Source organism: Dreissena polymorpha, chromosome 14 (genome assembly GCF_020536995.1).
Source record: "Dreissena polymorpha isolate Duluth1 chromosome 14, UMN_Dpol_1.0, whole genome shotgun sequence".
Lineage (NCBI taxonomy): Eukaryota > Metazoa > Mollusca > Bivalvia > Myida > Dreissenidae > Dreissena > Dreissena polymorpha.
In genome coordinates, this window is record NC_068368.1 from 6,159,644 (window position 1) to 6,231,732 (window position 72,089).

Genomic DNA, 72,089 nt, shown 5'->3' on the forward strand with positions numbered 1-72,089 from the left:
TTTTGCAAATATATGATTGTGGGCAACATTGAATACAAAAACACAAGTTTAGAGTCGGTCATAAAAAATTAGGTTCGACTTAGAGTAAACACACCATTTTTAATTGTACGCCTTGTACACGAATTGACAATAGACATAATCCTACTATCCCTCTTTCAGTTCAGTTTTCTTGATAATACTGTGATGCTAGCAAACGTATTACACCCAGATGTTCACTAGTTAAATGCACATTTAGGTATAGAGAATACATGGTTGGTGCCGAGATGGAGAAATCCTGTGAGGCATAGAAAATGGGGCGAGCTTTAGTCTGCTTCATTTTAAATTATGTATTTAACACATTTTATTAAGACACGCGATGAAATTGCATAACAAAATTATTAATTAAGTTGGTCCTCCAACTTGACACAACATTCTTCACGACCGAATAACTACAGATCGTGTCACGTAAAAAATAGTTCCACATTAAACTGTTCCATGTTATACTTTCCACTAGAAAATATTAGAAGAAATAAAAAAGAATCAAGAATATGATATGTTTATTGTTAGAAATGAAAAAAAAAATGCAACATCAAAATAAAAACTCATTTTTTGTTCATGATCAAGGTCGTTGACTAGAAAGAGTTTCTGTAAAAACGGATGAACAGTAAAATATCACACTTAACCGTGTATTGGTTCATAAAAACGGAGAAAGTATGAGTATTTAAAGTTGCGCCTGAAAATAAGGATAAGGATTTTCATTCAAATATAGTGTTAGTTTGTTCGATTTAATGATATTACATTGAAAATTAAAAACAATTGCAGACGACCGAAAATAAGTGTGTATTAGTGGAGTGTAACCTTTCTATTTATATAAAGAAACGCCGTATGTTAATGGTTATGAGTAAATAAATTTAAAGGCAAAATTGATTATTTCATAGCCATATGTTTGCTTGAATTTAATACACATTTATTACCTTTACTATCATTTTGTTTTGACAAAATATTTCTCAGAACTTTGCATGTACATTTTGCAAACAGTAAAATATTAGAACTTGTTAATCGGCGCGTAGGAATACGTACTTACGGTTGCCGGATATCGACTAATTTATTCGACACTGCTTTATTAGGTCAATGTTTGCAATAGAGGCAGGACAAACTTAAATAACCGCAGGGCGTAGCCGTATACGGTGATTTCAGTTCCTCAGCATTGGCGAAATTAGCAAACATCAGGGTATTTCGTCCTGCACGAGACTCCGCGATAATTCGTATCAATAAATCAACGCCGTATACGCTCGGTCACGCTGATGGTTCCTCCTACCGCTCAGAAAGTTTTGAGCTGCACAAAATATTGCGAGCTAAGAGGAGCGGGCAATTTTCCGCTCTGACAAAGTTCACCACCGTTCTACCAACGCACAGTCAAAGTTTGGCATCGCTATACGCAAGTTCGTGGACGTTTGGGTCCGCAAGGCCAACGCAGAAATCTTGAATGCTGGACAACCGCTGCTTCGCAAGCTTTGTCCGGGCGGTGATTAAACGTTGCACAAACTTTGGTGGAGCGGTTGTAAGCGTTTTTCAAACGGACACGGAATTGCTGGAACGGTGTCGGGCGTTGAAGTAGCGATCCATTGCAGTGATGAACTTTGGTTTGGCGTTGGTATTGAGGTGTTGGAGCGGGACCAGAATTTGGCTATAAATACGGGGAGAAATGAGTCCATTTAAAATCGAGCTACCGTTGAGTGCAGACCTCATTTTAATTTGCTCAGTTACAGTAAAAGTGTTCTACCATGGATGATGTTAGACTTGTTGTGATTGGTGCACTAGTCCAGCAGCAGAATCAGAACCTCCTCAGATTGCAACAAGCTGTTGACAGAAGGAGAAGAGAGAGAAGAAGGAGAGACAGAGTTGTGTGGGTCAGAAAGTGGATACTGAGAAGGCCTGAACATGGACTGTATAACAAGCTGATGGTGGAGCTGAAGAATGAGGATCCACGAGCCTTCCATCACTTTAGGAGGATGCCACCAGCCATGTTTGATGAAGTTGTACAGAGGCTTACCCCCCCGATTGACCAAACAAGACACCAATTACCGACCAAGCCCGGAACCTGGTCTCAAAGTGGCAATCACCCTACGGCACCTGGCCTCTGGTAACACCTACAGAAACATGCAATACGCCTGGAGGGTTCCTCACAACACCATCAGGGTGGTAGTTAGAGAAGTGGTAAAGGTCATCATTGAGGAGTACACAGATGAATTGTTGTTTTGCCCAACAACTGAACAAGGATGGAGAGACCTGGCTGACAAATGGTACCAGAGATGGAAGTTTCCCCACACAGTTGGTGCCATTGATGGCAAGCACGTGGCCTGTAAAGCTCCTCCTAACTCTGGCTCAGAGTTTTACAGAATGCTGCCTCTCCATCTCCAGCTTTCCACTTCTTTTGTCTACGTGGCATGATGAACTTCAACTATTGACTTCTATCAAAAATTATCAGAACGTCTATCAAAGCGATCCGTTTAGTTCCGTAGTCAGAAGCGGTTTGCCGCTATACCAACTTTAAACTCCCGCCGAGCCGACGCGCGCATGCGAAGAACGCCGCTCTATCAACGCTCGCGTCACCGCTAAACCAAAGCTCGCTACCGCTCGATACCGTTAAACCAACGCTAAACCAACGCTAAACCAACGCTGGCTTCAGCGGTGCGCCGCTTTGGCAACGCCCATGTTGTCGATTTTTTCCCCATTTTGTGCGCGGTGACGAGCGTTACCGAAATTCGGCCCCTCTTCATACCGTTCAAGGAACGCTCCAGCAAAGTTCTGGCGGTGTGACCGGGCCTTTACAGTGCTTGTGTTGGTAAGGTTTGTAAACTAATTCCAGTCACTTTTCTACCATGATTAGTAATTGCGTGCGTATTTCGCATACAGGATGCTAATAAAATAATGGAAGTGTTCACGAAATAAAACGTATTGAGATATATTTAGGACATTGCCTTCTTCTAAATGCAAATTGATCGAACCGAGAAGATAGTGTCATTTCAAAAAGCGTTGTACAATTTACGCCAGATAACAATTGTCATTTTATTCTAAATAGTTTCACTGATGTTTTATAATGCCCTTTACTGCAATAAACGCAATGGTAGATACTTCCGAATTAATGGAATTGTTGTGAAAGAAAATCTAATAGACTATTAATCAAGTACTACTTTAAAAAGCTAAACATTTTCACCGACTAACGGAACACAACGGCATACTATTAAACTCGATCGTCTGATTGCCAGACACATACAAACTTTAAAATGAATAGTCGAATGGGTAAACATATAATTAAACGTAAGCCCAGGGAGATACAAAATCAAACGAAGAACGACCCGAAGATATGGTACATGCAGAAATCCGCAAACATATAGAAAAAACACGGTCCATTAAATCGACCAATAAAAACGTGACCATAACATTTGCGCTTATCATCTTATGTCTGTGTTTTGCTTATTTCTGTTAAATCAGAGTATTTGGGCATATATTTGCTGAACCGCAGCACTATTTTTGATCAAGAGTCATTGTGTCTCTTTTCATTGCTTTTCACATTGAAGTATCTATCACCGACCTGTTATTGCGCTCGAGTGTAATAGGCAGCAATAAATATTGAATTGTTTAGTAAAAAGACTGATTTTAATCAGTTTAATTATTTTCCCATTTATTCGGCCATTAAAATAAATGGCAAATACAATAAAGGTATATGGCTGAAGGTGTCAGGTGTGAAAATGAATTTGATTTTAAAGAGGTGTGACAATTCAATACTTAATGCCACATAAAATTGAGCCTACATCGAACGAGAAAATAATTCTTATGACCTTTTGCCTTTCGAATACCTCTTTTCGATTGACAATAGGAGCCACGTCGTGCGAAAATAGGTCATGTGCAATGTGCGGTCAGCGTAGATGCAGACCAGACTGAGCGGATGCTTACCTGTCCGCCATAAATTTACGCAAGGTTTCCTTTTCTCATAAGCAGACAGAATATATCCTGACCAGACTGCGCATATAGATATGACATTAGACCCATTTCCGCATGACGCGGCTCATATTTCAATATGTTCGCGTTTTGCGCAACCAATCGATGTGTGATATTATTTGTTTTCAAAAAAAAATCTGGAATAGTGAGCTAATAATCGAAAAGCAAATTTAAAACTGATCCCTTTTTATCTATTACTGAACACTAATTATAACAACCCTGCGATGCTAATGAATTATCAATACCACTCTCCGAAACGATAAGTTAAATTTTAATAGAACCATCGGAAAATATAAATCGAAACTTGGATTAATATAGATTAGTATGGGAATGTTTTCACTCGCTTCGCTCGTAACCTTGCCTATAATATACATAAATTACGTAAATATCGTTCCTTGGTCTAGGAGCAAGAGGGGCGCATCGGGCGTCTGCTGAAAACATGGATAACATGGTGGCGTCTTCCTGGTGTTCAGACTCGTGTGAAGTGTAAAACTCCGCTTATTGTATGGCTGTCAGATCAAAATAAAGCAAACCTACAAAAAGAAGCATGGCGTCATTTTTAAGTGTGTTTAGCACAATTGACATCAACATGGCTGCCTGAACAATCAAGAGCCAAACACGCTCAAGTCCATAAGACGTTGCGCTGTATCATCAGCGGCCCCATCACACAGGACCACGTACGTTCTTGGTTCTCAACGTTTAAACCTGAAGTCTCGAAAGGACTTGGTGAGAATGTTGCAAGCATGCAGAGTTTTCATATCGATACCCTAGTGAACAAGGTCATCTCGACGCGCGTTCGTACATCTGAGCTCTCTTTATTACATCCGTATCACACATATGACGACGCTCGTACTATGCCTTAGTTGTCCGTTGAAGAGCGATATGCCTTTATTTGATTATAAATACGTTGCCATGGTTCGCGGTGTCTTTGGCCATGATTATCAATGGCAAGTATTTAATGATATATATTTTAAGATGAATATCAAAAGAATTAGGTAAGTATTGTGATATACATTTTTGTATTTTTTTGAACGATAATACATATTTTGTTGTTAAACCCTACCTTCAAACGGAAAATCGTGGATGCGCCCGTGTACATTTTTCGATGAATGAAGAGCAGCAAAAATACCTAACACATTTTAACGCCTCCGTGTATTTATTGTCCAAATATATATTGTTCACACAACAACAACACGAACAAAACCTAAATATGCAAAAAACATTAGTAAAAGCTAGAAAATGCTTACCAATGCCCCAGACAGTTCAATATAATCACTGACATCAACTATAAACTATTTCAGATTGTCTTACAAAATTGCCTTTTTATCTAGGCAATATCTTCACTTACCAGATCAAACAATTATAATTTAAACGATTGATACCATAATAGCATGTACAACAATACACTATAATAAAGGGCTATGACTTTTCAGGGCCCATGTTGGTTATACGTGTATTCGCCATTTTAAAAGATTAAACGTGATTTGAATAATAACACAAATATAAAGCCAAAACAAACATAACTGATGCTATAAAATAAATGTGACTTTTAATTACACATCTAGTGTTCATATTGTGTATTTGACTAACGTCATGCAAAAATGGGTCTTATGCCATATGGAGCCAGCATCTGCGCAGTCTGACCAGGAACGTCTCTGCACCATTGCGAAGACTGTTATTAATGGGAAACTTATAGTCTGAATAGCAAAATCCACGTGATGCTTCGCCATTAAATGCGGAATTAACCCATTTATACCTAGTGAACTCTCCCATCTTTCTAAAGTGGATCAATTTATTTACAAAACTAGGGATGTCTAGTATATTTATTTCTATATTTAGAATATTCTTACAGAAATTCCTTTAAGCAAACAGCGCAGACCCTGGGTCTACGCTGTTTGCCAAGGCCTTTTTTCAAGACGCTAGGCATAAATGGGTTAAAGTACTGTAGATGAAATATTACATGGATTTGAAAGAGTGTTTCGTGTCAAAAGATTGAATTTGAGTGGAAAATGCTTTTTGTTCAGGCTGTTTTTACAGCTTAAAAATATTATTAGTGTCATTATAATGTGACATTTGTTTTCAGGCTTAATATTTTCAATGGCATAGTATGCACTGTAATTTCAATAGTTTCTATTTTATTAATATCGCTGCACCCCAAGCACATAGACATTATTAAACGGCTATAACTGGTGTCAAAGATATGGATACTATCCGGGTTTAAATATTGTTAAACTCATACATTTTGTCCCTGCTTGAGAAACATAGGCATAATTCCTAAAATGAGAAAAACGCTTAAAGCATCGACATGGATTTCTTGTGTAAGAAAACCGAAGAAAGAGAACTCTCTTACAAGCACTAAAATTTCCCAAATTACCTCCCTTTTATCTTTTTGCTCAATATATAGTTATTTCTCAGTATTTTACAGTGCTTTTCTGATCTCTGTCCTGTTTTCTTTAAATGACATAAAAAACAACCACTCTTCATATGATACATAGCACGCGATATTTACCATAAGCACGATAAGCAAACACATTTTAAAATAATAAAGTATACACTATGTCGAAATTATCATGTTCCATCCTTAGCTGCTGAATTGGAGTCAGCAGCATGCATTACATCGCTTTTATCGATAAACAGTATACATTCATAGACATCAGAGACGAACATGTCCGGTAGAGTCTTATCTCATAGTAAGATTAGACAAGTGGTTAGCCGATCTCGTCGTTTTATCATCAAATAATTCGACAGTGCATTTAAGCTTGTATTTCTCAAGTCAAGAGATGAATGAATGAATGAATAATTGAAATGGATTGAATTAATGATCAATAGCACTCGCTCGCTCACTAAACTCTCGCTCACTCACTCACTCACTCACTCACTCACTCACTCACTCACTCACTCACTCACTCACTCACTAACTCACTCACTCACTCACTCACTCACTCACTCACTCACTCACTCACTCACTCACTCACTCACTCACTCACTCACTCACTCACTCACTCACTCACTCACTCACTCACTCACTCACTCACTCACTCACTCACTCATTGATTAAGACATCAATGGTTTATTAATTAAGTAAATCAATTGATAAGTAAATATTTATATAAATAATTACAACTACTTGTTCATAAATGAATATATTAAAAACTAGACTGCTCCTGCGTCTAATGTATTCACACATTTTCAGGATCCTCGGCGTCTTCCATCGGCTGTATGAATACTTCTGTGTCTGTTTTCTCGAAGACTGGTTCTTGTGGTTCTGGCGAGGCTGACGTGTTGTTAATGATGGTGTCACCAGTCTCCCCGGAAGTGAACTCATTGCTGTCGTCTGACGCGTTGAATGTCCCTGATCGCAAAGACTGTAGAACGCGCTATAAAAAAAATCATGAAATTATTTGACACAATCTTCATGCGAAATCAAAATTATCTCTCACTTCTTCTAGCATCTTCACAATCATGGAACTTACAACTGCAATCGCATCAATAGCAGCACATAAGTATGTCAATAGGTTTATGATTATTTGTTTCTTTGTCGGTTGGTTGGTTTGTTGTATGTTTCCCCTTTGTTTGAACAGTGAAACATTATTATTGTCTATTCTCGTAAATACTTAATCAAATATTTGGCTTACGAAACTTGTTATTTATGTAATGTATGTGCTAATCCTTTTCTCATAGAGCTAATATATGCATATTGTTGAAATACACTTTTCAAATATGTACCTGTTTGAGCGGTCCCTTCTGTGCGCACAGGGCATGCACGGCCCCTCCGAGCAGTCCTAGAGCGATGGGTGCGGTCGCGATGAACCAGCCGAGACGCTCCGCCCAGCGCTGTCCGTGCGCAACAACCGGATGTGGATACACGTAGAGCGCGAAGTAGTAGATCATCAACACCTGCATTTGAGAAGAGAAGGCGAGCGCGCGTGCTGTGAGTTGTTTATGATTTACATTTCATTCGCTCATCAATTCACATTGTAATATGAAGGGAATGTGTGCAGTTGCATGAAGTTGTTTGGGATACACATATCATACAGTTAGCAATCCACAATATATACTGGAACTTGCACATACTTTAAAGTGTTACTTTCTGAAATCAAAACAACATAAGCAACACAAAATAAATGACTGTCAATACGTTTTAAACGACTACATACATATATTGTCAATACTGTAACATTAGTAATACAAATAGTTAACCCATTTATGCCTAGTGGACTCTCTCAACCTTCTAAATTGGATCAATTTATTTCCATAATTAGGGATGTCTAGTATATTTATTTCTATATTTAGAATATTTCTCACAAAAATTCCTTTAAGCAAACAGCGTAGACCCTAAAGAGACGCCGCATAAAACGTCTCATAGGGTCTACGCTGTTTGCCAATGCCTTTTTCTAGACGCTTGGCATAAATGGTTTAAAGCACATTATCGAAGTCATTGCCAGAAACAAACGTAACAGCCAGCAAACTTACGTCCTAGATTTCGGATTTGAAATATTAAGGGCACGAACACCAGAACAAAACTGGGAAAACACGATGACAAGTTATCGAAACGTATGTTATGTCGTTCATAACATGGCTTCATATGAAGTTATTATGATTGATGAACGCCGCTGCGTCTGCGTAATTAATCATTTTAAAGTTAAAGACGTTTAACTGCAGCTAAATATGAAAGTCATTTATTTCCGAGCAATGACGAATTGCGGATAACTTGCATCAAAAACGCGTTTAATGGGTTTCCGATTCGGTACATGCCAGACTGTCTACGAAATCGTTGATAATTGCATGGCTTTATCCGCAATATAATACAAACTGAAGGTGTATTACGATATGATAGATGTATTAACTTAAGGCATGAACTATGTAAATCGTGTTCTATATGTTTATCAAAAATATATTTCAAGTCCAGATGTGCTTGCCGTTTTAAGTTTACATGAAAACAAAATCAAACAGTATTACGGAGTTTAAATAACAGCCAGTACCGACCTAAAGCGTTTCAGCGTTGCTTAGTAACACAACCTCAGCTTCTGGCATAAAACATGGAGGAATAAGAACTACGCGGAGATTGATCTTAAACATGGTTTAATAACATATTTCCATATAATTTAGTTGGCTGAACTGGGATTCAAACTGACGTACCTCATTTAATTTGTTTGATTAGTATCAATTATTCAGACGTCAGCTTTAAAATAGACTTTTATTGACGTGTATAATGTTTTAAAGTCAGTTTTGCAAGGGTGACACATTCTGGGTGATGAAACTATATTGATTGCTATGGAAATACAAGAGAATTTTAAACCGTGACCAAGTAAACTGCATCTTAGTTGTGATAACTGTATCGTAAAAAGTACTGGCAATGAAAAAAATAAGTCTTTTCCACGAAGGTTTAATTTACAATAGCAAGCACGATGAAAAAGCATTAAATAATGATATCTGCTCCGTGGAGGCTTTTTAATTATTTATAACCCATTAACTGCGCTGTGATGCGCCTATTATAAGATACGACCAGATGGACAAAGTCTCAGAACACTATACTAGCATAATAATATGAGCCATTTTTCTGGGAAAACTGGGCTTAGTATAATTATGTGTTTGAAGTTCCATCCAAGATTAGCCTGTGCAGTCCCAACAGGCTAATCAAATTTGACACGTTCCGCTTAAAGTTGTCGTACGCGAGAGACTTCATATAAACGAAAAATTCCATAAAATTGGAAAGTGTCATCGCTGATGAGCTTGTGTAGACTGCACAGGTTTATATTGGATGACCCTTTACGCACATGCATTAAGACCAGATTTCCCAGAACGAGGCTCAAAAAAGTTCACAGCTTCACTTACTGATGAAATAAGAGCGGCCAGTCCATACCACAGGCTCATGAACGTGCGCTCGATCGGAATATACAACACTTCCTGTTTAACTGCAAGAATAAAATACGAATATAGACAGACATGCAAATATCCTAGACATAAAAAGTGAAAATATCAACATGGCGATGGCTGGTAAAAACAAGACATTGAGGGTCGACCAAAGAGACGAAACACCAATTTCATTTTTGAATAGAACAAGGCCATTGAAGTTTTGTAAGCCAAAAAATAAGTTTTTTTACAGAATTTGACTTCGATAGGAATTGTACAGGTTCTTCATCAATCCCACTATAAAGGGAATGGTACATGTATATCAAATTCTCTTCATAGTCAAATAAAGCAAAGCAGTTATATTTGCATAACAAAACTTAAAAAATAATTAAATATAAATGACAACGAAGTGGAAGCTATCGATACTTAATGTATCCGACAATGAAGGGGAAGCTATAGATACATGCTATATCCGACAATGAAGGGGAATATATAGATACTTGCTATATCCGACTATGAATGGGGAAGCTATAGATACTTTCTGTATCCGACTATAAATGGGAAGCGATATATACTTGTTATAATCGTCTATGAATGGGAAGCTCTAGAGACTTGCTGTATCCGATTATGAAGGAGAAGCTATAAATACTTGCTATATCCAACTATGAATGGGAAGCTATAGAGACTTGCTGTATCCGATTATGAAGAAGAAGCTATAAATACTTGCTATATCCAACTATGAATGGGAAGCTATAGAGACTTGCTGTATCCGATTATGAAGGAGAAGCTATAAATACTTGCTATATCCGACTATGAATGGGAAGCGATAGATAATTGCCGTATCCGACTATGAATGGGAAGCGATAGATAATTGCTGTATCCGACTATGAATGGGAAGCTATTTATATTTGCTGTATCCGACTATGACTGGGAAGCGATAGATACTTGTTATAATCGTCTATGAATGGGAAGCTCTAGAGACTTGCTGTATCCGACTATGAAGGAGAAGCTTTAAATACTTGCTATATCCGACTATGAATGGGAAGCTATAGAGACTTGCTGTATCCGATTATGAAGGAGAAGCTATAAATACTAGCTATATCCGACTATGAATGGGAAGCGATAGATAATTGCTGTATCCGACTATGAATGGGAAGCTATTTATATTTTCTGTATCCGACTATGACTGGGAAGCGATAGATACTTGTTATAATCGTCTATAAATGGGAAACTATAGAGACTTGCTGTATCCGACTATGAAGGAGAAGCTATAAATACTTGCTATATCCGACTATGAATGGAAAGCTATAGAGACTTGCTGTATCCAACTATAAAGGGGAAGCTATAGATACTTGCTATATCCGACTATGAATGTGAAGCGATAGATACTTGCTATATCCGATTATGAATGGGAAGCTATAGATACTTGCTATAACCGTCTATGAAGGGGAAGCTATAGATACTTGCTGTATCCGACTATGAATGAGAAGCTATAAATACTTGCTGTATCCGACTATGAATGGGAAGCTATAGAGACTTACTATAACCGTCTATGAAGGGGAAGCTAGCTATACTTGCTGTATCCGACTATGAATGAGAAGCTATAAATACTTGCTGTATCCGATAATGATTGGGAAGCTATAGAGACTTGCTGCATCTACCATGAAGGGGAAGCTATAGATACTTGCTATATCCGACTATGAATGGGAAGCGATAGATACTTGCTGTATCCGACTATGAATGGGAAGCTATAGATACTTGCTGTATCCGACTATGAATGAGAAGCTATAAATACTTGCTGTATCCGACTACGAATGAGAAGCTATAAATACTTGCTATATCCGACTATGAATGGCAAGCTATAGATACTTGATATATCCGACTATGAAGGGGAAGCTACAGTTACTTACTTTATTTGACTATGAAGGGGAAGCTACATATACTTACTGTATCCGATTATGAAATGGAAACTATAGATACTAACTGTAGCCGACTATGAAGAGAATTCTATATATACTGACTGACGCGACTATGAAGGGGAAGATGCATATCCTTACTGTATCCGATTATGAAGTGGAAGCTATAGATACTTACGGTATCCGACTATGAAGAGGAATCTATATATATTGACTGACCCGACTATAAAGGGGAAGCTGCATATACTTACTGTATCCGACTATGAAGTGGAAGCTATAGATACTTACTGTATCCGACTGTAACGTGGAAGCTATATATACCCACTGTATCCGACTTTGAAGGGGAAGCTACAGATAGTTACTTTATCCGACTATGAAGAGGAAGCTGTAGATACTTACTTTATTTGACTATGAAGGGGAAGCTACATATACTTACTTTATCCGACTATGAAGAGGAAGCTACATATACCTACTTTATTTGACTATGAAGGGGAAGCTTTATATACTTACTTTATTTGACTATGAAGAGGAAGGTACAGATACTTACTTTATTTGACTATGAAGAGGAAGCTATAGATACTTACTTCATTTGACTATGAAGAGGAAGCTACAGATACTTACTTTATCCGACTATGAAGAGGAAGCTACAGATACTTACTTTATTTGACTATGAAGGGGAAGCTACAGATACTTACTTTATTTGACTATGAATAGGAAGCTACATATACTAACTTATCCGACCCTAAAGAGGAAGTTATAGATACTTACTTTATTTGACTATGAAGGGGAAGCTATAGATGCTTACTTTATTTGACTATGAAGAGGAAGCTATATATACTTACTTTATCCGACACTGAATGGGAAGCTACTGATACTGTATCCGACAATGAAGAGGAAGCTATAGATACTCACTGTATCCGACTATGAAGGGGAAGCTACAGATACTTAATTTATCTAGCTATGAAGAGGAAGCTATATATACTTACTGTATCTGACTATGAAGGGGATGGTAGAGATACTCACTGTATCCGGCTATGGAGGGGAAGCTAAATATACTTACTGTATCTTACTATGAAGGGGAAGTTACAGATATTTACTGTATCCGACTATGAAGGGGAAGCTATATATACTTACTGTATCCGACTTTGAAGGGGGGGCTTTATATACTTACTTTATCCGAATTCGAAGGGGGTGCTATAGGTACTGCATCAGAATATGAAGGGGAAGCTATAATTACTTACTGTATCCGACTATGAAGGGGATGCTATATATACTTACTGTATCCGACTATTAAAGGGGAAGCTATAGATACTTACTGTATCCGACTACGAAGGGGAAGCTATAGATACTTATTGTTGACTGATCCGACTATGAAGGGTAAGCTTTATATACTTAATGTATCCGACTATGAAGGGGAAACTATATAAACTGACTGATAGACACTGTATCCGACTCTGAAAGGGAAGCTTTAGGTACTTACTGTATCCGACTATGAAGGAAAAGCTATAGGTACTTACTGTATCGGATTATGAAGGGGAAGCTATAGATACTTACTGTATCCGACTATGAAGGGGAAGCTATAGATACTTACTGTATCCGACTATGAAGGGGATGGTAGAGATAATGATCAGAGTGAAGACGAGTCTGTCCATGTAACTGTTCACTATGGCGTACAGATGGATACCGCCCTGCGAACATATTCAATACATTGATTCAGTTTATACTTACCTCGGTATACATAGAAATACTGAAACTGTAGAGACATTATCAGGAAAAAAATTCTTAACAACATTCGATAGTCTTGTATTAGTTCCAAGTGGCCTATTGCACTTACAAAACAGAACAATTAATACACACCGACATTAAACGTACAGCATGATTAATCTGGGGTCAGCGCATTTAAACAGTGCAGACAAAGTGTTGGGATTTAAAACCGGTTGAATTACACGTGGAACCGCATGCTAAGCCCAGAATACCGGTACGTCACTAACACGCACACGTAAATGGGGCTTGCTCTGTCAAAAAGGGGGTTTAATGCATGTGCGTAAAGTGTCGTCCCAGATAAGCCTGTTCAGTCCGCATAGGCTAATCAGGGACGACACTTTCTGCTTGTATAGTATTTTTCGTTAACAGAAAGTCTCTTTTTAGCAAAAATCCAGTTTAGGCGGAAAGTGTCGTCCCTAATTAGCCGGTGCGGAATGCACATGCTAATCTGGGTCGACATATTACGCACATGCTTTAAACCCCCTGTTAACAGATCACATGTAAATAAGCAGTTAACCCGTTAATTGTTGTTCAAATTAAAATGTTTATTATTATTCTCTCGAAAAATAAGTAGTTGTGTTAGGCTTTCAAGTACACGGTTTCACATGATACTTTTAGAGACATGTAAACCTTATATTAAGAATTAATTACAATTATGCACATACAGTGTTTACCGGTTTTGACCATTGACGTATTCACAAGCAGCTTAATTCAACACGCATAGCGCATTATGTTTTTATATAATTTATACTTTTTCGTACATAACTTAAAGGGGCCTTTTCACAGATTTTGGCATGTTTTGAAGTTTGTCATTAAATGCTTTATATTGATAAATGTTAACATTGGATACAAAAAGCGCCAGTAAAAAAACAAGAATAAAATTTAAAAAAAGAAAAAAAGGTAACCCTCAGCATAGCTCGAGCCACTGAACCCTGAAGTCCTGGAGTAACAAGTCTACCATTTAGACCACTCGGCCATTCTTCCGAATGAAATGCCAGATGTATTTTATACTTTATATAAGCAATCCTCGTAGTTTCACAAAATATAACGACAACAACAGAACTCGCCAAATTATTAATTCGTTTCGCGTTGCAACGCTTTAAAAATTTCGGGTTTTTTAAATCGTCAAAAGATGCATATAATGGCTATATTTGAGCATGGTGAATGTTCAGTATGACTGTTTCCTCACAAATATCATAACTAAAACGAAAATTTGCGAATCTGAAACCACTTTTTTTCAATTTTGTCAATTTACCCAAACGTGAAAAGGCCCCTTTAAATTGGCGTTTGATCATTCTATACATAGACGGTGACGTCAATACGTTATGGTCAGTAAGACCGGTGTGTACATAATGGCGTTTGATATCTTGTATGAAGAAATCAGCATAAGATGTTCTTCAACGACAGCCAATGCTCTTTTCAACGACAATGCATGCACTCGACGCAATAAGTTTACGCCTGAATGTAGCAACCAGTTGAGGAAATCCATTTACCTTAAAACTAAATTACGAAATATACTCAACATTCGCATTAGCGACCGCTATGGTTAACACTCAATGATAACGTCATCATGCAGCGTTTCGCGGTTCAATTACTTTATTGTGTTAAATGCACACATAATAATTCTCTTGGGGATCGTTAACAAACGCCAGCAAATTGTGTTTCCATAACAACCATTTATTCACATAGCAATTATGTATCATCCTTGTATCTAGATAAATAACTATTAAAAATGTTGTTGCAACAATTATTGATTCCTCGCGGGCGGAGATAGATGGATCTAGCATTAAATGTGAAACCTTTTAAATCAACAGCGATTAGAATGTCATACACAGGGGCGGATCCAGGATTTCTGGTTAGTGGGGGCGGGATATTGAAAGATTTGCTGGGGGTCCAGAACGCGAAGCCCATCCCCCCCCCGTAATCTCCTCGATTTTAGTGATTTTGAAGGCTCTGACAACCACTTCTAGAGCATGTTACGTCTTATATACTTTCATCAAATTACCTTCTTATAATGCCCAAAAAGTGCATAGTTTATCGTTTAGGGGGTCCAGAGGGGCGAAGCCCCTCCCGGAAGCTCCACGATTTTAGTGATTTTGAAGGCTTTGACAAGTTTAAATAGGTGATTTAGATCTAGTTAAGTGTGAAACATCCAATGAATTGACTTTACATTGGCGATTTTAGGGGGGGGGGGGGGCGTACGCCGCGTCCGCCCCCTCCCTGGATCCGCCTATGATACATCCGATGTAGTCATTTTGCCAGATGCGCGTATGCCGTTAAACAGCTTTTGTTATTGCAACTTAGGTAACTTTATTTCACACGTGTCACTAATATTATAGTATATACATTAATATATGTAGCAAGTTATCAAAGTCGAAAACTAAAAGCATGTCATATACAATTCATGGTTTGGTAATTATTCTACGATGGATGAGCCGGTATTCTGTGTTAGAAATGATGTTAGCAAAATGATACTGTACATTTGTATGTTGATACATACTCGATAGAAGATCTTTTTGTAATTGAGTCGCGGTCCAGGAAAACAGGGCTTAACTCATATGCGTAGTTTAAGGCTAATCTGGGACGACACTCTCCGCCTTAACTAGATTTTCGTTTAGAAGAGACTTCATTTAAACGAAAAAATCAATAAAATGAGAAAGTGTCGTCCCTGATAGGCCTGCGCGGACTGCGCCGTCTAGTCTAGGAAGACTTTTCTCCAAAGGATTAAGTCCGGCGTTTCAATACGATGCTGGTTTAATGTCTTTCAATATAATGACTGTAGATACAAATTATTAGTATAAGATTAACAGTATGTGCATATAATAGAAAGAAATTCAAATATGAAAAATTATAGGGAAATTATAATGAGTCGTGTTCTGAGAAAACTGGGCATAATGCATGTGCGTAAAGTGTCGTTCCAGATTAGCCTGTGCAGTACACACAGGCTAATAAGGGACGACACTTTCCGCTTTTATGACATTTTTCGTTTAAATGAAGTCTCTTCTTAGCAAACATCCGATTCAGGCGGAACGTGTCGTCCCTGATTAGCCTGTGCGGACTGCACAGGCTTATCTGGAACGACACTATACGCACATGCCTTATGCCCAGTTTTCTCAGAGCACGACCCATATGTTTTCTGTTTAAATATTTTGGTTTTCAATATTCATTGCGTAACCAAAGCGTTGGTGATGATAAATTATAATTGTGTCTATGGTTAAGATTTAGTGACCACATTGGTATTTATAATTGAATGAATGAATGAATTAAATATTTTTTCAAGAGCTAAGAGTGATGTAAAGTTGTATGATTTTAAATCGCAAATTACTTAAAATGTGAAAATAGGATTTTGGTTAAGACCATATGACCACATGTGAATGTTTAAGGAGGATTAAACTAATATCAGTATTGTCTTCAATTATACTAAGGCTGTCAAACTTCTACATTTATTTATGCTGTATACCGATACAATTCTATGTAGATGTTCTTTGATAAATGACACTACTCTCGCTGCAATATTTTCGAATACAGTATTTGTTTGGTGTATTTTCTCCTAATTCGTGCCCATGTTTTGCTACCGATCAATACGTGGTAGTAATATACTGTGCAATCGGCAGTTGCAGGGTGGTACAATACATTTGGCATGTCTTACATGTTTAACGCGCTCTTCAGCTTTAGTACTATTTTATGAACAGGGACGACACGACATCGGAATAACACGCACGCAGTTTATTGACCCATTTATGCCCAGTGGACTCTCCCATCCTTCTAAATTGGATAAATTTATTTCCAAAATTAGGAATTCCTATTATATATTTTCTATATTTAGAAAATGCCTTACATAATTTTTTTTAGCAAACAGCGAAGACCCTGATGAGACGACGCATCATGCGGCGTCTCATCTGGGTCTACGCTGTTTGCCAATGCCCTTTTTCTTGACGCTAGACATAAACGGGTTAATGGTATATCTGGTTTACCTGCCTAAACAACGAATGTTACCTGCATTGAGTACGGGACGCATAAGAGGAAAGAGACGCCACACGCCGCCGCTACCAGCAGCTCCCGTCGACGGAAGTAGGACATAAGGAATTTGGGCGTCGACGGCAACAGGTTCTCCCAGATGGCCAGCAAGTGAAGCGCCTGAGAATACGGATTATCATTGAGACACATTTTCAATATAATTATTCACATGCATTTTGAATATATGACGCGATGTGTGTGTGTCGTTTAATTTACCATTGGATTTGTATCAAGCGTACTGTTAGAAAGTCCATGTTTTAATATGCTAGGTTTGCAGCATGATCCAACATCATGTTAAAATTCGGCTACCCGATGCTTTCATAAGATACTTCTTTTAAAGGGAGTGCTTAACAGATTGGTAAAGTTGTTCAGTGTCTTATATTGACACATAAAACATCCGGAGCTAAACAGCTCAAGTATAATACAAAAATAATGTGATACAATGATTGCAAACATGAGAATAAAAAAAGACAACTTATAAATGAACAAATATTTAGAATATGTGTTAAGATACACCCGTAGTGTTATTTCAAACACACTTGTTTGGCACGTATGACAACGCGTTGTCTTCATGTTTGTTTGGTGTTTTCCGCCATTTTCAACAGTTTTTGAGTTATATGATGGCGCATAGTTTACCAACTCACTATTAATGTCAGTTCACAAATACATCAGCGATACGGGGAAACTTTCTGTAAAAGGATTTCATCGGATTTTTAGTCCAGCTTTTTAACAAATGAGCAAGACGGGAAGTATTCATTTATAATAGGTATAATTTGGGGAACATTTATATAAAATGCATATCGTCAATATTAGCAAATTTTTCATAACCATTGTGTAACACGATGGTCTGCTAACTTTGAGAAGACGACACCAATATCTACCTGATGGTGAAGACCGAACAAGAAGATGCAGACGAAGAGGCAGAAGCCAATGAAGGGAGATAACTCCATCCGCTCCATCGTGGTAGGTATGGCAACAAACAAGAAGGGCAAACCTGTCGAGAAGAGATAAAAACTTAATATGACCGATAAATAGTTCATGCTACTTCATTGGCTAAGTTGAAGATAAAAATGTTTATATATGTTCCTCTATTTATGACTTACTAGACAATTAAGACACGTCACTGCTGATATATTGTTTTATCGAATGTACTGAAGTCTTCAGTAAAATATGTTTGTCGTTTCTGAAATGTTTTAATAAGATGTTAAATATGTGTATCCATGACAAAGCATTTCAGCTTAAGCACAACGTTTCAAAAAGGTTCCACCTGGTTTGATGCCCTTGGCCGCAGCGATGAACCCGCCGCTGTCCCGGGGGTCAATGTAAGGGGCCAGGGCGAAGAGGGCCATCTGGGGGAGCAGGCTGTACACCAGTAACAGAAGGATCCATGATCTGATAATGATAAAAACGGTCAATACTGGACAACCATTGAGGGCAAGATGTCATACATGTAAAATTTTCAAAAGTCCATAAAGGTATTCAAAGACAAAACAGATTTACTATAAATTGCACACGCGAATTAGGATGCGTATGAAAGGTCAATTAACTATTTCTGAATCGATGCGTATTGAAATGCAGCATCTACTGTCGAGTATTAGTTTTTGGTTAAATGTTAGGTATTACATATTCGTTTCAATTAAACCAACAAATAACTGGTACAACAAAACAACAACAACAACAGCAGAGAACAAAGATCACACATCTAGCGTGCTTCACTATTTTACACTGTACATACGCGTTGATGACGTATTTCCGGTTGAAGACCAGTGTTCCCAGGGTTGGCAGCAGGCCGGACCAGAGACCCAGGCTGTTGATGTGCAGGTTAAGAGCATCGATCCACGGCTGAAACCCATCATGTACAACAATAGGTACATATACATTACGTTAATGAAGTTCTAACCTAAAAAAATACAACATAATCGTCATTGATATATTTAAGAATATGCTATTTATTTCGCTGACTGGACTATGATATATATATATATATATATATATATATATATATATATATATATATATATATATATATATATATATATATATATATATATATATATTTTTTATTGTTGGTGCCAACAGGAAACGCCCATCTATGATTAAACACCGTTTTCTTGATGAAAATCAACCAAGTATGCCCCAAAACAGATAAAAGTTTCACAAATATGACCCCAAAATCAAAATGTCACTTATGACGGAAGGCGATTTTTGGTCGATTTTTCACAATTTGACAAGAACTATTTTTATTTTTCATTTTTTTATTTTTTGTTATTTGCATTTTTGTTTAAAGTACTTGTAAGGCATTACTATCGGGTGTACTAACTCAAGCCGTTAGTAGCCGCACTAATAGAAAAAAACGCTGGAGTTATGTTCGGTTGCTAGTTGGAATATACAAAAAAAACATACATTGTTAAACATAAAACAGGGATTTTTGGTCGAATACAGCAACTTATGTTTGTTTTCGCCGATTATATTTGTTGTAAGCAAGCAAAACACCAATGTCGTTGCCCTAGAAATGTTAAGCAAATCACTGACTTGCACCCTTAGCCATCGGCGTTGACACGTGGAATTCATTTATCGTTCGTGGGAGACAGCAATTTTTCACAAATAATGGGTGCAAATAAACCAGGAATCTTCTCTTTCGATACTAACTCGCATGCAAATGGACATACTGTATCCGTAAAACGGACCAGATATGCATCGATCATTCGAACATTCTCCCACGAATCTAGCATTTTCAGAATAAACATTCACAAAGGTGCGTATTGTTAGATAATCATGGATGTGTTATCCAATTATATAGACGACGTATTACTTATCACAATCATTCATCTCTTAATATGGAGTGCTCCAAAATCTTAATAATGTGTAATCAATGAACATTTAAATTGTTACTGATTGAAAATATCTTCTTAACCCGCTTGGATCAGCGGGCGAAATTTTCAGACAACCCGTGTAAAGCACTCTCAGACAATTAAAAAGACCAGTTTTTAAAAAGTCATTTGATTTTACATAGAGAGAGGAGTCATAGACTAATAGAACCATTCTGAAAAACAAAACTTTGGCGAAAGCCCTTTAAATGGACAGCTAATCGACCAAAATACAATTAAATGTAATACATCGACTTGAAGATCTTAAATTGTTAACGATTTGTAATGGTATAATGTTCTGGTATACTCGATATCCAGTGATTGTGTGCATATGCTAGATTAAAGCTCAGCGCTATCAGACACATGAACAAATATTTAGCAACACAAACATGATTTTTTTCTTCTTTTTTGATCACTGGTGACCTTCGAATATCGAGTCTCTTTTTTCGGTTGAGTGGATTTTTTTTTACAACACTTATTATGACAGAGTATGGAAGAAACCGTTTTTCCCCGCTTTTTAAGGGTAAACACGCCGCTAGACTTGTTATTGGCAAATATCTTTACCTAATTATTGTGACATTATTCTAAAATATTTGTAGTGCATTACAAACAGCTTTGCTTTTTTTCTAGTAATGTTCATTTGACGAATAAATCATCCAATGGTACACAAATGTGTACCAACAAGGTGTGTTTGTGAAACACTATGTTCCCCCATACATACGAACTTTGACATTGAAGGATGACCTTGACCTTTAACCACTCAACATGTGCAGCTCCGTGAGATACACGTGTATGCCAAATATCCAGTTGTTATCTTCAGTATTGCAAAAGTTATGACCAATGTTAAAGTTTGACGCAAACAAACAAACCAACAAACAGACAGGGCAAAAACAATATGTCCCCTAGGGAAAATGAAAAGTACCAAAAAATTTTAAAACTAAATCGTCGAAGTAAACAATGTGCTTTTAATAATTTCTCAACACGGTAACTTTTGATGAAGAATACAAATAAAGTGTTTGTGTATTTTTCTACATTAACAAACGCGGATTGGAAGTGTTTTATGCGCTCGTTGAATATTTTAACATAAACAATAATTAGCTAAAAATACGACTTGTTTACGTCTTTCAATTGTACCTTGACATTACGTGATCATTTACTATGAGATAGATGATAGCGGTAACTTAGTAAAGATAATCTGATATCGCCAAAATGTGCTTTCTCAAGTTCTTACTCATGAACTGTAATCAATACCTTCAGAAAATGGTCTGATCTTTTTATGCATGCATTACAGTCATAAAAATTCTGTCTCTAACGTAGATCTCGAAAACAAATAAATATTATTTTGTCTTAGAGCTAACCCCATATAACATTGTTAGACGATGTCGTTCATGGTTTTGTTTTATGTCTCCATTAGGTCCAATATTATACACTTTTGATAACAGCGGAATTATCCCAGGGCATAACATACACATTACTGTCATTAACACGATTTGATAAGGAATGTCTTATGTGTGCCTTTTTTTTTATTTCTTATCTCAGTTTATTGTGTGTAGATAAGGAACAAGCAAACGACTGTTGATATAAGTTTACCGATAAACATAAACCGCTATCGTTTGTTGTTTATAATCATCGATGGAAAGTCCTGCTTTTATTCCACTCTTTATTTATGTATTTAAGTATGTCTTGTATAAGCCACTGTCGGACCGTATTTGGTACAAAAACGAATATGGTTCATTTGTACCATATTCGGCCGAATATGGTACAAATGTACCATACTCGGACCGAAGATGGTACAATTTTCGACCGAATATGGTACAAACATTGTACCATATTCGGTTGGAATAAGTTTTTCTATGCTCGCCAAAACGTATTTGGTACATACCAAAAAAACTCATAAAAATGAAAATGGCCTACGTATATGGTACATAAATTATGTATTTCTTAATAAATGAAATAGTCTGCCGATGTGTAAACTTTTTTTCAAACTCAAATACATTGTATTAACCTAATATTGGAAGTGACAAAAGTATCATCATCATCATCATCATCATCATCATCATCATCATCATCATCATCATCATCATCATCATCATCATCATCATCATCATCATCGTCGTCGTCGTCGTCGTCGTCGTCGTCGTAACTAGCAGTAACAGAAACAGCTAACCTAACCACACTTTACATGGATTTTGCTGGTTGTGTAACTGTTTCGCCGGCTAGCTCAGTCGGTTGCGCGTCAGATTGGCACGCAGGCGGCCTGGGTTCGATTCCCGGGCGGGCCAGATACTTTCGTGGAGATCATTAATAGCAATTTTCAAATTTTTAAAACTTTTTTTTTCGAAAGTGTATTTTCACCAAAATCCGATTTAAGAGATTTTGAGCTCTTTTAAATGAATATATCTCTCCAAAAATAAGGATGTTTGACTGGCTGCTTTAGACAGGTGTGACTGTATTCCTAAACATTACTTTGTAAAGTTGATTTGTCGTTCCGACGTCATATTGCTGAGAAGCCGACAAAGCTTTGAAGTTTCCGATTTTTTCTTTGATAACGTGCCGCTTTAAAAAGGCGGGAATTTTGCACACGAGTCTTACTCAGAAGTCAGTAACCATATTTGACTTGGCGGTCGGCAAGAAAAGTTGTGATTTTCGACTAGAAAGAATTGAAATCCAAACTTTCTTCAAACTTCAAAAGAATTCTTGACAGTAAGTACTGTACATAATTTTAATTTTCAGTTGTCTTAATATGCATTGATGTTTTAACATGCATTGATTTTTATGTTTTATGCCCCCCCCCCCCCCCCCCTCAGAGTGCATTTGCAGTTGTCCGTACGTCTATCCAATTGTCCGTGGCATTCCTTCCGGGTGCGTAACTCCTAAACTGCTAAAATATTTAAGCTACAGTCATTTTTTCGAAAGTGTATTTTCCACCAAAATCAGATCGAGCTCCTGTAATCTGTAGATTTGAACATTTTAAATTTTATGGAGTTTATAGGTCTTTGACCTTCGAACCCTGCCTAGTCGTGACTTCTGGTGAGCGACCTAGGCCCCCAGGGCCCCTTCTTTATATCCCTTCCATCCACGTAGCATTGGTTTCTACAGACCGTTTGTCCGTTGACCGCCATAAGTTTGCCCGCTATTTTTCCCCTGAATTTGAATTCGGTTGGATTTCAATGAAACTTTACATGAAGTACTTGCTACTTTCATTGCGCATATTGCCCGGAAGTTCGGATTGTAAATTTTAGCGGAGCTATCAGACGAGTGATTTTAGCTCAGCTCATGTCGTGAGACATTCGTTTTCGACACGCGGTGTTCAATACAAGCTCTATTAACTAATGAAGTATAAATGTATAATAACTTATTATATTATTTCAGATGAAGGAAGCAATTAGGAGAAAAAGGAAGCAATTAGGGTGCTTGCCCAGGTCGAAGTACGACATTATTGTCAGATGTTTAAACGGATCGTTCGATGTCCCTGTGAAGAAACGGACACCTAAAGAGAATAATTGTTTGGCCATGATTAGAAAACGTAAGGACTTCGAGCATGGTGACCGGGGTTCTTTATTGTGTGGCGGAAAGCAAGTCCTTGTGAAAGAAGATCTTCCTAGATTTGTTGAGAAGATGTTCATGGAAAACAAAGGATGTGGAGCAAGGGTTATTTACAACAAACTGAAAGTAAATTACACGGGGTTCTCGGAACAAGCTATCCTTGAAATACTGTACAATAGCAAGTATTACCATGAGAAGTATCCGAGATTTACAAACAAGCCAAAGCCAAAGACAATTACAGAAGAGGAACCAGGCAAAAGATGGCAGATTGACATAATTAACATGAAAAATCAAAGTGTTAGCTACAAGGGGTCCACATACAGTTATATTCTACAAGTCGTGGACGTTTATTCTAGGTACGTTATGCCAAAACCCCTGAAAACGAAGAGTTCGCGTGAAGTTGCAAAGGCATTAGAGGACGTGTTGATGGTTAACCTTGCCCCTGACATCATCCAATGTGACAACGGACTGGAATTTAAAGGCCCTAGTATGAAACTTTTGTTGAACAAGTACAACATCAAAATGATCAATAGTAGGCCGTATCATCCTCAATCACAGGGCAAGTGTGAAAGGTCAAACAGTGTTATAAAGGCCAAGATTCTATTTGCAACAAAAAGTAAACGTGGATTTAACTGGGTCGAAGGGCTTCAAGATTTAGCCTATGCCATAAACACAAGTTTCAAACGAGTTCTTGGGGGTCTCACGCCCTTTGAAGCCTACTACGGAAGAAGTCATGTTTTTACCAAAGAACGTCATAGTTCTCGTGAAATAAAGAAAACCATACGGCGAGCAAATAAAAAGGCTTACAGGTCGCTGTTGAAAAACGCAACTTCCCCAAGCAAGTACAAAGTAGGAGAGACAGTATTAATTCGCTATCCCTTTCGAAAATCCAGGGTGCCAACCAAAAGATATGTTATCGAAGGCAAGGTAGAAAAAGTAAAACGAAATGGTGTTTATATCGTGTCATTTCAAGTACCGAACAAACCCGAACTTGGATTCGTAAGCAAATCGGTTGGGGTCGAAAACATGACTAGCCTAACTGTTGCGTTAGAGAAACAACGAAAAATTAAAAAACATTCATTAAAACAGAACCGCTCAGAGAAACAAAATCACAGAACTAAGTACTATCATGTTTTAACACACCATGAAAATCTGCAGTTGTTGGATGGGGTGAATATTGCCATGGACCCAAATCCGGATGGAAATTGTCAACTTGCTGCTATATCGCATCAACTTGGTAAAATTGGTATATACAAAGACGTAGATGCTTTACGTAAGGAAGCAGTCCATCACATTGTAGAAAACAGATATTTCTATGAAACTTTTGTCTATGATGAAACATTTGATGAATACCTTAAGAATATGTCTAAGAATGGGACATACGGCGACAACCTCACGCTCATTGCACTTATGAGAGAATATAATTTGCAGTGCCTGGTAGTTTCTACCCGAGGACTAGAACACTCATCAATTGTGTCAGCAGATGGAAAGTTCGATGGTGATGTTGGAACAATTGCATTGGGGTATTTCCCAGAAGGATTTGGCATGCATTACGTTAGTATCCGTATCAATCAACGCGTGTACAAGGACATAATATCACGCTTAGAACAGTCGTATGACAACGGTGACTCTGGCGACAGCGCTGCGTCTGGCGACAACGCTGCGTCAGGCGACAACGCTGCGTCTGGCGACAACGGTGACTCTGGCGACAACGGTGACTCCGGCGACACCGCTGCGTCTGGCGACAACACTGCATCTGGCGACAACGCTGCGTCTGGCGACAACGGTGACTCTTGCGACAACGGTGACTCCGGCGACAACGGTGACTCCAGCGACAACGGTGACTCCGGCGACAACGGTGACTCCGGCGACAACGCTGCGTCTGGCGACAACGGTGACTCCGGCGACAACGCTGCGTCTGGCGACAACACTGCATCTGGCGACAACGCTGCGTCTGGCGACAACGGTGACTCTTGCGACAACGGTGACTCCGGCGACAACGGTGACTCCAGCGACAACGGTGACTCCGGCGACAACGGTGACTCCGGCGACAACGGTGACTCCGGCGACAACGCTGCGTCTGGCGACAACGGTGACTCCGGCGACAACGGTGACTCTGGCGACAACGGTGACGTCTCTGTGTGTTCAGCCCTGAAAGAGCTTCAAGATATGATAAACAATAGGAGGGCACAGAAGCGAACGACTTTTCCATTTCTGATGTTACCACTTCACATTCAAGTTGAAATTTTTAAGTTCTGCATACAATCAAACCCGTCAATCCAGTTTGTGTTGGCGAAGGTCGGCAAACCCTTTAGAGATTTAATAAGGTCAATGAGTTTGCAAACACCTAGAATTTACATTCGGCCGGATATTGGACTAGATACTAGTAACAGAAATCCTGTTAGCGTTCGTTTCCTATTAACAAGAGCGGGCAGAAACAGCGGTCTTATTTCGGCAATAAAAGAAATCATCAAGGGGCCAAAATGGGCAAACGCATGGCTGCGTTTGCGTGTTAGTGGAATCGGTTGGTATGATATCATAGATGTCATGTACAGACATTACAGGTGAAATATACATGTATATCGGTGTTTGGAAACCTGTTATGTTATTTTTGTGATTGATGATTATGTTCTTCTACCGGAAATTTGTTGTCATTTGCTCATTTACTGGTAACTTTTTACGAAGCACATTTGGGATATTTTGGCTGCTACTAAAATGAATGTATATATGTATATTATGTCTTGTCAAAATGCTACAGTTGGATTAAAATTTAAATGCTGTTCTATGTTCTTCAATATTACTTTAAAAAATCCTGTCAGTATACCAATAAATGAAAAAAGTACAAGTTTGTTGAATCTCTTGAATGAAACAAATTATAAAATACAAAATGTAAAATGAATATGTGATGATGATGATGACAAAACATTTGTGATGATGATGATGGTAAAAAAATTGTGATGATGATGGTGGTGGTGATGATGATGACAGTGGTTATGATGATTGGGGTTTGATGATTGTGGTGATGATGATGATGATGATGATAATGATGATGATGATGATGATAACAAACGTTTTGGGATGATGATGACAGCGATGTTTATCGGACGATGATGATGGTTATAATGATGATGATAAGTTTTTAGATGATGATGACGGCGATGTTTATCGGCCGACGATGATGATAATGATGATGATGATAACAAAATATTTGTGATGATGATGATGGCGATGTTTATTGGCCGATGATGATGATGATATTCTCATCGTCGTCATCATCATCACAACATCCTCATTATCGACCGAAAACATCGCTGTCATTATCATCACAAAAAAAACTTTTGTGATCACCATTACGATCATGATAATGGATATGATGATGTTGGTTTTGATGGTGATGATGATGGTGGTGTTGGTAAAGATAACAACGATGATGATCATTGGGGTGTTGATAATTGATGTGATGATGATGATGATGATGATGATGATGATGAGATAACGATGATGATGATGATGATGATGAGATAACGATGATGATGATGATGATGATTACGATGATGAGTGTGTATCATATTCGGAACGAATGTGGTACATTTTTCATCCGAATATGGTACAAGTTTGTACCATATTCGGTCAGGCATTTTACCCCAAAACTGCAGATACGTATATGGTACAATTAGACAGTTGTACCATATTCGGCCGAATATGGTACAAACTTGTACATATTCGTTTTTGTACCAAATACGGTCCGACAAGCCACAACGACACAAAGCACAACAATTCTAACAGGCCTCGAAGTATACTAAATTAAAACGCTTACATTTTGTGATCTTTATTCTCAATTTCGAGATAAATGAATTTCAATGGATATGCTCACATATAACATCATATATAATACAACTCAAATACATTTCAATTGTATATCATTACATGCACAGAAAGTTTGAAGTTGTTGACGTATGAATGGATCAATCTTCAAGACAGGTGTCTTTCAACATTCTAATGCTCAACTTAGTTTGTATTGCATTCGGCTTTTCAAAAGTACACGCATTAGAGATGTGACAATGGCCTATCATACTTCTAAATTAACTAACTTACGAAGTATTGCTCGTGTTGATTTATCTCGTGTTAATATCAGCCTTGAAATGTCTTTCGCGAAAAATTCCTATTTTGCAAATGCTAATTGAGTTATTAAGATAATAGGAATTGATAAATTAGATGAGAAGTCGGTATTCTCTTTAGACCCATCCACGAACTGTACTAGAACACTAAGTAATAAAACCAGAGACGTCCTAATAAAACCATATACATTTTGGCTAAAGAGAGGACGAGGTTCACACCACTATTGGATTGGCATATACCTCAGAAAGTTGAAACTTTCAAAATTCTTATTTTTATACAACGGTCAAGCGATGTAGGAGGAAGATCGGCGAGCTGTTGTTATTAAAGATTTAACGAAAACACAATTAATGATGTGATTGCCACTGTTAGGAATGTAATAACGAGTCTAAATACATAAAATCTTTGCAACACAATGCGCGAGTGTAGAGGAGCTTGAGAGAAATCAAATCATTTAAAATTAAAGTTTGAATTGTCTTTATGTTTTAGACGTAATAAAATAGATAACAATTAAACGTATATACGTATATACAAATATAATTACCCATACGACAGTTATTTTTGTTCAATACTTATTCATCCGCTTTCAAAAAAAAAGTTCTACAAGACATTTATATATATAATAAGAATAGTAATTGATTACCTCAGGATGTCCAAGGTTGTAGTTAACAACACTGTCCAGCAGCGATGTTACAGAGTTAACGTTTTTCCCTCTTTTTTGTTGACTTTCAGAACTGGATTCCACTTTGCTTCCAAGAAGTCTCGACATGGCCCCTGATGAGTCAGGTATGGCCAGGTATCCGTACACCATGATAATAACCAATAAGAGTATAGAAACGGGTGTAAGGAAGTACGCAATCTGAAAAGATGCAAACAATAAAAATCTAACGCTTGCCTATTTCATAAGAGAAATCTGTATACTAAGTATCTAAATACCAAGGAACAAACATTCATGTTTGCTTTTATAATATTGTAATAATGACACTCAGGAAATAAGGTAAGAAATTGCGGTCACAATCCGCTATATCATAATAACCGTTTGTAAAACAAATATTGCAATGATGAACATATGTATGACATTATTATTGTATAACTTTGAAGGAGGCAAAAACGCCCTTTTCAGTCAACTAACTGATTTGTAAATTAATTTTATTCAGATCAAACCATGCGCTGCATCCGTGCTTTGACAAACCTACATGTATATGCTATATACATTACAATACAAAATACATATACGTATACATAATTGTCAACATGGAAGCGCAAATCACGAATAACACAAAGACCCCCCTCATACCTTTGCCATCAAAGCCGTTCCTTTGAAAGTGAGGCAGTAGACGGCAAGCCAGGTTGCCAGGAGACACACGGCGATATACCAGACGACATAACCACCGTCGTCAATGTGATCCGTCTGCTGGAGAAAATCCTCGCTAAAATGAGGTTACAATTTATTTTATGTTAACCCTTTGCATGCTGGGAAATTTGCTGCCTGCTAAAATGTCGTCTGCTGAATTTCTAAATTAGCATTTTCTTCGATTGTTTTCCAAAGAATACTATCAGAATAGCAAACAGTTTGGATCCTGATGAGACGCCACGTTCTGTGGCGTCCTGATGAGACGCCACGTTCTATGGCGTCTCATGTGGATCCAAACTGTTTGCAAAGGCCTTCAAAATTCGGTACCAGCACTGAAAGAGCTAAGAACTGAAATATATAGCAAATATTTTATAGTAAGATAAATATTAAAACTACCCACTTTTCATATCTTTTCTAAAAAAACACTCGTTGTTTTTGGCTTACTCTGCTACATTATGGACTAAAATCGATCGGTCTATGTTTATAAAGCATAAATAATATGCTGTTGTTTTCAATTCATTGTTGTATGCAGATATTTTATAAGTGCATTAAACCCTTAACAAATCTCAAGTGATCTCAATTATATTTAAGTGTATAACAATAAAACATTGCATGCGATTGCTGGCACGTACAACATACACAGAAATGAACGAATTAGTGATCGTGATAGAAAATGATTTTGAAATCTATTTCAGTTTGTAATTTCCGACAATCGTCAGAACATTTAATGGTAATGCTACATTAGACGTTTAGCAGACTGATACATGAGCGACAAAAACATCAATTTAAACATAAAGTTAATCACACAGAACTACAGATTCTGCTGTATAATTCTTGTATGCGGTAAAATAAAGTGCATGAACATATCGCATAAGGTATTTTATTAAAACACATTGGTGAAAAGAAGGACTGATAGTTCGTGCAATTCCATTGGTGAAAAGAATGACTGATAGTACGTACAATCCCATTGGTGGAAAGAAGGACTGATAGTACGTGCAATCCCATTGGTGAAAAGAAGGACTGATAGTACGTGCAATCCCATTGGTGAAAAGAAGGACTGATAGTACGTGCAATCCCAATGATCACAAGACCGCTTTGCTCAATACTGGGTATGAGAGCGTACACGTTGATGAGAGGAAAAAAAACGAAGTGCGACTATCTTCGCTAAATATTTATGAGTAAGTATCGTATTGCAGTGTAATCTTTGTGTTATTTTAAATATAATTTTAAACTAAACGGGTTTTAAATATGTATAAAATAAATTTAAATCAAATAAGGCAACACAAAAAACACACTTACTGAAAATATCTGTCAGCTGGTCGATGAAACAGTTTCAGCGAACTGCAAAATCAAAGAATACAAAAACCATATCAAATACAGCAATCGTCTTATGCTTGACAGGTGGAATGGTTTCATAGAAGTGGAATAGGTGGAATAGATTTATGGCATACACTCGTTTTCGTGTAACCATTTTTAATGAAAAAATATTCAAGACTAATAAAACGAAGTGTTATAAAAATTGTTACATTCGGAGAAAAACTATTAAACATCAACAATTTTGATGAAACATCTATGTTGCCATAGAATCATAGATCCTACTCGAATGTTCTCAATGCATTTGATATACACATGGGCGACAAATCTTTAAACTTCTTCGCGTCTACTTATAAAGTATACAGTCACATCACAACATTTTTCGATCGCTCGTTTAAGATATAGAAAATCTATATATAAAAAACGGTGCATACATTCTGGAAACCAGAATTGATATTTTACGCCACAATCATCTCTTGAGCTAAAGGACTGAAGTTATTTTCTTACGTCAGTAAGGCTCGATTGGTCATTGTCGCATCGGGTATTACTTAAATGTACCCTGGGCCTGGGTATTCTTAAGTATTCTTAAAAGTATCCCGGATACGGAAAATATACTATCACGTTCCCGGCCAATTTAGACTGTACCCGAGTTGTATTTCCACCGAAAATCCGATGTCATAAAACGCGCTACGGAATACGAAAGAAAATTCTCTTTGAAAAAACCCCCCACAATTTGCTCAACATGCTTTTTTAAGAAGTAGTTTCGCCAATAAAGAGGCAATTAAACACAATATTGACATAAATATGAACATAATTTATAAAAAAAAAGCCGATGAGACAAATATAACGCTAGAATCCCAGGGTACGTTTCAGCATATTTTCCGTAGCCGTGGTACATTCAAGTATCCTTAAGACTACCTGAGGTACATTTAAGTAGTACCCGAGCCGATAATTACCAATCGAGCGTAAGTTAGCATAATGCACAGAAGCCACCAGGAAGATCTAGCATGTAAACAAGGTGAACAATGTTTTTCTTATACATTTTGTATAGTACCATATTGCTAGATAAAAGATATACATCCAATGTACACCGATTAAGCGGTAAGTTTATGTCAAGATAATTGTTAGTTTACATTTAATTATTTAAAATACAATCCAATATTTTGAACATTTGTCTTCTTGCAAATGACTGACGTGCAATAAATAAAATAAAGACTTATGTTGACACTTGAGACTTCAGTGAAAACACATTGCAACAGTTAACAGCTCTTCATAAAAATATTTGCATTAATATAACATGCATAAGAGTTCTTTATCGTCACTTACCTCACGGTGACGTTGCCAGTTTTCGTTGCCCACGGATACGGTGTGCGGAGGCATGCGAATGCGAAGAAAAGCGCGTAACTTAGCTCTACACCGTGCAGTAGACAGCGTATGTAGGTAAGCAGCAAAATGGACACTGCAGTACCTGTATAGTAACATGAGTGTTTGCAACTGTGTATTTTATTATATTAATATTTATAGATATTTTAATTCAAAAGTTGAAATCACTGCTAAACCAGCACATTTGCATACCACGAACATAAACGGCAAATCATCTGGTACTTTGGAAAAATATTCGAGTTCACCAGAAAAATAATCCCCACGAAATTATCATATTTTCGACAATAATTAATTACTTTTTGGAAAATATGATTTTCGTATTTGTTAAGCTCTCAGAAAGAAATCTAACGCATAAATAACATTGACGGTACAGAAATAGAAATAACTTACACAACGTAAGTATATATTATATACTTTAAAGGTATAACTCATTAACGTATACCAATGAAAAAGCAATGATACGTGAAAGTTCTTTGTGCGTGGAGCTTTAAAAAAATATAATACTAATTCACAAACATTTGTCGATCATGTCAATGATAGTACTTTTGATGATTAAATGATAGATTCAACATTCAACGTTAATTGCTTTTGTTAAATAAAAAAAAATCGTCAACAAAACAACTGTTCTGTAAGCAAAATTGTCTTGAATACAAACAAATCCATAATTAATACGTAATTATATGTTCAAAATGAGAATATTTAATTCAAAAGCCATGCTTTAAATAGCGATTGTTAATAAACTCAAAGTTATGACTTAATTTAATCAAGTCATTTGATTCCTTGAGACGATGCCGTTCCAACGATGAAATCACTTTTAATAATACAAACATGGATATTAAATTAAAAGTTTTTAATCAAAGATCATTTATTTCATGACACATCGTGTATCATAGCTTATAATCATACGCTGATGTTTTTACAATTTAAATTTCTTGAAACCATAAAATAGAAAACATATAAACTATAAGAAGTAATTTCAAAGCTATTAACTTATATTAAATTAGGAATAATAACATTGAAAACGTAATAAATTAATATAAATTTGTTTATTGAGGTTTTATAATGTCAACAGTTTAATAGAAGAACGGAATTATCGGTTGCCTCGCGAGGTTTGATCTATATACATTTAGCAAAATAATTTTACTTTATGAAAATAACTTATCGCAATTAATTATTTAATAATTCATTGTCATACATATCCACAAAGCATTAGACGTCTTTATCCTACAACCTTTTAATTCTAATAAAAATAGTACAATTATACAAGTATGTTCCTTCACAGCTCAACATTTTAGATACTTAAATGAAGCTCAGTTGTATATTTGTTTAAATGTATTGAAATGTTAGGAGTATACCAGTGTTATCTTCATGCACCACGTGACATTTTTTGTATGTGGAAAAAACCGCAGAGCGTCCACGTCAGTAATTTAAAAAATGTTTGTCATAAAACAATATTATATTATCACTATTGCTGTTGCTTCTACATGCTTACTAGATATTCCATTTGTTTTAATAGGTGTTATTTTTAAAGGTTGTGTTCATACGCTGTCCCTTTAGCGATTTTCTTCAATTATAAGAACTTTAAGTGAGGTTTTAAATGAAGTGTGATATCTTATAGTTAATTATAGTGATATGTTTTTCCATGCACAGAATAACAGAAAAATAAATATTATTTGTAATGGCGAAAAATACTGTCTTTTTATTAAACATTATTTTTAACACACATTTCTTGTCTAACTGAGATATTTCTTTTACTTTTTCGATTTAAATCCGTTCGTATATACTTAATGTGTTAGTCTCTCTTTTAAATTAACAAACACGTCGCTTGACGTCACGAATTGTCCATAAATTCATCTGGCAAACATGTGTTTGATGAAATGCCTCGCGTTTCGTAGACTTAAAATTGCCATAAAACGAAACAAATTACAGATATAAACTTGGAAACACCCACCGGTAAAATTGCCAGGACGCAAAATGACTTTCATCTTCCTCGATATAGCGACGCAATTAACTAATAAAGTACTTACGTCTGTTTTATGCCATATGCAGTATGCTGTTTTTGATTACGACAGAAAGCCTAATTAGTTTCTCTTGCTTTGTAAAACGTGATGAAAGCTATAAGAGTATCACAAACTAGTGCTCAGTGGGCTCCTAACAAATGGAACTGATGTAATATATTTTTTTATTAAGATATCAACTAACAAAAGTGCAAGCACTCTGTTGAAATCTAACTTTTATTTTCAAGGAAAAAAATCACGTTAGCTGATATATTCTTTCCCGAATGTGCTTCATCAAGAATAATTTTCACTTAAATGAACGAATAATGCAATTTATTTGTCTATCCATTCAAGGCTGAATCAAGAATTGACCCTTTCTCCCAGATATTTCGGTGCAATTGCATATTAGGTACTGAATGGCAAAAAAGGCATTGTGCTTTTGTTATTAATATTTCCGAAAGTATAACATATTCAAGGTTTATATTACAAAAGTTCATAATAATTTACACGTTAACCCATTTATTCCTAGCGTCTAAAAAAAACCTGGCAAACAGCGTAGACCCAGATGAGACGCCGCATAATGCAGCGTCTCATCAGGGTCTGCGCTGTTTTCTTAAAGGAATTTCTGTAAGAAATATTCTAAATATAGAAATAAATATACTAAACATCCCTAATTTTGGAAATAAATTGATCCAATTTAGAAGGATAGGTGAGTCCACTGGGCATAAAGGGGATAAAATCAAAATAAAAAACCAAGACCTTTAAGGATTGGAATGAGGATGGCGAATATGCCGACGATTCCCCGCTTGAACAGAGCCCCCAGCTTGACCTGCACGTAGCAGACAGGGATGCATATCAACACCACCAGAACGTAAAAGGCAACCAGGAACAGGCCTGAAATAAACAACAACCGTAGTTGCATATTTGAGCCGCGTTCTGAGAAAACTGGGCTTAATGCACGTGCGTAAAGTGTCGTCCCAGATTAGCCTGTGCAGTCCGCACATGCTAATCAAGGACGACACTTTCCGCCTAAATTGGATTTTTGCTAAGAAGAGACTTCATTTAAACTAAAAATACCATAAAAGCGGAAAGTGTCGTTCCTGATTTACCTGTGCGGACTGCACAGGCTTATCTTGGACGACACTTTACGCACATGCATTATGCCCAGTTTTCTCAGAACACGACTCATTTGGTCATATGGGAAATATCACAAAAAGCATCGCATGTATGATCATCTTTACGCGAACTATTTGTAAATGACAGCAAAAAACCTGTAAAGTTAACATCATTAAACCATTCTGTCCTTCTGTTGAAATTACATTATTTATTCATGTTTTAACGTTGTTGTGTTTTGTTTGTGTGTGTGTGTGTTTGTAAAACCTACCAACCGGGGAAAATCGTATGAATACACACCAACAAACCGGGGAACACCTACCAACCGGGGAATTCCCCGGTTGGTTTTAGGCGAAAATCTCTAATCTACGTGTATGAAATACCAAACTGTCAATTTAAATTAGAAATCCAACGCCTTCCCCGATCAGCGGGTTTGTGGCATGCACAAAATATACACAAATCTTGACCAAATTACAATCGAGTGTGTATCCAGGCTTATAACAGTTCCCCGGTTGCGCTGTTTAAAAATCATACACTCGGTATTTATATTATTTAGTGAAAGTAAGTTGGAAAAATGGAGTTTCGAGCGAACAAACACATAAAACTAAGGTAAGTTTTTTAATTATGTTAACAACTTTCAATTACTATTAAAAGGCGTTTTTATGTCAACGTTAAAGTAATACTGGAAGACGGATTCTAAAGATCGATTTATATAAATATCATTTGATTACAAAGCTTGTTTTACGGTACATATTTCACGAATATATTTTATGAATATACGTTAAACAAAGCAGAGCTCTAGGTAGTTTTTCGTTAGTTAGATATATATATATATATATATATATATATATATATATATATATATATATATATATATATATATAGTGGAGATATCCTTCTCACTCCGACGTCGGCGTTAGCGTGAGCGTGAGCGTTGGAATGTTAAAGTTTGCGTACCACCTCAAATATAGTCTATGTCCCTTGACATATTGCTTTTATATTTAGCATACTTCTTTACCAACATGACCCCAATCTATAAACAAGAGCAGACAACTGTTACAAGCATTTTGTAAGAATTATGGCCCCTTTTCCCACTTAAAATATGCATATTATTGATAAATCTTTGTTAAAGTTTACGTACCACCGCAAATACTTTCTATATCCCTTGACATATTGCTTTTATATTTTGCAAACTTCTATACCAATATAACCCCAAACGATAAACAAGAGCAGACAACTGTAACAAGCATTTTGTAAGAATTATGGCCCATTTTCCACTTAGAATATGCATATTATTAATAAATCTTTATTAAAGTTTGCGTACCACCTCAAATATTTTCTTTGTCCCTTGACATAAGGTTTTATATTTTGCATACTTCTTTACCAACATGACCCCAATCTATAAACAAGAGCAGACAACTGTCAAAAGCATTTTGTAAGAATTATGGCCCCTTTTTTCACTTAGAATATGCATATTATTGGTTATTCTATGTTAAAGTTTGCGTACCACCGTAAATATTTTCTTTGTCCCTTGACATATTGCTTTCATATTGTGCATACTTCTTTCCCAACATGACCTCAATCTATAAACAAGAGCAGACTACTGTAAACAACATTTTGTGAGAATTATGGCCCCTTTTTCCACTTAGAATATGCATATTATTAATAATTCTTTGTTAAAGTTTGCGTACCACCTCAAATATTTTAATTGTCCCTTGACATGCTGCTTTCATATTTTGCATACTTCTTGACACACATGACCCCAATCAATAAACAAGAGCAGACAACTGTAACAAGCATTTTGTAAGAATTATGGCCCTTTTTCCACTTAGTAACTTTGAATATTTTGTTAAATTTTGTGTTTACATCGACTTTACTTCTAAAGTATAAAGGCTATTGCTTTCAAACTTCAAATACTTTCTTACTATCATGAGGGTACTGCACCTGGCAAGTTGAATTTTACCTTGACCTTTGACATTGAATCTGAAGGTCAAATTTATAAATTTTAATTAAATTGCCATAACTTCTGTATTTAGGATCAGATTTGATTCATACTTTGACAAAACAACACATACCTGATACACCACAATGGACTTCACCCAAACCATCCCACACGCCCCACCCTAGAAATCCCCCCCCCCAAAAAAAAATGTGTTTGTTTTCCTTATTTTTGTTTTAACATGTTAAAAAAAGCAATTTGTTTTTTTCTTAAGAACGTCCAACCATCCCACCCAAGCTATTGCTATCAAACTTGAAATACAATCTTATTAATACAAATGCGTTGTACTTAATGGTTTCATAATTAACGCACTTTCTAACACTGACTAGATTATGTGTAATACCATTTTTTATTGTTGTTTTGAATAGGCAACACAATGACTACTAGATCTACGGACAGCCAGGAACCAGGACAAACAACATCCATACACACGGAAGAAGTCATTGAGACGGTTTGTAATATTTCGCAAGGTCGAAGCTACTAAGGCGTATTTTCTGGTTGATTTTGTCTTCAGTGAAATGGGCGTAATTTTCCTTACTAAGGCGTATTTTCTGGTTAAATACCTTTTAGCCGTGAATTAAAATGGTTTATCATTGAACGTCGTCAAGCTCTACTTGAAATGCGTTCTGTCTGATAATGTTTATTTGTTTTTTGCATTTTCAGAAATGTACGGAACAAAAAAGGGTATGTTTCACAGTGATTTTGTTATTACTACACATGTCTAAATACATATTATGAACATCATGAAATTATTGTAATTGTTGTACAAGGAATTAATGCCAATGTGTTGTACTAAATGGTTTCATGAATAACAAACTTATTAACTCTGACTAAATAATGTGTTATACCATTTTTTATTGTTGTTTTGAATAGGCAACACAATGACTACTAGATCTACGGACAGCCAGGAACCAGGACAAACAACATCCGTACACACGGAAGAAGTCGATGAGACGGTTTGTAATATTTCACTATGTCGAAGCTACTAAGGGGTATTTTCTGGTTTGGTTAAGTCTTCAGTGAAATGGGCGTAATTTTGCCTAAAATTATATTGTGCCAATATTTATTCCGGGTGATGCTAATTGGTATTTGGGCTTAACATAACACGTACGTCGATGATCATTATATTAACATGTTATAGTACACGTTATGCGAATTTTAAAAGAATAAAATATTGTTTACCAGTTGTAGTGACTATTAACTACTTGTCTTTCAAAATCTTCATATACACAAAGAATTTAGAATTTACACCTGTCAATGAAACTGGTGAGCATGTGTATTAACCATTGTAGTCTATAGACATCGACTTCATCATAATCACAAAAACGTTAATTATCGCTTATCCAAGAAGTGTAATATAATTAATTTTAATTTTCAGTATAAGACTTATACGCAACCAATTACTGTGTATGAAACTCTGAGAAATAAGGAAATTTAACTTGCGTGTTACATATGGACATTGGTTGATATTTTATCTTAACGACAAAAAAACAATAGCGTCTACTCGATATTTTACTATACGATACATTCTGACATGGGTAAGAAAAGATAGTTCATTTTATACCCACCACCGCACAATACATACAGGATTTACCGTGAACCACAGTCCGTTAATCAGTTCTTTTTTCTTCCAACACATTTGTCCAGAGAAGTACAATACCTTTCATTTAACCGTGCATACATTTTGTCTTATTAGTATCTGTAAAAAATATTCATTGTATACTTTTTCGAACTTTGATAACATGTTTGGAACAACCTGGTATATGTTATGACATGCTACGTCGATGTATTCAGCCAATCTTTAAAAAAGAAATTGTTTGATTCATAAGGCAAAATAATGTTTCCAAATTTGTCGTGTGACATCGATGTCATTATCAGGTGCCGTAAGTACCTGGACGCTTTTGTCGTAATTTTGCTATGAAAAATTGTACTGAAGTATATATATTTAATATGAATATCTTACACATGGCAGTTAGCGACGTCATATGGTGTTTTATTATCCATGTACAGAAAAGGGTACTTCAAATACCAGGAGAACAAAACAAGCAGCCAAAAAGCAATGGAGTGAAAACGAAAAAGGAGCTGTTCACAGACACTTAGATCGTTTTTTGATAATGGGTAAATTACCAGGAAAAAAAGAAATACTTGCATGTATTGAAAGTGAGAATGACTTTCACAACAAAAGTTGGAAAAATGTCAAAGACTTTTGCAGAAATTTAATTGAAACAAAAAAGCGACGGGGACTTTTAACTTAAAAAAATATTACACATATAATGCACGTTTAGGAGAATACGTTAAAGGATGAAGTTGCCACATTTTTTTGTGTTTTCTTGTTCTATATACTCTTTTCGAAAACGATATATGTGTGCTTATTGTATTTGAATGTTTTATTAATACGGTTCAGTCAAAAACGATATTTGTTCATAATCATATCGACGAACAAATTAGGATTGGTATATAGTTCGGCCAAAGAGTGTTTCTTTGTACTTTGTATTACGAGTTTCTACGAGTTACGCACTATACAAGTTATTTTTACCCTTAACTTGGTGAATATGAATGAATATAGCAAACATGATAACAAATCAATCTAGAAGGCTAAACGTTCAGAGAAGGCACAAAAAAATTCAGTCGGATAAATGGAAACAAACATTTTGTTCAAGCATAACAAACAAACACTTTTAGATGTAATAAGATAAATGTAAATATCATAAAAAAAACTACTGCTAAACTACTGCTACAATATGAAGAATACAAATGAATATTTTGTCAATTTTACAAAATTTGTTTTGAATGACAGGTGTCTGACTTGCAGTTGAGTTATTTTAAAGTAAAAATTTACCAAAATGTAAATTATTGCGTAAATATCGCACTAGAATTGATTAAATAGTTGTTAAATATTACAATAATTTCCTACACAGATTTTTGTGCATTTGTTTTGCGTGTAGATATTCACATTAGCTATCAATTCACATATTTGCTTTGTGTATATAATTGGTATGTTTATATGTTTTTCACATCAAAATTGCTTGATCTACAAAAATTCGCGAGGAGTTATGCATTTTTCCCCATGTTTTTAATTGAATTTTATAATTCAACGACGATGAAAATAACTAAGATGCCAGATTTAGTTATGTTTTGTCTCATTTATGGTGAAAGATCAATTAACATACCCATTTCCCAGACTAAAATATTGTTTAAACAATTTATCGCGTTTGCGACTGACCTCTTTTATGCATTCTAACACAAGCTATTTACTTGTTTTTTCTAATACTCTTCATATACACACACTTGAACAAGCTGTAGATTACCTAGAACAAAACATATTTGAAACATATATTTATATGTGATATGTAAATGCATGCACAAAGCTAATAATTAATCATGTTTATACACTTTGCGATATGATGCTATAATGTCGGTTGTTTTAAGTGATTAATCATTATGTTAACCAAGTATATATACTATAATGTAAGTGATAAAAAATAATATTAAACTACGTGTCAGATGAGTGTTTGCTTTGGTTCATATTTAATTATTAGTGTTTTTATATAATGATAATGCTGTCAAAGTCAGCGGTGATTATACGTGTATAACAACATTAATTATAACTTGTATATTGTTTTCAACAAATAATATATGGATGACACATCAGCATAACTTTTCAGTTATAAAATACACTCTTTTTATTATATTTTATGCAAAAATTAGGTACATAAGTTGGTTTACATAAAGGTAGTTTGAACAAAATACGTGAATTCAAATCTTAAAAAAAGGTGTTTGGTTTGCAAGGGAAAACAAAGCGATTGCCAGTGACTATTTTCCTTAAAATATAATCTGTTATTTCGACAGGTAGAATTAAATGTAAGTTCATTATTAACGTTAACCCGTTTTTGGCATTCTCTACTCAAACAAGTGCATACATACTGTATTTTTTAATACAGCACATGTGTAACGGTATCACAGTTGTAGAATTGGAATACATATATTATAACAATAAATACTGATCATTATTCAGATTGACCTACCGCCGTAGACTAAGTCACTGGCGCATCAAAATGCATTGTTATCAAGTCGTTTTGCTAGTTTACTAAACTATTTAGTTTCTCAGGCCTCGCCACATTCGTTGTGAAACGTTCATGATTGTTTAAAGTTACAGATTTTATTATTTTTGAAAATGCAATAAATGTATTTAAGACAATTTAAGTGAAGTGGAAGTTGCCATGCGTGTGAATGAATTTTCTGATGTTTACTTTCAGGGGATTAAATGCATGAGTTATTTTATAATGTCAGAGTAAGGACAAAGTAAATTTACACTACTCAATCTAGATGCATATGGGCAGTTCTACTTTTAGGATAAAAAACTTCATAGTACGTGAAAATCGTGAATGCTTTTTTCTGATGGAAAAAAGGAATTAAACAAATAAGCCGCCTCCCCCTCTTCTTCATTCGGTTTGACAAATAGCGTGGCCTGAAAAAAATAACATTATGTTTTAGTTTTAAGAACGCATTGTATTCATTTGTTGATTAATTGCACCATGATTGTTATGGTATAATGCAGCACTTGCATGCTTGTAGTTGGCTTATAGCTAATGAGGTCATAAATGTATTGTTTGATTTGCGTTTTGTCTCTTATGCTTATTTTGATGTGAATAATATTTGAGTCAATCAAATAAGGCATTTTTGTATAACTTATATAAGGTCATATGATAAACATATTTAATTTGAATATTGTTTCATACATATTCTTTTCAATTTTTGTACTAACTTAAATATTATCCATGAACGTGCACGCCATTGTCCTATTTACAACCGTACCATGATTACACACAATTACCCCTGTTGGTAAACGCAAATTCCCCGTTGGACCTTATTGAAGTTCCACGGTGATAGCGCGCTTAAGTTCCTCTCTTGGTTAACACAATTCCCCTGTTGGCACACATTAAAGTTCCACGGTTGGTACGCACATAGTACCCCTGTTGGTATACACTGTTCCCCAGTTGGAACACATTGAAGTGCCACAGTTGGAACGCACTAAGTTCCCCTGTTGGTATACACCATTCCCCTGTTGGTACACATTGAAGTTCCACAGTTGGTACGCACTTAGTACCCCTGTTGGTATACACCGTTCCCCAGTTGGCACACATCGCAGTTCCTCATTTGGTACGCACATAATTCCCCGGTGTGCATGCAAATTTTCTTTGATTTATTACCCTATTTATCATAATTTTTATGTCAAAATCGTATTTTAGGTTCGAAACTTGTCTGTTCTTTATCACTTTCAGCTTTCTAGAATATGTGGAAATGGTGGTCCCCGGTTGGTACGTTTAGAACACATTTCCCCGGTTGGAAGGTTTTACAAGTATGTGTGTGTGTGTGTGTGTGTGTGTGTGTGTGTGTGTGTGTGTGTGTGTGTGTGTGTGTGTGTGTGTGTGTGTGTGTGTGTGTGTGTGTGTGTGTGTGTGTGTGTGTGTGTGTGTGTGTGTGTGTGTGTGTGTGTGTGTGTGTGTGTGTGTGTGTGTGTGTGTGTGCGTGCGTGCGTGCGTGCGTGCGTGCGTGCGTGCGTGCGTGCGTGCGTGTGTGTGTGTGTGTGTGTGTGTGTGTGTGTGTGTGTGTGTGTGTGTGTGTGTGCGCGCGCGTGTGTGTGTGTGTGTGTGTGCGTGTGAGTGTGCATTAAAATGACACAGTGTCTGCGTGTCTTTATTTGTCGGTGTCTGTGTTTCTGCTTTTCTTTAAATGGGGCTAATAACAATTAAGTTCGAACGTTTTCTTTCACTAAACTCTGCATAGACTGATATACTCGTAAATATTTCATAAGATTTAAAACAAAATGATGGAAAGATACTGTTGGAAGTGCACATTAAATCGTGTCTAAGTCAATATTCTTTATCTTACCTCACGCATTTTTTATGCATAATTTTGGCATTAATCTATTCGGAAACTCTGAAGTATCTATTCATATGTCTATGTCTATACCTCATAACTCTTAGAATGGTTAACACGGATCACATATTGAGTTACATTTAAAGTTGTTATATGTTTCAGCACAATGATAAAAAACGATTGAATGCAATTATTATAAAAGTACAATCGGATACATTAACATGTTTGCAGTCTTTTCACTTGGTCAATTCATAATAGGTCCAAATATCTGGACGCAGGGCATAATGCATGCACACAAAATAAAATAATGATTATTGTTTTATATTATAGGAAATTAGAATCGTGAAATCAATTGTTTATTTCATTAATATTTCTCTCAGTCAGACAAAAGACACATTTGGTCTCTTATGAGCAGAATTCTCCACAGAAGAACAACCTAAATAGGATGAAGATAACAAGGTTTACCAACTGGCGTAATACGCGTGCATACATTTCAAAACGTATGAATGCATTGTTTTTACAGTTCAACTCAATGGTACTGACTTGTTTCTATTTACATATTCAATGCGGCGAAGTTCACAAGACTTCGTCCGTTGGTCATTACAATAATTGCTTTGCGGGAAATAAGATTGTCAATCAGCGTGAATTTGATATACACTTGTGATGAAAACATCGCCCAAATGAATACAACTTTCAACAAACACGAAATACTCCTGTCGTTTTCTGTTAATCATGCAACAAACAGTGTTCGGGTTCAACCGTTTTATTTCCTGGAAAAAACCACTCTCACAGTATTCACAAACACACATGTATTTGTTAATTATGGAAGCGAGGTGTGTGTGTATGTGTGAGTGTGTGTGGGTGGGGAGGTACTTAAGCCGAAAGTATTGAGCGAGTCCAACGAAAATTCTGCAAATGGCTTTTTAATGCGTAAGCTTCTTCAAATTAAAATGTTTTGTATGCCGAAGTAGGTAGATACCCGATGTATATATGTCGATACTAACGAGTAGTTAAATATTTCTTTAAATTGTGCAACGAACAATCGTTCAATTGTTATTATTCGTTAGGGCTGTAATGGGTACACGAAATATCCGATGATATCTAACTTCAGATTCGCGGGTACCGTTCCACCCATGGAAATTTCGGTTCCGAATATTTTTTTTCATAATTGTATGTAACCTAGCGCTGTTTTCACGAGTATTGTTTTTTATACAGACTGGTTCTGTTTAAAAGATAAATGGTCCGTAAATATAGTCGATTTTTATGGACGTGTGGCAGTTAAATAGCAGATCATTCAAGATCCTTTGGCTTTTATCGTATAAAGTACCGATTTTTGCGAACATGTCGGGGCGTTTTGTTTCATTTCGTTTGCGTTTTATTTTGACATTGCTATACAATGTTTAACTATATTTTTATTAGTTCTTTATCGATTCTTAATTTCCCCTGGTGTAGCTAATCTTTATCTAGTTTTTATTCTCCAGCTCTTAAGGTTTTTTGTATTATGCTATAATCTGTTTAGACCAACTAAAAAGGTAAACATATGTAAACAACCAGATTACCATTTCAAGTTTAAGTGTCATACATTGAACTGATTGTGATTTTTTTTGCATAATCGTTTACTTGGTTCAATCTTTTGAATACCAAACAAGATATTAATTTAAATGAAGCAATGGTAACATGAAATTAGTATTATATAGAATTGTTTGTTAAAAAGTTTAGAAAAGCATTTTTTAACAGATCAGAAATTCGTAGACAATGTAAAGAAGCATGTTATTACCCTCACTCCAAGTCATGAGCATCAAGTGTTCGAAAACTTTTTGCAAGAGTCAGGTTTTAATTACGTGTGGATATATACAATATAAAGAAGTGGAACTCAAGCTGCTGGAGCAGTATTGAATTCTCATTTTATACAATTAGCTGATCCTTTATTTAAGCCAAGTGACCAATTGACATGACGCCTGGACGATGATCGCTCTGCCCACATAATCAGGTGGCTCAGAGGGTAGCAAACCTAGACAAGCTAACACCAAAATGGCTTCTTTGCCTATAAATTGCATACAGATTTACGCGATATTCCGGATGATTTTCATGGACTTTTTCACACCATATAACACTTGCGAAAGGAGTTTGTGTCATTTAGTTATTATGCAAATGCAAAAATAAACGTTTTTAGAGAAAATCAGCTATTTATAACGTTTTTGCGGTACATTAAACACGCTCTCAAACGCTTGCGCGCTTACCAAAATCGAACCTGTTACTACGTGTAATGGTGGCATTAGCAATAAATTAACACTTCTACACCCGCATTTACACATGTTATTTACGAAAATATTCACGAAACATTTTCCCTCGTTTATTTGACACGAAATATCGCTTTATAACTGGGATTTTGGTGAAGTTTCACGCGCTTTCTGACGGCGAGTGGGTACCTAAATCCCACATGTTATTACGTATAAAAGTGATATTAATAATATTAAACATAGCTTATTGGACATTTATCAATCACTATAATTGAAAGTGCAAAACAACACAATCAGTTTGGTCATAGTCTGATATAAATTAGCGAAAATTCAGTCTTGCTACTTAATAAAGCTACCAGTTTCAGACGCACGCGCAGGTTCCGACTTCACTCAAGTTACCGCATTTATTGCTTATATCAGTAATAATAACTCTTATACAGTGGCATTTATCGATACGTTTTTATTAAAAAAGTAACATAACATGGTTTTCAATTGTTTCTGACACACACACACAAACTCGATTTATAACGGGGATTTCGTTAAGTTACGCAAAGTGGGTACCAATATTCTCTATTATTTTACATACACACATGATATAATTCATACTTTATAATGCTTAGTTATTGCTTATATGACATTTCCATCTTTTTAAATAAATTAATGTTCTATAAGGGGGATCTCGGTAATTCTACACATTGATGCTTCCACTCGCTCTTGTCAAGAACGCATTTCCGCGTTGGAAATCTTTCTGGATACTGAATGTCAGATCTACATAATCCCTATCGACACCGTTTTGCCATATTTCATTTTCGTTTTTTTTTCGAACAACATAAACGAAACTCGTTGCAAAAAATCAGAACTCGGTATCGATCTCCAAGTGTGGATTACAAGCGTTCATTGGTGACACCACATGTCTGCACATGTGTAGATACCGTTATTAAGATAAGATATCACGTGTCACCTTCTAATAACATGTATTATGACAAGTGCATTACTATCAGAGTAATAAAACACAGCGTGAATAAGGCTTCATGCTGGGTTTTAATTTTCTTAAAGTAATTCAAATGAACCTTGCTTTTGTTAATCACCTAGTAACTGACAAAACTATTAAAAACATTAACTATTCTGTGACAATCAAATCGATAACATAAACTATTTAAATAGTATATTCGATAATAAGATATTGAAATTGTCTTTGACAGTGTTGACGTTCAGTTGTTCGTAGGGACGACCGCTTGCATTTATCGATCTCTTACACTTTTCAAGATCTCTTTTCGGCTTTGGAAACGATATAAATTCAATGCCACCAACTAATCTGTCAGGATATTGATTGTCCGAGTTACATAATCCCTATTGACACCGTTTTACCATTTTAATCTACGTTTTTTAAGAGGAAAACAAAACAAACTCGTTAAAATAAAAGTAAACCTAGACATAGCTTGTCTAGAAAATGGCGGACAGTTCGTTTCTAACTCGCGCCTGATTAATCGATCGCTGATTGGTAGATCAATTCTTAGATAGGGATTTGATTGACAGGCGGCATCATGTCAATTGCCAAAACAGTACAAAACAGCACAATACAAAACAACATAAACACATATACAAATAAAGCTGGGGTCACCGCCTTGGAACGGTCAATGCAAAGCATTGGGGTTTAACGGTTTTAGAGCGCTCAACCTCACACTTGGTCCCAGCAATATTCATGGTACATCTGAGTGTAAATAAAATTTAACCTCATAGCATTGCAACTCGAATATAACAAAAATGAAAGGGAATTAAAACGCATTCAATTTAATTACCATTTAATTACTCAATGGGAGGAAAGAGACCAGAGCAACAGAGTTATAACTTTTTGAGAAACGATGAAATGAAACTACGAACAAGTGTCAACTACATTCCTTCATTATAGAAAAAGATTAAAGAATTTAGCATCATAAAGTTAATATTTCAGATCATCATCGCGCAAATACAGGAAGAAGCAGCAATATTGGGTGTGAAAGATCCATATTACATAACGGGGTAGCTTGGTTGTTTATGTGACTGCTAAAAAACAAATCAAACAAGAAACGCCTGTCAGAGAGAACATTTAATAAAAATTGAACGCTGTAAACCCAATGACCTATGCATGTAGATTAAAACAGTGACCGTTTGTCGTATGAAGCAATATAGAAGCGATGACGTCACAAAAATCAATGTAGCCAGGAACAATATCAGAGTATAGTATGACGTAAATTAATTGAGAAGCGAAGACACGATGTTCATTAAACAGCTTTATTGTCATGTTTTGCAATAGATTACATGATTTGTTTATTTCACAAGGCGAACTGATGACACGTCATCACTATTTATTTTCATATTGTTTATTTTTATTTATCTATTTTATTGAAATCCATTTTTGAAAGATCCGTTTTCTTTGACAAATTGAAAATGCTAAATTTAGAAACATATAGCAAAATTAAGATTATCTTCTCGTGTTATTTTTATACAAACTGTTAGGCATCAAAACATTCCAATGAATGAAAGAATTTGTCAATTGTGTAGACTTAATGAAATTGAAGATGAGTACCATTTTGTTTTTATATGCCCTTTGAATGATAAATTTAGAAATGCACTTATACATGATGTTTATAGAAGAAGACCAAGTATGTATACATTTTAACAATTATTAAATGAGACCAGAAACTCTATACGGATACGTCATGCTTATTTCTGTATTACAGAATTTAAACTTAGAGCCAAGCATATAATAGCGAATACTTTTTCCCAGAACTGAAATTGTGTATATGATATTTAACTGCATAATTTTTTCTCAATCAATTACGGATTTTTATGATTCACTTAACTTTGTTAAAAAATAATGAAGAACCTTCTCTTACATATTACATTCTCACAAAAAATCATATATTGATAAAAATACATAAACAAAATTGTTGTTATTTTGACGCATGTGTCTTTATAATTGCTATATTATTTTTATTCGACGATGGGCTGTATGTGCTTAAGTCGTAAATAAAATGTTCTGTAATAAAAACATAAAGTAGATTATTACAATATTGTTCAGTTTCGGAAATGTACATGAAAGTTTAGACTATTTTCGCAATAACAGAAAAAAAAACAGAAAATGTATCTACACTTACAAATGATATTTTATGTGATATAAAGAACATATTTATTGCATAGAACATGTACAATTGATACTCGATAAATGTTTTTATTATTTTTTTTATTATTATAGAAATGCTTTATGAACAATAGGTACAAGAGCTGGTAAAAATATATGAAATACACAACAATACTTCAGCATAAGAAGCATACTAGCCGATCTATCAGTATGTTACATAAGATGTTCAGAAATACATGTATCAATTATCATAGTAATAGATTGCAAACAAAACAAGTTATATAAATCAAAGCGCAGAAGGCACTGAAGTTGTTCGCCGTTGTCGTCCTTGATTAGCTTGTGCGCATTGCACAGGCTAATCAGTGTGCACAGGCTAATCTTATTTGACATGCATTTAGCCCGGTTTTCCCTGAAAGCAGCCAATATGTACAGATTTCAATGATAAACAATAGACTGGCCAATATCGTCTTACAAGCTGGTAAATACACTCACTGCAGTAGTAGATGCAGACGCTCCTAAGCATTCATCGTCTGCAGTGCAGACAGGCGGCGGTAATCGTTCCTAGCATAGTGAGTTACGGTTCTTAGCGTAGCCAAGGCTTCAAAGCACATACTGATTTGCAAAACATGCTCTGTAAATCTTACGCTCACAACTAAAAACTGCAATTGGTAATACTTGAAACACAAAGTATGTCTCATTAACAATACATAATTGATATCAATTGCACCATATGTTGTCATTTTACATTTGACGCTAATATTTAAACGATTGAGACCGATCTACACTCTTAAATGAACAATATCAATTCATTGAACAACATTTGATAACGCTATGTAATTTGCCGAAAGATATGTTATTACGCAATAGTTACTCTTTAGAACACACCACGCAAGACAAGAGAGGAATGCAACGTAGAAGAATGCGTTTGATACTCGGCACCATGTATTGTGCTGGTATACTGTGCCGTCATGACCGAAGTTGCTAGTTCTGGCACCTTTGGGAGACATATATAGTTTGCCCCTCCACCACTTATGGCATAAGATGTTCCAGCGGCAAAGCCTTCGTAAATGCGACTGACACCGTCTACGGTCGGACATGTTGAGCGTCCCCATCTGACATACGTGGATCCACTGGATGTTATGTTATCCAATACAACCATCACTTTTGTGTGCAATTTTCCGAAGTCATCGAGCATATCTGAACAAGATAAAAAACACTAGTTGAGTGGAGTTAATAAATCATAAATAGCTTTTATAAATGTTTAAATACATTGATCTTTAATCGGAAAGTATTCATCGGTTTGTTACCAAACTATAGTTATTAACTTGTTTCTTGTCTACAAATCAATATTTTAAGTGCCCATGAAATAAATTACCAATCAAGGTTAACACAATACAACATTGAAAGTTAAACGAATAAAGTAAATGGTTCTCCACAAACCTTGTATGTTCTGGGTTTTCGACCGTAATTCTTTGTCAAACACATCGAGTCGCTTCATGGCTTGTTCCATGTTAATCCCCATACGCACAACCTTCTCAAGCATCTGTTCTTCATAATGGAACTGGGAACACGCGGGCTCACGTGAATTTGTCACGTGCAATGATTGTAGAAACATGCAAGCAACGAGTCCTAAGCAACGCATCATGTCTTCTTTACAAACTATTTAACTTCGTGATAACAATGCGTTTGAATACGAGTCAAACCAATACCAATTGAATCTGTATGTTTTATATTGTTCAGCAGTTCACATCCGTCTACGATATCGCAATGTTGAGCAGGACAATCATTTTGGTGAATAGCTGATCAGGGGCGTCGCCAGATTAAAAAATGTCTAGACCGTGTACAAGGGGTATTGGTTGGTCAGACTCCTCAGACTTGTTTAGGACTCTAAAGTGTACGACATAAGTTTTGCGTACACTTTAGTGCAAAACACATAAGTGTGTTATGCCAATGGCCTATATTTAACTTTAATTCAGATTAGAGATAAGATTAATGATCCAAGTTATGGAAGTCAGTGGAACAGAATCATTTTTACACTCACTGATATCTATATCATTTAAACCCGTACTGTATTACAAATGCTTGCATTACGTCGTTTCATTTATCTTGTGTTAGCAAATATTTATAAATAATGCAATATTTCCCTATTTATACTTCACAATAAATGGCATAATATTTAATGGATTAAAATCCTGTGCGTTCAATGGAAGCCTACACTTCAGTAACATACAAATACAACGTCAATCAGATTAATGTATGACGAAAGCATGTTAATAACATTGCCGACATGGTGTTGTCGTCCTGTACCTCGTCACTTTTGACAGCAAAACACGTTGCCAACGGTCTATCGCAATGCATATGTTAATATTCGGATTCGTCGTTGGTATTGTTTCAGTCATTGAAGTCAATGCATTACGTGTAGATAACGTTCGCGAGAACACCACTGACAAAATGGACTATGATTATAATTTCTAGTTTCGGATTAATTTCTTAGCCCCCATCCGATTCCGGTAAATGCTTTTTGTCATTGTTTGTTTTTCGAGTTTCAAGAAAAAATGTAGACATTCCCTATACGGCTTAACAAAGCTACGGCATTGTTTAAATTCTTCTAGATTTGACAAATAAAGTAATCCTCATGACAAAATAAATGATAAACCCACAATGCATTAACAGATTTCGTTGGCGCCCAGTGTTAAACGTCTTCAAAGATTAAACTTGAGGTTTGAGTGTAATCATAAAACATTGTCTAAGGTTATCTTTATCCTTTAATCAAGTGTACTTGTTTGAGTAACATACGTTATAAAATCATGTTACATTCAAACAGTCGCAGGCAGATAAGTCAATAAACAGATTTCAGTAAACTAGACAACTATGTATAATTATCATGAATTGAACATAAAACAGACCACGGTGCGAAGACATATGCAATTTAGCAGCTGAATTATATCTCTAAACGCATCGCGACAAACTCCAAAATTCATGAATTTCACTATTACTGTCGTTGTATGTATTATTTGAAGCCGAATATTAAAAGAAAGTAATGACAATGAAGGTAATGCTGTATCAATAAGTCACTAAGAACGCGTGGTCTTTTAGGTAAGTAAGTGCTTCAACGAAGTATAAGTTCATAATTGCTGACTTCTAAATAGTGAATTACACTTAACGTAAATTTAACCCATTTATGCCTAGCGTCCTGAAAAAAGGACATTGCAAACAGCGTAGACCCAGATGAGACGCCGCATAATGAGGCGTCTCATCTGGGTCTGCGCTGTTTGCTTAAATGAATTTCTTTATGGAATATTCTAAATATAGAAATAAATAATCTTGACACCCCTAATTTTGGAAATAAAGTGATCCAATTTAGAAGGATGGGAGAGTCCACTAGGCATAAATGGGTTAAGATTCAAAAGTATTTTTTAACAGTCCGATACATATATCTTTAGTGAAAATAAGTCGTTATAATGTGTATCACCATACCTGATACCTGAAACCCATTTATACATAGCGTCTAGAAAAACGGCATTGGCAAACAGCGTAGACCCAGCTGAGGCGCCGTATTATGCGGCGTCTCATCAGGGTCTTCTCTATTTGCTTAAGGGAATTTCCGTAAGAAATAAAGTAAATATAGAAATAAAAATACTAGACATCCCTAATTTTTGAAATCAATTGATTGAATTTAGAAGGATGGGAGAGTCCACTAGGCATAGATAATTGCATTTGGAAAGTGTCTTGAAAACAATTTAACAAGCACACAATACAATATAAAGTAATGTTGGTATCATTTAACAGAGCAGCAATCTAATTTCGATGTTTTATTTTAATAACTATCATACTGAACATTTTTGAAGACTAGTTAACAGCTGCCTCTAATGAGATGCAATATATTTACAATTTTAAATTCGAAACACATTTGAATGATGAATAAGCTATATTTTAAGTAAGAATTTAGTCTTCAGATTGCTTATCCCAATGACCTAAGTATACTTTAATATGTCATTATGTGATCCAAATACTTTTTAAAATTTTATTTCTGGAATATGTCGAAAATCTATTACGAAACCAAATAATGTTGGTACGGGATTATTACATGCTGATAACATGCAACATATCATGTACATTTTATTTGAATAACTAGACTCCGAAGGAGATGATGTCATTGATATTATTAGTAACACTTTTAGTTACTAATGGTGTATGGGATATACACCCTCAGTAATTTCACGAGTATGGTATGAATTTACTGAGGGTATATATCCCATACACCATCAGTAACTAACTGTGTAATAATTTTATTTCAACCAACTACTCGATTACTCGTGGTGTATGGAAAATACACCATGAACACGTGACCGCTCTAAGCCAATCGGATTAGGTAATTTTTGTAGGAGCTGAGATATTCCTTTTTCCTTGCAAAATGCTAGCATATTCATTAAATACCATATCCAGCTTTTTTAACAGTCATGTCTTGCCATGAGGTATATCTTATAGTTTAATAAACGTTGTAGACATCTTTTCAAAGACTTTTTCCGTATCGAAATGAGATTTATCGTTTAAAATATGCACAGTATATTCCTTTCTAGAATTAAAAAAATAAAAAGAATAAAAACGTAAGTTTGGGGATTTAATGCACGTGTCTTTTTTTTTCAATTTCCATTAACTTTTTTATCAATGACTGTAACATATAGCAGCGTTGATAATTATTTTAATTATTTAAAAATCACGCCGCTAATGTTCGATGAATATTTGTCCTTTATTGCTTTTAAGGTGCATTAGTCAAGGTAACACGTTTATCGGCTTTAACTATTTAAACTATGAAAAAGTTCTCGTGTTATTAAAATAATGCTTTAAAAATTTATCCCATCGTTTTAATATTTTGAAGCAATAAATGAATTTATATTGAGGCATATTAAAACGTATGTTGTGCTTTAAGTAGCATATGCTCAAAAGTATTTATATGATAAACGTTTATTTTTTAATGAGAGGCAAAGATAAAACGGCGCATTTTTTTTATTGCATTACTCAGCATAACGTTCGGTGATTGATGCGAGTAATATATCGGTTGCTTTTGGACTACCAGACGGATCCAGAAGCAAAAAAACACGACTAGTCAAGTTGGAAATGTAAATGTTATGAATTAACCGGGATAGCCGGATATATTAGAAGCAAGTACTACAGCGCGTATACAATATCGAACGGCAGAACGAATTGATGCTAAATCTTGTTATTGCATGCACTGTGAACCAGACTGAGGCAGCATTAAGACGCATCTACAAAACTATAAATTGTAGTGATATAAATAAATTATTGCATTGCATTAAGAAGTGCATGACGTGCCTTAGCTATTCTGCTCAGATTGTACATATTTATACTACTACTACTACTGCTACTACTACTACTACTACTACTACTTCTACTACTACTACTGCTACTACTACTACTACTACTGCTACTACTACTACTACTACTACTACTACTACTACTACTACTACTACTACTACTACTACTACTACTACTACTACTACTACTACTACTACTGCTACTACTACTACTACTACTGCTACTGCTACTACTACTACTACTACTACTACTACTACTACTACTGCTACTGCTACTGCTACTACTACTACTACTACTACTACTACTACTACTTCTACTACTACTACTACTACTACTGCTACTGCTACTGCTACTACTACTACTACTACTACTACTACTACTACTACTACTACTACTACTACTACTACTGCTACTACTACTACTGCTACTGCTACTGCTACTGCTACTACTACTACTACTACTTCTACTACTACTACTACTACTACTACTACTACTACTACTACTACTACTACTACTACTACTACTACTACTACTACTACTACTACTACTACTACTACTACTACTACTTCTACTACTACTATTACTACTACTACTACCACTACTACTACTACTACTACTACTACTCCTACTACTACTCATCTATTACTACTACTACTACTACTACTACTACTACTACCACTACTACTACTACTACTACTACTACTACTACTACTACTACTACTACTACTTCTACTACTACTACTACTACTACTACTACTACTACTACTATTTCTACTACTTACAACAATAACAACACGAACAATAATAAAAGCTATTTGAAATCATTACATATACTGCTTATTAAATTACACCAAACATCTTAATCTACAATCTACCAGTTTGAAATTCAAATCAGAAAATGTATTCTCCTTTCAGAGAGGCCAATCAATACTTCAAATAGCCGGAACTGTACAGTATAATTACATCAGCTTGATCTCGAATGGCTAAATAAAATACTCGAAATGTGAGGTCTCCGTGATGTTTTAGATATGGTTTCCGCATAGTGACTGGGAGGTCATGGGTTCGAGCGTTCTTTAGTTCTCCCTCAAAGACACCAAGCACTGGTTCAAGGCCCAGGACACGGACACGAGAGCGTTTAAATAAGCATGGGGCTTTCGATGCAATCGAGCTATAACAAGTAGGTTTAAATAAAACTTAATGTTAGTTACTTCACAAATTTACATTAAGTAGCATATTATCCTGCGTCACACGATTCGTAGTATTCAACATATGTCAGTAGAATAGAGTATAATTCAAGTACATATGTAATATTTCTTATTCACACATCAAACTTAATTTCAGAAATCGTTTATTGCTCAATTCCAGTAGCTGCATACATTACTTATAGATCTAAAACCGCTAATGTCTCAATTCATATTATACGGACACGTACAATAATCATTTCAAAATAAAAATGTGTGTGTGTAATCCTTTTTGGCCTACTTAAGGGGTGTTGCTGCAGTTTTGCTGATATTTATTCCATCTAATAGATTAATATCTAATAGTGTAGTTACATTATATACAGTATATCGACCTGTATTATTTCAAATATGTTTGCATCAAGTATACTTATATTGATAATATTTACAAAATTGATGTATATGAATGTTAACTTGACTGAAATCATTTAAATGATACTGAAATCATGACAGTACTTTATGCTGATAATTATTTAATTATGTTGCTTTATACAATCATGTACATCTATATTAAATGAGATCATACTGTAACTTCAGTGATGAATTTCAGTGATTAAATTAAATCCAAAATGTAAGTCACTCCCATCTCTCTCCCGCAGCGCGCATACCTAAAGGTCCTGCTGTGTACCAATCCAGATCCAGATCCAAAAATATTATACAAAAGTATGTATCATGTTGTTTAGAGGGGATGATTTTCCTTCTGTTGTATCATTGTATTGTTTTACTTTTTTAATCAGTGTGTTTAAAGATATATAAACATAGCTCCAGCGTCAGAGCTTCAGGCAATGAATATTTCACCCCATGATCTTTTTTCTAATGGATATTTTAGCTAGTTCCTACATTCAATAAAGTCAAATAGAATTTAAGTAGTATCTGTACACATTGGTAGATTAAAATTGTACTTTAAATATTATTTTTTAGTGTTGAAAATATATAGTACAAGTGTTCATGCTAGATGAATTAAGAGCCTTAGTCAAGCGGAATTTAAACATTTTTAAATGGTAAAATTTTCTGAAATGTACACATTTTCTCTTGAGCACTGGCCATATATAAAATGTATACCATTAAACCACTTTTATATGAAGCCCTTACCAGATCTCAAATGTTTATCCCTTTTCTCTGGCACCTTGGTCAGCTCCTGTTGATCACGTAACAAACACCTATCAGAATGGCAAATTTTATGCAGAACAGTTCATTTTATTCAATGGTTGAATGAAATACTTTAGAAAAAATTGACATCCTTTTCACATGAAAATTTAACTTTCACAGTCATGGAAAAAGAGCCTGTACCGAACACAGATCAAACATACTTTTTATTTGTGGATCAATCCATATCTATCATTATGTGCATAAATATCTCAAGTCTTCATGAAATCAGGACAAAAATTGTATTTTATGTACTTAATTGATCTGGCTATAGTTATCATATTATTATAAGCTCAATCAGTATATTTATATCATTATTTATGCTTTGTGTTTTGTAAACATATACACAATCATGCAGTTACATGATAGCAATAAATAATAACAAAGCCACTCATACTATACAGGTCATTGGCAAAGCCTATGGTAAAAAATGTGAACACATTGAGTGTAATCGCCCTGTCGTACCAGCAAAAACAACACATTGACAGGTTGTCATTTTTGACAGTTCTACTTTCACTTTCATTTTGTGATATCAAACTATCAACAATTATGTGGTTGAGAAAAATATCGCTATTGCTTAGTTAACATATTTTCTGTACATTTCATCAATAAACTTACATCAATACACGATTTTCTTCATTAATTCAAACATTCCTGACAGGCTACCACTTTGTTTACATATTTCGCTTACATTTTGACGTGCATAGGTAGGACCGCATTACCGCTTACGAAATGTGTATGGAGTACCATTTGGGTCGAAAGTCAACAAACCTACTATAAGAGAAATGTACTTTGACGTACAATATGTATGTCGAAGTAAAAAAAATGTACTCCGACCTACAAAATGAAATACACTTCGAAGTATAAATTTGTACGTCGAAGTACAATTTGTACTTCGACGTACATGTTTGTACTTCGACGTACACATTTTCTTAACAGCCGATCAAAACACTTGTCTCATGAGCCGCTTTTCCTTCAGATTTATTCATAATAAATGTTAAAAATCTCCTCTTTTAATTGAGGACAAAATAAATAAAAATATCAAAATCGAAAGAAAAAACATTTTACAAAGAAGTTTCGAGTATTTAATGCATTGAAATAGATTATATACCCATTTGAAGAAGATTCAGGGTAACCTTTTTTAAAAATAAAATTATCAAGCATATTGTGAGTATTTATTGACCATGCGGGGCGGAATATCACGTTTCAGCGCATTACTGTGTAGGAAATTCTTAACGGTAACCAAACAGTTACCAAACGATTACGGGATTAAAAATGTATAATAACCTCCCTGGTTTGGTTGTATTTTGTGTTAACCATTATTGCATAATTCAGAGGTTAATTCCGCCACGCCAGGTCAATAAATACGCACACTATCAATGAGTTAGCGGTCGATAGTCGCATAATTTGGTATAAATAATAATAATAATGTTCAATAAATACGCTCAATATCTATTAGTTAGCGGCCGATAGTCGGATAATTTGGTATAAATAATAATAATAGTAATTTTCAATGTCAAACATCTCTAAAAGCAACAGATGTAAGGCGTCTTCTGATTGGCTAACACTCAAGGGTCAGTAACGACTGAACGTCAAATTACAATTATGTACGTCGTAGTACAAAAAATGTACTTCGACGTATATATTGTACGTCAAAGTACATTTCTCTTTTTACCTTTTTTTCTTGTTGACTTTCGAACCAAATGGTACGCCATAAATGTGTTTTTATACTATTGCCTTCGAGGTACTTATCCGATGTTTGACGGAAAGGGCCAAGAATGTGCGATTGTGGGTAAAGTTCCCCAGGGGTACCACGTCCCCGTACCCCCAATTTTATTTCGTACAATTTTTTTTTCGTACCCACTTTTTTTTTCGTACCGAATTTTTTTTTCTTTCCCAATTTTTTGTCGTACCCAAATTTTTTTCGTACCCATTTTTTTTTCGTACCCAATTTTTTTTCGTACTTTAATTTTTTTTCGATACCAAATTTTTTTTGGCATAATTTTTTTCGTTCCCAAAATGTTCGTTCCAAATTTTTTTTCGTACCCACATACACAATTGTGATGATGTAGATCAACTTAAATTGATGCTTTTATATCTATCCTCTTCAAAAGCATCGTCACACCAGTACTGTCAGCGCTTTGATTTTACTAGTGTAACAACATAAATGGATTTTTTTTTCTGTCTAATAGAATTCTTCGAAACTGCTAAAATATGTTCATCTACGTATTGTCATCATAAAACACATATAAAAAAGGGGGTCACCGCACTTTTAACAGTTTTTTTTTGTTTTAACTATCCCTACCGTCTACGTCCAATTTCATAAAATACAGCAATAAGGCAAAACCCAAGTACCGGTACATAGATTGTTAGAAATATGCATAAACTTTAGATTTTTTTTTGCAAACTTAACTGGGATCACAACAGCTTACCAAAGGAATTGGTAAAAAACAATATTTAACTACAAACATAAAACCATACATTATCAAACTCGACCATAATCATGAATAACTTACATGTACTTGTTCACAGATTTCGGCATGTTTTGAAGTTGGTGATTAAATGCTTTAAATTGATAAATGTAAACATAAGGACTAAAGAGCTCCAGTGTAAAACAAGAATGAAATTAAAGAAAGAAAACAAAGTAAACAAGAAATATCTTTAAAAAAGATATACGGCGTTAATAGTTTAATGAATGAGATCAAGGATAGCGAATGTCTTTTTCTGTGCAGTTCTTAGCTGCATCACACGCAGTACGGGATGTTACGGGGAGTTTTCGCGGCTTATTTTACATTATAACATATTGCTGGTCATAAACCTATAGATACAAAACAGAAAACCAAAAGAAGAATGGAAGTGAAATTTAAACATATGAGTCAACCGGCCACACGAGAAGTAACGTATTTATAGGCGCGTTCTTCGAACAAACCTGTTTTAGTGGTTTGTCGGGCATTGCTATTTGATTCGATTATTAACAGTATCGAGAATCATCGTGCTCATGCTTAAAGTGATATTATGGGCATTTTGCACTGTTGAATTGAGCTGAAAAGAATTAACAGGTCAAAATAGTTAGTTAAAATGTGGTTACTGATCAATTATCTGCAACTCACCTTGCTACCATCAGATGTTAATAAAAATATATTTTATATTCGATATTCTTACGTGACCCACCCAGTCCTGTAAGCCGAAATGATCCGTAAAACAATATTGTGTCTTTGTGTCGTATGAACAAATCTGCACTAAAACTAAATTTAGGTTCAACTCGTAAACGCATGATCAGTTGTCAAACGAAAGTACGGTTGATATTCAAATGCATTATTTTTCTCTTTCTGGTATATTGTTTTAGTATGTTGATGCTGCATTAATTAATATAAGTGTATATGAAGTAGAAACATCAAAAATAATCAACGGTTGCGATAGAAACTGTAAACTGTTACATGCTCATAATATCACTTTAGTACATTAGGCAATATGGTGGAATAATTATTGTTAAATTTATCAAAAATAATATTTATCATTGTATTGTTGAAAACACATTAAGAATCTATTATTGACATACCATAATTATATTGCTGAATATATTCATTTAACATATTTCTGGTCTAAAGAAAATTCCAAGTCACCAAGTTCACGGATAGCGTCTTTATTATATAACGATTATTTTACTGGCCGCGAACTCCGGTGATGACCTGTATATAAACTCTGAATGTCCGCGAATTGACCCGAAACCTCGCGGGTTGAAATGCAATGCTTTAAAGTGAGGCCTCGCTTCCACTGCTCTTTAAACTTTTACATGTTAACATATTGACAGGAATATGGAAGTAAGTACTAAATATGAGAACATAGCCTTTTAAGTATAAACGTTTTTTGCGCTGGTAATACTCTGAAAATAAAAGGTGTACGCACAAACTGTATTGATGTCGAGAATTGAGTGTAAAACTGTTCTATCTATTAAGCCTTTCATTAGAGATAAAATTGTTTCATACAGTAAAAGAGTGTTACAAAGACGCGGATATGTTTCCAATGTTCTGGTGGTATACTCAAATCAGCCAATGGAATAAATGAAGTGTATTCATTCGTACCTAGCCGCGGGAAATTGTATTTGAATTTTATTGGACACTTACAAAGGTCAGGTAAGGTGAAAAGCTGGCTTAATACAGCTTACGCCGAAAAAAAAGTTAACAACACGTGGGATCGAACCATTGACAATTGTAATATGAACCAACTAGGTCATTTCTGATAATACTGATAACACAAATATTGAGTTGTGATAATAACATCATCGGTGTTGCTATAAATATATCATCGGCTAAATAAACTGCAGCAACACCCCTTAAAACTATTCAATAATGACTAAATTGAGCGCGTTCAACGCTTCTTTTTAAATGTTTAGATGTCTAATTCATACTCTGTCTATATTGACGCTGTTCTTTCCGATCTATGCATGGAACAATTTGATATCAAGATGTTAATGCCAGATAAGGCGTTATAAATGGGACTCAGACGATGATGGGCTTTCGTGTGCAATTAATAAAGAGAACTTTCTGCCATCAACAAGTGCAGATTCGAAACGAAATGTTTGTGGTGGTGGATACATTTGGATTAATTCAGGCTCGGTTTGAAAAAAGATTCTGAAATTTGCCAAAAAAAAAGAAAAGAAAATATGTTTCGCCTACTTATTATGTTGCGTATGTGTTTAGTAGCATCCATTATTCATACGACAAGCATGCCAAGACTTGTTGCTCGTTTCCACTAATGTCTTAAATATGGTGAGTTTGTAGGCTAAACTATTTTTCGTTAAACTTCCTTCCTATGCACATGTTATTTCCAACTTAAATAGAGATGCTCAATTGCTGAAATCTTTCAAATTTCTTTGCAACATATTTTTCTCTTTATATTTAAGTCAATTTTGCGAGTACATGATTGCTAAGAACATTGAATACAAAAACAAAAGTTTGGAGTGGGAACTAAAAGATTAGGTTCGACCGGATAAGTGTAAACACACCATTTTTAATTGTGCGCCTTATACACGAATGAACAATAGACACAATTCTAGTATCCCTCTTTCAGTACAGTTTTTTTTTATAATATTGTCATGCTAGCAAACGTATTACGTAAATATGTTCACTACTTATATGCACATTTAGTTGCTTGAATAATCACTGTGCGTAGCCGTACACGGTGCTTTTAGTTCCTCAGCGTTGGCGCAATTAGCAAACATCGGGATATCTCGTCCTGTACGAGAATCCGCGATATTTCATATCAATTAATCTCTAAGGGAGACTTCCTCTCACCAAAGCCATATATGTAAGTAAAACCATCCAATGGAATTGCAAACTTTTTTCATAAATTTTTCATAAACGCAATTCTTGCATAAGACACGTTCTTTGTAAATGCCTTAATGTTCATCCTAAACGACTGGTGCACGGACTCAGTGTGTGATGATATATCGATAATGGAAGAATGATGTTAAAACGTGCGAAATTAACACAACTTGTTGTGGAAACACAAAAAGATTGAATTTATGTGAATCGTATTCAGTTTCTCTGCACGCGACTCAGGGAGATTCGTGACTATCAATCTTTACGGACACGTCATCTCACCATGACAAATGTGTCTGTAATGTCTACTGGATACCCTAATTAATTATAGGACAGCACTTTGGGTATAGGTATATAGGGATGTCTAGTATATTTATTTCTATATTTAGAATAGTTCTTTCAGAAATTCCTTTAAGCAAACAACGCAGACCCTGATGAGACGCCGTCTCATCTGGATCTACGCTGTTTGCCAAGGCCTTTTTTCTAGACCCTAGGCATAAATGGGCTAATAACCGTTTTTTGACATTTATAATAAACTGTATTTGAATCTAAGCATATTATCTCAAAAACAATTGTGCTTACTTTCTAAAGTAAACACGCAAATTTATTGTAAATATTTTGTAAGAATATAGCACATATTTAAAGATTTTAATATTCTAAATAGCCAATTTAAATTGTGTTTAAACACACCATTTTCATTCAATCGATCAATATATTACGAATATTATACGCATTGATTTTAATAATATAAATCACTCCGCTGAAATCATATAAAATAATACCCCGCGTGTGAATCTTAAATTGGAAATAAGAGCTGTTTGGATTGTATTGTTTGAATAACAGTATGCGTGCCAACAGCCTTTTCGGGTTGCAAAACTTACTATGTCCTCAACAGATAATGATATTTACATATGATCACACGCTCAATTATCTACTAACAAATGCCTTTGATTTCGCATATATGCATATACTATTCAGGCGCAGATACAAGCTTTTTGGTGAGTCGGGCACGAACTATATTTAACCATTTCCAAACCATGAAAAGCACATACAACTGCTTGAAATAAATAATAGTAACATGCAATTGTAATTATATGATATTAAAAGCTCAATGTAAAAAGCGGCAATTTAGAAAAAGTTATATGATACAGAAAGATATGCTTACTTATAAATTACTGTAAATAGACTTCACATAATACAGTTTTCATTGAATCATAGCAAACCATTAATGATGCTGCTAAAATAGCTAAAATGTGTAATGGTATTTCATATAGCAAGTTATTTATCATGTTACTCAAGTAACTAGAACGTTCTTCAACAACATTTGCACAAGTCTAAAACAGATAATTAAAAAAACTTGCTTTTACAGGAAAAGTGTCAAAACTGAAGAACGAAAGAAAAAAACTCCTTAATGTTTCTTCTATAAGTTTATGGTAATTGTATACATACTAGTAACTTCATTTTTGGGAAACTTCAAGCGTTTTCAATGACAACTTTGTTGAAAAAATATACTGCTGTGAGAGGGATGCACGAGACATCTTTCTTTGGTGATAGATTTACACTATATGTATGTATATACTATTGAGATTCAATCTATATTAAAACTACCAATTATCCCTTTATTTAAAGCTTAGTTAATGAAATATCTGAAAATATTTCAGACCACATATATGATCAATTGAAAAAAGTTCATTGACATTATATGACGCCTATAATTTTAACGCCCCATACCATGCAATGAATAATTTATTATCCGATAAGTGCCTTCTAAATAGAGAATACCAGGTTACTGCCTGATCTTTTTTTACATATCAGGCTTGGAATAATATAACGGCGAGGCTTGCCGAGTCGTTCTTTTATTCATGCCGAGCCTGATATATTACAAAAGGATCAGGTATTAACCTGTGTATCTGTTTATCATGCCTCAACGTCCTCGATTTAAAAGAAATATACAAAACAATCGCTACGACGCTGAATTTTTAGCGGGAAGCAATATGATTGTCGTTTGACGTGTTAATAATAACGTTATGAACACTTTCAGTTAATATTTGTAAAACATGTTTTTGTTGCTGTTTGTGTTGCTTTTTGTGTTTAAAATATATTATATAGTTTCAAATATTTTTCTTGTTGAATCTGGTTCGATTTTACTAAAATTTATTACATAATGGTTGATTCCGAGTAATATTACCTACCTCCTATCATCGGCTGATATAAGGACTTCCTGTTGAAATGATATAAAAAAATATATATCAGGCAGTGATATATCAGACATGTATCAATGCAGCGGTATGATAAAAGAAAGAATGAAGCAATATCGTTGGGCTGCTGCTGGGCATTATTAAACTAAATAAGAGAGGCGGTTGTGTAGCATAATCAGTTTTCAATAGCCTGGTCAGTGAGACAGTATAATGATCTTCAAGCTTACGTTTAATGTGCTTTAATAAAATGTCTATTATTCATATAAATACACATTTTTATTTTATGCTTTCCGGTGGTTAATAGAGAAATATCAGTGAAATAAAAAATAACAGTGAAAAATATCGATATTTGTCACTGTTTTACTGTGAAATGACGTCATTTTTTCAACGAAATGACGTCATAAATCCAGCGAAAGTATCCAGTTTAACTCATTTACAATGTAAATAAACGGTGAAAAAAGCATAAAATAAAAAGAAAATTTGTTGGATTCGGTGGACTATCGATTTTAGTTCACTCGTGATCATAGAAAGTATATATTTTCACTCGTGGCTGCGCCACTCATGAAAATATTGTTTTCTATGATCACTCGTGAAATAAAATCGATAGTCCACCGAATCCAACAAATATCCTATATATAATACATGTGCTAAAAAGACAATTTTCGTCTAAACTTGATTTTTGCTAAGAAGAAACTTTTTTTAAACATAAAATATCATAAAAGCGGAAAGAGTCTCGCCCTGATTAGCCTGTGCAGACTGCACATGTTAATATGTGACGACACTGTACGCACATGCGTTAAACTCCTTTTGACATTAGGGGCTTTCAATTCAAATTTAATGCATTTAATACATTATCAATTCAGTGTTATTTTAATAAAACTTTTCAACAATTTTGCATTCACAAGGGCAACACAGTTGAAATAGTTTAAGGTTTTAAATCAATACATGCATTAAATTTAATTCCCTGAAAAAATGCAATCATTTTTTTTCATATATGTATTCCTTTAAGAAAATATGCGTAACATTGTACACAGGACTATAAATAATGAGAATAATCCGAATCTTGCACCTTTTCGGATGCCAATTAAGATTGGAAATGTCGGTGTAAATTCACGTTTGCAAGAGAGAGACAAGTGAGACGACATCGCAGACAACCCATTTCCGTAGATTGCAATTGACCTATTCAGCTTGCTTCCATTGATTAAGAAAGCGCAGCACGTAAACATGTCATGATCGGTCAGTTTTTAGAAAGACAAAATTAGTCTGGCTAATCTAATTCGAACATCAATCTAACTCAAAGAACAAAAAACTTTTGGGGAATTATATTAGGGAAGCATAAAAAGTCTGAGAAGTTTAAAGCATACACCTTTGCGAATTGATTTGCGATGCATCAATGTTTGAGTCACGGAGACGATTTAACTGATTAGAGCCCAACATGTTTGCATTGTGTCCAGATGTCGCTTCTGCACCAAAACAATGTGACACCACTCTCTTCGATGCACATGTGCACGTACTCGCAATTAACAATGTCTGGAAATCTCGTTTTGCACTGGCCGATACGTCTATGATTTCAGTCGCTTATTTTCCTACAAAATATTCAAATTTAATTGTGTGTTGCAATGTTTACATTAAATTAGTTACCGTATTGAAGTGCTTATCAGACATAAATGAAGCGTATCATTAATTAATAGCATGCCTATCGACTTTCTAGCAACAAAACATACATTGTTCAACATTCCAATGCACTGCTATTATTTCCTGTTTCTTCATCAGGCTCTAAGTCGGACTTATTTTTCTGATAATGTATAACTCGCTCGAATAGCTTCATCTATTGAAAATGAATATGTTTAATGAAATCACTAGTTGTTTCGGAACGTGTATCAGTCTCTTTGGCTGTGTCGAATTTCATTACATTTCTCATACTGGAATATAAGTAGTGTATTCGGATAATTCACAAACAGTTCATTCACAATTGTTTGGATCAAGGTTGTTTGAGTATGAAATGATTCTAGCATTACTATGAGATTGAGAGTATTTATCGAAGTTTGCGATATGTCTTAAGTGCGCAAGTTATTTATTTTTTAGCTAACAAAAGCAAATACAGGCTGATCTTTCCTAGAATATGATATACTTATGATCTTTAAAGGATGGTGCTGATACTCTGATCGTATTGCATATTTCATTAATAGTTGGTTTCCACGACAGTTGTGACACTATGTTACCGAACATAACATCAAGTATTATGTAAGGAAATTGGTAATCATATTATGGAAATGCAAATCTTGAATAAAAACATGTACACATGGTTAGAAGTCGGAATAGGGTAAATGATGACTGCAATGTTCTCAAACAATCACAACGTTTTTTTCATTGTCGTTTTTTTTTCTTTGTTTGTTTCGTGCCTTATTCTTTTGGCAATTGGTCAAGCACTTGTCGCAAGTAGAGGACAAACTGTCGATAATAAAAATTCTATCATAGTCAGATGGACTATATTGATTTCTGTTTACTGCAATTGTTTATTGAGATAATGGCTTCGTTAATATTTTTTAGGAACTTAAAAAGCTTTTGAGAAGAAAACCAGTAACATTTACGCATAATAAAAACGATACTAAAATAATAACTTGTTAATATTGTACGAATTGTTCATGTTCGCAACAGTTAGTAGTAGCCAGATCGCGAACAATGTATGTACTTTGTTGGTGAAGAAACATAATGCTGACAATTATGAAATATACACGCCTGTGTTCTGCTCCGCTAAGTTATCGTCTGCTTACTATGTTAACATTTATTTACAGTGTATTTCCATATGGCATGTGGTCAAGAAAACCTTGATCTTTAACTGATATGGAGTATTTAAAGGCTGCGATGCCGCATTGCCATGGGCTAGGCCCAGAATTAGGTCAATATCAACGTCTTTAATTATTTATATGTTATTTTCAAAGATATGTTCTGTTTTAGTAAGCATTTTTATTGCTTGATACAAATGTCACATTTTTATGAACATTTAATATAAACAATATTTTTGAAACTATAACGAGATTGAGAAAACGATTAGTGGTGGACAAATCTTGTTGAATTAATTTAAAATAAAAAATGTGTATGACGCAACTGTAATTGTGTTCAATTCTAATTGACTATATGGAATTGTAGGCCTGTGTTCGAAAACCACTAGAGGCGTGTATCGACAAATTAATTGTACGTGCATATTTTTTTAGGATAACATCAACATATCATTACCACTTAATAAATATATTTTGTGTAGCAGGATTGTGTATTAGAATTACAAAGAAGCAGACATTAATTTGTAAAATAATGACAATTCATCAGTGACTGAGGTTTTTAAACTGATTCAGTCACATATTCGCAATGATAAGTATCCGCGTAGGTTCATATCACACCCACTGCTAATTAGGTTTATGGAAATGTTCACGAAGAAATTGTACGTGGGTATATTGGGATAATGCCTATTTATATGTGCATATTGTCGTACCGATAAGTAATGCCCGAAGCAAGAATCACTGTATAACGATCACGACGCAAAACTAATGCCAATTTATGTTAATAATTTAATCGGCATTTACGTCATGACATTTACTTTGATCAAATTAAATTTTATTTAAAAAAATCAATAATGTATATGATAAATAAAAACAATGATAACTGTCTAATCTTTATTGCAGCAAACTATGAGCCAATACTAAAAAGGTGACTGATTCACTGCCAAACAGTTATGCATTGTACAAGCCGTTAACTGTCAAATAGCCAAATGATAACACGTGATGTAAGCCAGGTGCGATATCTTGCAACTGCTAACACATCGCTCTCGAATCGCTTTATGATGACTTGTAGACATGACGTCGTCTACCGCAAATGACATTCCGATGTAGCTAACACGAACAAGTACACACTGCTTGCGAGTATTTTGCTATAAATACGCATGTTTTATTATTTTCAAAAAACAATCTTCAATGGATGCATTTTATATGTTTAGTGTAGGTCGTTCATATCACAATACATATTGACAATTCTGCAACAATAACAGATATGTCTGCAATGCTTTTTCAAAGCACGTATGAGCTTCGTTTAAAACAAATTATGTAACAAAGTAGTTTATACTTGAAATCTTGAATAACAGTTTACATGTATATATACTACTCGATTATTCCAAAATTATAATGAGTATTCTTAATGATATTCGTCTTTAACGGTGGTGCATCCGACTATGTAATGGGAGAATTATTATTTAAGCTATGAAATCAAAAAAAGGCTCTGAGTTCTACGTGATAAATCGAGAAACAGGTATCAAATAAGAGACAGATACAAATTGCAAAGTTTAGAAAAAATCTAGAGCTTTGTCACAGACGTGATGTATCACAAAACAAGAGAATCTAATTTATTGCGATTTAAAAAAAATAATTATGCCATTATCATTTATGGCCATTTTTGACCTTTGAACTCAAAGTGTGACCTTGACCTTGGAGATATCGACATAAATCTTTCGTGCGACACACCGTCAAATGATGGTGAACAATTGATTTTAAAATGTCACAATGAACGACATAGTTATGGCCCGGACAAGCTCATTTATGGCCATTTTTTACCTTTGAACTCAGTGTGACCTTGACCTAGGATATATCGACGTAATTCTTTCGCGCCACACACCGTCCAATGATGATGAACAAATGTGCCAAATGATTTGAAAATCTCACAATGAACGACATAGTTATGGCCCCGGACAAGCAAATTTATGACCATTTTTGACCTTTGAACTCAAAGTGTGACCATGACCTTGGAGATATCGACGCAATTCTTTCACGCACCACACTGTCCATTGATGGTGAAAAAATGTGCCAAATGATTTTAAAATCTCACAATGAAAGACATAGTTATGGCCCGGACAAGCTCATTTATGGCATTTTTGACTATTGAACTCAATGTGTGACCTTGACCTTGGAGATATCAACGTAACTCTTTCGCGCGACACACCGTCCAATGATGGTGAACAAATGTGCTAAATGATTTTAAAATCTCACAATGAACGACATAGTTATGGCCCAGACAAGATTATGTATGGCCACTTTTGACCTTTGAACTCAAAGTGTGACCTTGACCTTGGAGATATCGAAGTAATTCTTTCGCGCGACACACCGTCCAATGATGGTGAACAAATGTGCCAAATGATTTAAAAATCTCACAATGAACGATATAGTTAGTGCCCGGACAAGCTTATGTATGGCGCTTTTTGACCAATAGTAATTGGGGTATAATAAGATTTGGTACAGATAACTTTCCCCATTTTGTATCTTTAGGACTTGTTTAGATGCACGTATTCCTTCAACACTTATCAAGAAGAATGAACGTTATGTTAACTATATTCAGTTTCTCTCCACGCGACTTCTGCAGATTCTTGACCATAAATCCCCACGGACACTTCCTGTAAGCATGACGAATATGCCTATTACGAGCATTGAAAATGACTAATAAATTTTAAAACGCTAATTTTTCCTTTACTTTTCTACGGACATGTAAAATAATCATTTCAAATTTTAAATTGTGTAATTGTCCGTGTGTAATCCTTCGTGGCCCACTTAAAACTATGCAATAACGACTTAATTGATACCGTTCAATGATGTTTTTGCTTTATGTTCAGATGTCTGATTTATACTCTGTCAAACTCTTTATTTTCGCTGTTCTGACCGGACTATGTATGCATGGAACTATTGGATCAAGATGTAATGCGTGAATACATGGGACCCAGACGATTGTGTGCAATTAATAAAGGTAACTTTATACCATAAAATGCAGATTGGTGACGGAATGTTAGTGCTGGCGGATTAAATTTAATTAATATTTTATTGGACGCTTACAACAGTCCGCTCAGATAAAAAGCTGTGTTATACAGCTGTGCCGAAAATTAGCAAGCAAGATTAGTAGCGTACGTACTTCGCACACAGGATGCTAATAAAATAATGAAAGTGTTAACGAAAAAAAAAGGATTGAGATATATTTATTACATTGCCTACTACTAAGGGCAAATTAATTGAACTGAGAAGAAGGTGTCATTGCAAGAAGTGTTGTAAAATTTACGCCACATAACAAGTAGTGTCATTTAATTATAAATAGTTTCAGCGACGTTTTTGTTATGTCCTTAACTGCGATAAACGCATTCGAAGATTTTTTTCGAATTAATGGAATTGTTGTGAAAGAAAATCAATAATATCCATGATGCAATAAACAAGAAACGACTATGTAATAGACTATTAATCTAGTATTGCTTAAAAAAAACATTTCACCGACTAACGATATGAAATTTTAATATACTTATTGAAGCAAACATAACGGAATACTATTAAACTTGATCGTTTTACTGCCAGACAGACATACGAGAATTAAATGTCTAGTCGAATGGGTAAACGCATAATTAAATGTTAGCCAAGGCAGATATCCGGAAACAGTGAAAGGCAATCACAACCGTATTTACTGAAATATCGCTCTCGAATTGGTTTACGATTGCGATTATCAGGCATAAAGCCTGTTAAGGTTAAGAAGACATGACATTCCGATCTGGTTAACACGAATCAGTTCAGCCTTCTGTCGGTCCGTATGCTCCAATAACCTATGTGGTATACGTTTCAAAAGGGATTTATAAATATTGAATAATGTGTTACAATGCTCTGAATACATAATTTAAAATTCTAAAATGAAATGAAATATTTTTATATGTCTGATCACCGAACATCTATGACATTTATTTAAAAAAATATTTATAAAGTCAATATTTATTATATTATTTATAGCTTTTTCAATACTGTTCAATAGTCGAAACAAATTACTATTAAGTGAAGCCTAAGTCAAACCACCCAATGCACTTATACAGAGATTATTCATGAACGCTATTCTTGCATTAGACACGTTCTTTGTAAATGTCAAAATGTTCATCCTGAACGACTGGTGCACGGACTCAGTTTGTCATGATATATCGATAATGGAAGGATGACGTGAAAACGTGTGAAATTAACAAAACTTGTTGTGCAAACACTTATCAATAAGAGTGAACATTTTTATGTAAATCGTCTTCAGTTTCTCGGCACGCGACTATCAATCTGTACGGACACGTCATCTCACCATGACAAATGTGGCTGTTATGTCTACTGAGAATACCCAAATTAATTAAAAGTGTAGGACTGCAATTTGGGTATAGAACATTTAATGTTAAAATGGAATTAATTTTGTTTATGGAGTCTTAAAGTATATCAAATATATATATATATATATATATATATATATATATATTCAAACCTAAATATACAATGCTGTATGATGTTAAGTGTTTAATTTATAAGTAAATAGTGTTGCAGCATAAAGGACAGTTAATGTAAATGTAGAAGAACATAAGATACTGAGTATTTTAATAACCGTTTTTGATATTTATAATAAACTGTATTTGAATCGTATCATATTATCTCAAAAACAATTGTGCTTACTTTCTAAATTGAACAAGCAAATTTATTGTAAATATTTTGTAAAAATATATCACATATTTATGGCTTTCAATATTCGAAAACACCATTCGCATTTAATCGATTGATTTATAACGAATATTATACGCCTTGATTTTAATAATATAAATCACTCCGCTGAAATTATATGAAATAATACCCCACGTGTGAATCTTAACTTAAAAACAAGAGTTCTTTTGAGTGTATTGTTTAAATAACATAACGCGTACCAACAGCCTTATTGGGTTGCAAAACTTACTATGTCCTCACGCTCAATTATCTACTAACATATGCCTTTAATTTCGCCTATATGCATAAATTATTTAATCTAATTTAATCTAATAATTGCGTGCTAAATACCAGGTTACTGCCTGATCTTTTTGTAATATATCAGGCTTAGAATTATATAACGGCGAGGCTTGTCGAGTCGTTCTGTTATTCGTGCCGAGCCTGATCTATTACAAAAAGACTGTTCATGCTATAATTTACGCACATGCATTAAACTCCTTTGGACATCAAAGGCTTTCAATTCAAATTTAATGCATTATCAATTCAATGTTATTTTAAAATGAATATTCAACAAATTTGTATTCACAAGGGAAACACAATTGAAATAGCCTAAAGTATTAAATAAATACATGTTTTACATTTAATTTGCGGGAAAAATGCAATCATTTGTTTTCATATATGTATTCCTTTAAGAAAATATGCGTACTATTGTACAAAGGACTATTTGTCATGAGAAGAACCTAAATACTTGATCAACATATAAAAAACCAATCTAGAATTTTGCACCTTTTCGAATGCCAATTAAGGTTGGAAATGTCGGTGTACATTCACGTTTGCAAGAGAGGGACAAGTGAGACGACATCGCAGACAACCCATTTCC

General features: G+C 35.1%; 1 protein-coding gene across 1 annotated transcript; it reads right to left on the minus strand.

Annotated features, from left to right (window-relative positions):
- Positions 1-6,466: 6,466 nt before the first annotated feature.
- On the minus strand, positions 6,467-50,244 carry LOC127856992 (sodium- and chloride-dependent taurine transporter-like). Its single transcript, XM_052393229.1, has 14 exons — positions 49,902-50,244; positions 34,868-35,002; positions 32,055-32,196; positions 30,714-30,755; positions 29,358-29,490; positions 28,704-28,919; positions 19,267-19,373; positions 18,799-18,923; positions 18,413-18,525; positions 17,511-17,651; positions 13,342-13,438; positions 9,817-9,896; positions 7,708-7,878; positions 6,467-7,358 (listed from the first exon to the last, which is right to left on the minus strand). The coding sequence occupies exons 1-14, from the start codon at positions 50,104-50,106 to the stop codon at positions 7,161-7,163; spliced, it is 1,905 nt and encodes a 634-aa protein (XP_052249189.1). The 5' UTR covers positions 50,107-50,244; the 3' UTR covers positions 6,467-7,160.
- Positions 50,245-72,089: the final 21,845 nt, after the last annotated feature.

Bases quoted from the DNA above. Each gene is read 5' to 3' on its own strand.
- LOC127856992 (XM_052393229.1), bottom strand. From the start codon at position 50,106: ATGATGCGTTGCTTAGGACTCGTTGCTTGCATGTTTCTACAATCATTG. The intron at 30,756-32,054 runs GTAAGTGACGAT...TTGATTTTGCAG, and splicing joins ACTGGCAACGTCACCGTGAG to TTCGCTGAAACTGTTTCATC. The intron at 7,879-9,816 runs GTAAGTGAAGCT...TCTCAAATGCAG, and splicing joins TGGCCGCTCTTATTTCATCA to GTGTTGATGATCTACTACTT.